This window comes from Heterodontus francisci, chromosome 2 (assembly GCF_036365525.1).
Source record: "Heterodontus francisci isolate sHetFra1 chromosome 2, sHetFra1.hap1, whole genome shotgun sequence".
NCBI lineage: Eukaryota > Metazoa > Chordata > Chondrichthyes > Heterodontiformes > Heterodontidae > Heterodontus > Heterodontus francisci.
This window is the reverse complement of record NC_090372.1, coordinates 123,205,302-123,268,976: the sequence shown is the minus strand read 5'-3', so window position 1 is coordinate 123,268,976 and position 63,675 is coordinate 123,205,302. Positions and strand designations below refer to the sequence as shown.

Below are 63,675 nucleotides of genomic sequence, written 5' to 3'. Positions count from 1 at the left end.
TGAGGGTGTAAAAGCTACTATCTAAATGCATGTCCTTTCTTTTTCTATTGATATAGTACTTTTAACATAGGACAAATATAGGCCATTCAACCTCTGGAGTCTATTCCGCAATTCAATTAGATCGTAGATAATCTGTACCTCAACTCCATTTACCCTCCTTTGTTCTGTCACCCTTGACACTGTTACTTAGAAAAAAAAATCAATCAATTTGAGTCTTGAAAATTCCAATTGACCCAACAACCACAGCTTTTTGGAGGCGGGGGCAGGGGTGGAGGTGTTGCTGATTTTCACGACCCATTGTGTGAAAAAGTGCTTCCTGATCTTACCCCTAAACAACCTACCTCTAATTTTAAGATTATACCCTCTTGTTGTAGATTCTCTGTATCTACCCCATCAAATCCCTTAATCTTTTTAAACATCTTAATTAGATCACCCCCATCAATCTGGAGATAGAATGGGAGGAGGCCACGGAGGGATTACAAGTTCAGGATTTTAAATTTAATGTGATGAGGGACAATTAATTATTGCAAATTAGGTAGGACAGAGTCGATGAGTGAGTGGGACTTAGTGCAGGGTTCTGAAAAAGCTAGAGTGTATGGTGGATGGAGGATAGGAGGCTGGCAAATGCAGGATAACAACGCTTACAAATTTCAGGTATACTGTAGGTATTCTTTCCAGTTCAGTAATGCTAGTCTTTTCTGTAATTAGATCCTGTATCCTTTACAGAATTCACAGAATTGTTACAGTGCAGAAGGAGGCTATTCAGACCATCGTGTCCACACCAGCTCTCCGAGTGAACAATTCACTTAGTGCCATTTCCCCACCTTCTCCCCATAGCCCTGCACGTTCTTCCTTTTCAAATAACAGTCTAATTCCCTTTTGAATGCTTCAATTAAACCTGCCTCCACCACACTTTCAGGCAGTACATTCCAGACCTTTCCATTTGCTGCGTGAAAAAGTTTTTCCTCATGTTGCTTTTGCTTCTTTTACCAATTATTTTAAATCTGCGCCCTCTTGTTCTCAATCCTTTCATGAGTGGGAACCGTTTCTCCTTATCGCTTCTATCCAGACCCCTCATGATTTTGAATATCTTTATCAAATCACCTCTCAGCCTTTTCTCCAAGGAAAACAGCCCTTATTTCTCCAATCTATCTTTATAACTGAAGTTCTTCATCCCTGGAACTATTCTTGTGAATCTTTTCTGCACTCTCTCCAATGCCTTCACATCCTTTCTAAAGTGCAGTGCCCAGAACTGGATGCAATACTCCAGCTGAGGCCGAACTAGTGTCTTGTACAAATTAAACATAATCTCCTTGCTCTTGTACTCTATGCCACTATTAATAAAGCCAGGATACTGTACACTTTATTAACCAGTCTCTCAACCTGTCCTGCCACCTGCAATGACTTAGGCACATATCTTAGTTTATATGTTTATAAACTAAGATCCCTCTGCTCCTACACTCCATTTCGAATTGTGCCCTTTATTTTATATTGTCTCTCTATGTTCTTCCTACCACAATTTCAGAACCACTGACTCATTGTTAATGATCTGAAAGTCTGGGTTTTACCCCTGCAGTCTCAGCTTTGCAAAAAGGTCTCTGATCTGTGTTTGTTGTTGTCCCGGTAATCAACATCCTTGCCTTGTTTTTCAGCAGAGTTGATGAGGTCACCTGACCTCTGACTCCATCTTAGACAACATTAAAAATCACAGTTTTTTAAAACATAATCAGGCTACAAAGTCCAATGTTCATAACAATCACACATTTCATGGAGAATATACTTAGGTTTGGGGTCAATACCTGCTCAAAGTTGACAGTTTATATAAAGGTGTATATTTTTTTAAAAATTGAAAGAATAATTCAGAATCCAATAGATGAATTTGTAAAGAAGTCAATGAAGAGATCTGATAATACAATAGAATGCAACAGCATGAGACATTTGCTTAAAAACAATCAAAGAAGTAGGAAAATGTAAATTTGCTAAGTAGAAAATTGTATAATGGAAACACTGAACAGCCAAGTGTCTGCCCCGCTCACCTATAAAATATAAGGATCCAACTAAAACAACATGTATAAATTAATATAGAAAGGAACATAACAGCAAGGCAAAATAGATCATAGTCAGCCACAAAATATGTAAAACAAAAATAGAATGAAAAAAGTATATAAATGGAGAGGAAGAGCGCAATTTAATTTGAATCGCCCTGCGCAAAGTGTGGTGCGAGGTGTGTTGGCAGACGGTTGGGAACCCAATCGTTGAAGCAGTGGGATTTGTTGTGGCTGTATAACTCAGCCACAAGATGAACATCCTGTTTCCAAGTTTCCTGACTAATCAGGGAATGTAGTTGTGATGACAACCCACACCTGTCAATTGAAGTCTTTCTAGTTAAAGGGACCATGGGGTCAAAATGGTTGCATTCTACATTGCTTCCTGAGGCTTCAGCAACCACAAGAATGGAAGCAAGATGTGAGGAGGCTAGCCCCAGTTCTCTGACATCCTTGGAGGTCCTGCTGTGCAGTGCTGTTTCTCGCAGATGGGAGGAAGAACTTCTGAAACCAAGCAGGCTTGGATGGAAGTAGCTGAGGAATTGAGCAGCAGGCAGATCATCCCTCGAACCGGGAAATGGTGTCCAAAGAGGTTCAATGACACTATGAGGGCAGGAAAGGTGAGTGACATCCCGCTTTCAGATGCCAACCCCAACACTCTGACTTCCCCAATATTCTCCTGCACAGCACTCTCAGACCAACACACCATGCAGCTCCACTCATTCCTCTTTCTTGAAGCACCTTCTCACATCCACATCTGAGCACTCTAATTCTCCCTCAACTTTGTGGCATCTCACACCCATGCCTCACAGCCACTTTCTACAATAGTTGTCATTCCCTCCTCTCCACACAATCCCTTTCTCACACTCATAACTCTTTGCTTTCTCTTCTTGCAGGAAAAGTTAGTGCACAACTCCAGGGAGGGATGGAGAACTGGGGGGCCCCTCCAGTGATAGCCACTGGCAATGTGTGCCCACCTGGAAAGGAGGTCTTGTTCCACGAGGCTGTAGATATCAGCAGTGACCTGCCATGAAAGCCTGAGCCTCCTGAGGCACTGTTGCTCAGTCCTGTCAAGAAAACTGATCCTCTGTCTGTATACCCTGTGTTGGGGATATCGTCTCCTTTTAGTTGGAGCACTGTGTCCATCCCCTTTGTCCTGTGGAGCGGCATGTGGCTGCAGTGAAGGCAGTTGCTGTTTTTGTTGTTGCTGCTTCTGCTGGTGTTGGTGTTGCTTCTCATCTTGCTCCTCATCAAAGGTCCAAGGTAGAGTTGCATAAGTTGCTCCCATGCTGCTGTGATGGCTGACAGCAGGGAAGTTCAAATCAAGGTGAGGTAAAGTTCAAGGTCATTGAAATGACTTCCAAACTGTTGGAAATCACCTATGAAGCAGTGAAGTCAGGCTCTGTCAGAACAACTGCTGTGAGCACAAGCCTTTCAGATAGCCCGGCCAGCAGCTATGCAATTTCACTCCTTAAAAACTTTCCAGCCTGCCAGTTTCTTTGGTCAATGACTCCCCACTGTGTTCTTGCCTTGTTGACCCTGCTGAGTTCCACTCAGCTCGGGAGACCCATGCATTGTGTGTTAAAGCCAGAATCCTTGTTTAAAGTCTCAATTAATGATTATTTAAATATTTAAATGATTGATCAGACAGTTTTATTGGGGTTTCCCGCTTGCCTCAGAAAGTGTCCTGGTAAAACCCAGAAGTGGACGAGTTCATCTCAGGTTTCCAACATGCTGGCATTTTTCAGCAAGTTAAACTCCCAGCCATACCTGAACCCGCCCAACCTCCCCCCCACCCACCCCCTCCCCGCCTTTGACAGTTAAAATTCTGCATGAAGACACTCCTCACCCCATCATCAAATAACAGTCATTGTTTAATTGTTCAGGGGGAAAAAAAGTGACCAAAAGAGAAACAACTGGTCATCACATTGCTGAATGTGGGACCTTGAGCTACACAAAGTGACAACCATGTTTCCTATCTTCTAACTGGACTACACTTCAAAAAGTACTTGATTAGTTGTAAAGTGCTTTGCAATATCCTGAAGGCATGAAAGGCAACTATATAAATGCAAGTCTTTTTCATATAAAATAGCATTACCCAGGGACTGTAACAATGAGGTCTCTCATTGTGTGTACTCAATATTATAATCTCACATGCGCTTCTCTTACCTTATGGAAGCCAGGCTGAGCAGTACTTTACTACCAAGATGAGGCCAATTGTAATTTATGAATGAATAGAATAATTTACAGTGAAATTCAATCTAATTCCTTTTGCTTTTCATAACATCAAAAATAACAAATTAGATCAATTTAGCTCCTTATATAGGTTTAGCTTTCAGTGAGCTAACCTTAGGAGCAGAGAGCTCGCCACCTCTGAATATTTCTAAATCCAGATTTCTGCTGATTGCCATAAAAAGCCAAAGACTTGACCTCTAACCCTCAACCTAGATCACCTATCAGAGATTGACTAGTTGAGCTGCCAATATAAACATGTTAGGTGCAAGTCCCTTGGTAAACATACTGCCCCACCCAACTTGAGCCATCTTCCACAATGCTAAAATAAATGAGGCCATTCTAACATTATTTACATCATTGTCATTAGAATGTGCTAGAAAACCCCACTGTCTCAAACTGATAGGTTTCTATGAAATTTTAATATGCATTTCATCTTCTGATTTTAGCGAATGGCTCAAATGCACATTCCTAAATAGTTTGTATGGTGTATGGATTTAACCCCTTGTACACTGAACTTACCATAATCGTCCAAAATTCTTCCTAGGCTATCAACTCAAAACATGACAAGAGCCTCAAGTATTTATTTATTTTATTTATTTAGAGATACAGCATTGAAACAGGCCCTTCGGCCCACCAAGTCTGTGCCGACCAACAACCACCCATTTATACTAACCCTACAGTAATCCCATATCCCCTGCCACCTACCTACACTAGGGGCAATTTACAATGGCTAATTTACCTATCACCTCCAAGTCTTTGGCTGTGGGAGGAAACCGGAGCACCCGGCGAAAACCCACTCGGTCACAGGGAGAACTTGCAAACTCCGCACAGGCAGTACCCAGAATTGAACCCGGGTTCCTGGAGCTGTGAGGCTGCAGTGCTAACCACTGTGCCTCTGTGCCACCCACTAAAGTAGTTGAGAAGAAAGTGATGAAGGCATGGATGAAGGTTTCAGTAGCAAAGGGGCTGAGACAGGCAATGTTACAGAGGTAGTTTTTTGTGATGGACAGGATATGAAACTTGAAACTCAGCTCAGGGTGCCAAAGTTGTAGTCTGGTTTAGTTGGAATCTGGCCAGGAAATCATTGGCAAGCTAATGGAGTTTGTTAGATGCCAAAGTGCTGATGATGACTTCAGTCTCTGCTGTGTTGAGCTAGATGAAGCTATATCACAACCAGGATTGGAGGTTGAAGAAACAGTCTGTTAAGGCAGATGCAGTTCAGGGATAGGGTTGGTAGTAGAGAATTACAGCTGGGGATCATCAGCATACACGTACAATACAAATAACATTGCCTGGTTGCAAAAGATAAAGATAAGTCCTTGGGAAATGCTGGAGATGGTGATGGGGGTTTGCAGAGAAGACATTGCTGGTGATGCTTTGACTACATCCGGAAGGGTCAGAATGAAAGTACATAAAAGGACCCCCAAGAATCTGGGCAACAAAAGGAGGTTTGGAAAAGGATGATGTGGTCAACTGTGTCTCACACTGCAGAGAAGTTGAGGAGACCAAGAATTGATAACGCACTGAGGATGTCATTTGTGACTTTGGTTAAAGCCGTTTTGAGCTGTGAGGACAGAGGCTCACTTGAAGGGTTCAAATAGGGAGTTATAATAGATACAGGCATGGACCTGGGAGGCACCAACTCAAAGACCTCAGAGAAGAAAAGGAGGTTGGAGATGGGACAGAAACGTCTATGCATGGGATTTTTGTAATAACCATTTCAAAGGGAGAAGGATATTATCTGAAGAGAAGGAACCATTGATAATGCCAGCTGGCATAAGATAAACAGAGAGCAGCTGTGTTGTCAGGAGTTATGAGGAAAGGTTTTAAATGTTGTGTTAGGTCTCGTTAGGGGGGAAAAAACAACTCAGGTGGCCTAACTGAATTATGATTTTGAACTGAAAAGTTGATCCAGGAAATAGCTCACTTTTAATGAAGAGTTCAAAAATCAGGAGGCATTACTTTAAAAGTAGGTTTAGTGAAACAGAAATTTGCAAATATAAAGGTTTGTCACCCACCCAAAGTGCGGCCGGAGGAACTTTGCAGCACATCAGTTACAATATTCAGGATACCAGACCTATTAAACTTAGCAGGTATTTTATATAGCAACATTTTTGAAGGCAGGAGTACTTGGGCATGACTGTCAAACTAGTTTGTCAGATATATGTCCCGTTAAGTGTTACAGTGTTGCAGTCACCAAGATCGAGAAACAATGTTACGTACACAGAATTGAGCTCTCAATGCAGGGACTCGCTTCAAAACCACCACCTCCTGGCACACACTACAGCAACACTATCTTCTCAAATACCAAGTACCTTTCACTGCACTTTGATTTGTGTATATATTTCTGATATTCACCATCAAAAACAAGGTATTAATGAACACAAACTGTCATTGGAATTTTCAGAAAGTTTTACAGCAGAATATGGCCTAAAAGGTGACCATAAATGTTGATACTAATAGAACATTTTTAGATTTGATACTGCAGGTAGATTTTATTATACCATTTGATGGTTCCTCAGACTCCACCCCTCTCCCTCTAAAAAATCAATTACTGCTCTGACATAACACCTTTGACGCTTCCATCCTTCCCAATTACTGAAGTCTTCAACATATTCCTCTCTTTAGGTCACCTCTCAGCTCCAGGCCTGTCTTTACCCGAACTCTGTTTGAATCTCTCCAGTCCACCTTTTGCCACACAATGGCCTTAATCAAATCATGAATGACCTCCCTCTGTGATTGTGACTGTAGTGCTTTATCTCTTCTAAATTGCCCTGCAGAAGTTAACGTGGTCCATCATGCCATCTTCCGCCAACGCCTCTCTTTTGTGGTCAACTACTGTGGGCCTGACATTGAATAATTCTACTTTGACATAAACATGTAGTTCGAGTATCTCCATCAACTTTCAAGTTCCCAAGCATCTATCATGGGCCCCTTCCTCTTCTACATGCTACCCTTCAGCGATATCATCCAGACAGGGAATCAGCTGCCAATGTATACCAGTTCTACCCCTCCATCAACTATCTCAACTTGGGACTGCTTGCCTGACATTCAGTATTGGATGAGTCATAACTTCCTCAATTTTAATTCAGAAGACAGAAGTGTTCTTCAGCCCTACCTACTGATTTTAACCCCTTTTCCAGGCTGTTTACAATCTAATGCTAAGCTGGGGTTTAAATCCCATAGTGTATCCATCATAAAAACAGTGCAACTTGGCTCACCTGTGCTAGTGAAACCTTTATATACCTCCAGACTTGAATACTCCAATGCTTTCCTTGCTGACCCTTTCATCCTCTACTCTCCATAAATTTCCACTCCAACTTGTCCAAAGCTTTGCTGCACATATTTTGTCCTGCATCAACTCTCACTTACCCATCACTGCTATGCTTGCTGAGCTACAATGGCTCCCCATTCCCCAGTCCAAGTGTAAAACCTCATCCTCAAATGCATCCTTATCCTCGCATCTCCCTATCTTTGCAATCTGCTCCAGTCCTACATTTCCCCCAAATTCTCTCCATCTGACTGTAGCCTCTTGCATGTGCCCCTCTCCCATCCTTTGCTCTAATGGGAGCAAAGTCTTCAGCTGTCTGGGTTCTCCTCTCTGAAATCCCTTTCCTAAGCCCCTCCACCTCTCCATCCTCCTTTAAAACCACCCCTTTGACGAAGTTCTTGGAAACCTCTCAATTTCTGCTTCCTTAGCATAGTGGCTGTCTTCCATATGGCTATCTCTGAAGCACCATGGAGAGATTTTATATGGAAAAAGGTACTGTATAAACAGAAGCTGAAGTTGAAGCAATGTCGGGATTTGGCTAGTTTCAAACATAAATGTCAAAGTGAATTTAAAGATCTTGTGTTTCTGTACCACACTCCAATCCATCAATAACGATCAAAGCTCTAAAACAGAATTCACTGAAAGCTTTGTGCCCAACGATTCTGCAATTTTTATGAAATTAGAAACAAATAAAAAGTGGTCCTGTAAATGAAGGTGACATTTGGGATCCTATTTAATTAACATTTTCACATTTGATAGTGATTTTTGGAAAAATAAAATTGCAAAACTTTTGAAATGCTCTTTTTTGATAGAAGTATGCGCTCATCAAGACAAGTTTATCAGTGCTGGAAAATTGAAGATTTGTCCAATTTTGGCACTAAGTACTCCCAACATAAACTACACAAGGCAGATGCAAAATCAAGCTGCCTCTGTTCTGACTCAACACTAGGCCCAATGCCCCCTTAAACAGCACCCCCCACTACAGAACCACTGAAACTTTTGTTTCCCACAACAGAATTAAAGGAAAGATTAGAAAATAAATTTTCACATAGAAGGTAGCAAGAATGGAGAATTCTGATAAAGCCACTGTTGAAGCAGAGTGCATAATTCTTTTAAAATGGAATTAGATAATTGCCTAAAGAGACTGATAGCGTATTGACAGTAAACACGGGAATCAAATGAGACTAGATGGATCATGTGACGAATAAACAGCAGCACAGATCTAACGTCCCTGTGCTGTAACATTCCATGATTCAGTGAAAAGCATTGCTGTCAACATGTGCTTATTGTCTACTAGATAGCTATTGCCAAAACTAATTCCACATAAAATCCAAGAGGGGGAGGGAAGTTGGGGGGAGGTGGTGTGTGGGGGGAAAAAAAGTGGACTTTCATCCTACCTATTTGGGCTGGATTCCAACACACGTGTTAATGGTAAAGACATTTATTTCAACCAGACAAATTGAATTTTCAGTATTTTATGCATCAAGTTTTCTTCAATTCAGCAAAACCAGTTAGGAGTCAATTCATCAGTTACATCTTACACAGAAATGGATGTCAATTAGAAGACTGCAATCATGTGAAAATTATTTATTGCAATAATAAAAAGAAAAAAGATTTACAGAGCTTAAATAGCCTGCCCGTGCAGCAAGTTTATTAAAGTACGTCAGGTCAACAGAATCCCACACAAAGTTTTCCACAAACCACTTTTCTGTACATCATGCTTGGAATCCATTGCAAAGTAAAATATTAGATGAGTACATGTAATCATCACAAGTACGCAGGCTGTGGGGGAAATACCAAGAGTCAAGATTCTGCAAGATATTTCTTGCACATTATTTCAAGGAATTCAATAGAAATTTAAAAGGCCCCCTGCGGTAATCATTAAGATGTCTACATGTATGATTCTTTCCAGCACAATTCCATAATGTAGTGACCAAGGTTATGATTAGTCCAAGTTTTAGTTTTGAAATATATTCTTAGCAAATGACAATATACATACAAAAAACATTGTTTCATTACAAATTTGCTTGAAAGCATGCGTTAAGTAGCAGGGATCTGAGGTAAGCCAAATTCGTCCACCAGTACACCATCCTGAAAACACAAATAAGTCTTAATTTAGGTCGTTAGTTTAAAAAAAAATTACACTTTACAGCTGACTGTACTTGAGTACAGTCCATGTAGAGAACATAACTGTTGAATTGAAGTGGGCTATAAGACTAATATCAAATGCAACCTTCAGATGTTAACGAATGTAAACTTATCAAAATAACAGGCAGTACACATTGCATGAAGTTGTGAAAAATGCTTTGGTGCTTAAAACATGTCACTGTTGTCCACCATATATTCTGGAGACATAGGCAGCTTTTACACCACTTGACAGTATTGGGGGTTGATGGGATCAAGTGCAGTCATTTTTGTAATCATGGATCTATGGTGCTAATGTGTCATATATTGGATAGACTAGCAATATTACAAAACAATAGCCACTATATATTCAGAAAAATATACCTACAAATACATAAATGTGAAGAGAAACATGTTTAAAGATAGTAGCTTAGACGGAATGTTATGAAACATACCTTATTGGTTTTTGCGTCAGTGGGAACACCTTCAGGAATAGATGGTGCAGATGCAGCGTCATCCAGATAGGATGAGTCCTCATCAGCTAGAAGCTCATCACCCAATGCATCCAGCTCTGAATGTATAAAACAACGTATCAGAGTATATAAATGTACATTTTCTTACATCCACCTAATCAATGTACTAATCTTTGGCTGAGGTAAGCATCCTCAAACCCAAATTCTTTCCGACAATGCTATAAAACACATAAGTAGTCCTACAAGAGAAGGGGCAGTACTGGACCTAATCCTAGGGAATGAAGCCGGACAAGTGGTAGAAGTGTCAATGGGGGAGCATTTCAGGGATAGTGACCATAACTCTAAGATTTAAGGTTGTTATGGAAAAGGACAAAGAGGGACCGGAAATACAAGTACTGAACTGGGGGAAGGCCGGTTTCAATATGATAAAACAGGATCTGGCCAAAGTAGACTGGGAACAGCTACTTGTAGGAAAGTCTACATCAGACTGGTGGGGGTCATTCAAAAAGGAAATAGTGAGAGTTCAAGGCCAACATGTTCTCATAAAGGTGAAGGGTAGGACCAATAAGTCCAGGGAACCCTGGATGTCAAGGAATATAGAGGATTGGATAAGGGAAAAAAAGGAAGCTTATGGCAGATTCAGAGCACTGAAAATAGTGGAGCCCTAGAGGAGTATAGAAAGTGTAGGGGGGTACTTAACTAGGAGAGCGAAGAGGGGTCATGAAAAAACACTGGCGGGCAAGATAAAGGAAAATCCCAAGGCGTTTTATAAGTATATTAAGGACAAGAGGATAACCAGGGAAAGAGTAGGGCCCATTAGGGACTAAAGTAGCAATATGTTTGGGGAGCCGGAGGATATAGGTGAGGTTTAATTGATTACTTTTCCTCGGTGTTCACTATGGAGAAGGACAATGTAGGTGTAGAGATCAGGGAGGGGGATTGTGATATACCTGAACATATTAGCATTAAAAGGGAGGAAGTATTAGCTGTTTTAGCAGGCTTAAAAGTGGATAAATCCCCAAGCCCAGATGAGATGTATCCCAGGCGGTTATGTGAGGCAAGGGAGGAGATAGGGGCTCTGACACAAATTTTCAAATCCTCTCTGGCCACAGGAGAGGTACCAGAGGACTGGAGGACAGCGAATGTGGTACCATTGTTCAAGAAGGGTAGCAGAGATAAACCAGGTAATTACAGGCCAGTGAGTCTAACATCAGTGGTAGGGAAACTATTGGAAAAAATTCAGAGGGACAGGATTAATCTCCACTTAGAGGGGCAGGGATTAATCAGGGATAGTCAGCATGGCTTTGTCAGGGGGAGATCGTGTCTAACAAACTTGTTTGAATTTTTCGAGGAGGTGACTAGATGTGTAGATGAGGGTAGAGCAGTTGATGTAGTCTACATAAATTTCAGTAAGGCTTTTGATAAGGTCGCGCATGAGAGATTGGTTAAGGTGGTAAGAGTCCATGGGATCCAGGGCAACTTGGCAAATTGGATCCAAAATTGGCTTAGTGGCAGGAGGCAGAGGATGATGGTTGAGGGTTGTTTTTGCAAGTAGAAGCCTGTGACTAGTGGTGTACCACAGGGATTGGTGCTGGCACCCTTGCTATTTGTAGTATACATTAATGATTTAGACTTGAATATAAGAGGTATAATCAGTAAGTTCGCAGATGACACGAAAATTGGTGGTGTCGTAAACAGTGAGGAGGAAAGCCTTAGATTACAGGACGATATCGATGGGCTGGTAAAATGGGCGCAGCAGTGGCAAATGGAATTTAATCCTGAGAAGTGTGAGGTGATGCATTTTGGGAGCTCTAACAAGGCAAGGGACTATACAATGGATGGTAGGACCCTAGGAAGTACAGAGGGACCTTGATGTACGTGTCCATAGATCACGGAAGGCAGCAGCGCAGGTAGATAAGGTGGATAGGAAGGCATATGGGATACTTGCCTTTATTAACCGAGGCATGGAATACAAGAGCAGGGAGGTTATGATGGAGCTGTATAAAACGCTAGTTAGGCCACAGCCAGAGTAATATGTACAGTTCTGGGCACCGCACTATAGGAAGGATGTGATTGCACTGGAGAGGGTGCAGTGGAGATTCACCAGGACGTTGCCTGGGCTGGAGCATTTCAACTATGAAGAAAGACTGGATAGGCTAAGGTTATTTTCCTTAGAGTAGAGAAGGCTGAGGGGGGACCTGATTGAGGTATACAAAATTGAGGGGCATTGATAGGATAGATAGGAAGAAAGTTTTTCCCTTAGCGGAGGGGTCAATAACCAGGGGGCACAGATTTAAAGTAAGGGGCAGGAGGTTTAGAGGGGATTTGAGGAAAAATGTTTTCACCCAGAGGGTGGTTGGAATCTGGAACAGACTGCCTGAAGGGGTGGTAAAGGCAGGAACCCTCACAACATTCAAGTATTTAGATGAGCACTTGAAATGCCACAGCATACAAGGCTACAGGCCAAGTGCTGAAAAATGGGATTAGAATAGATAGGTGCTTGGTGGTCTGCACAGACACAATGGGCTGTTTCTGTGCTGTATAACTCTATGACTAGGAGTACACAAGCGTGCCATAGTGACTCAGGCATTAGATTTCCCTTCTTTTCTGTCAGACACAACGAGGCAAAAAGATTTTGAACCTGCCATGTGCAAATCAAGGCACAACACACCTATACACCAACACTGTGTATTGACTTTGTGCATTATCAGGCTGTCTCATTAATATTTAAAATAATGTTTTAACTATAATTTTATTAAGTGAAACAAAGTCCACTAAAATCATTTCCAATATGTCGCAATTTGGTCAAATCACTACGAGAACTTTCAGGAGAATCTAATTAAGCAGGATTGTCTCATGGATAAGCTTGCCAAATGAACAGGCAAGTTGTTCATAACTGCTTTTTTACCCTCATTCATTCATGGGATGTAGGCGCTGGCAGGGCCAGCATTTATTGCTCGTCCCTAACTGCCATTGAGATGGCCTTTTTGAACCGCTGCAATCTATGTGGCGAAGATACTCCCAACAGAGCTGTCGGGTAGCAAGCTCCGGGATTTTGACCCAGCAATGATGAAAGAGTGGCGATGTATTTCCAAGTCATAATGGTGTGTGGCTTAGATGGGAACTGTGAGGTGGTGGTGTTCCCACACATCTGCTGCCCGTGTCTTTTTGGGCGGTGCAGGTCACAGGTTTGGGAGGTGCTGTCGAAGAAGCTTTGGCGAGTTGCTGCAGTGCATCTTGTAGATGCTACACACTGCAAACACGATGCGCCGTAAGTGGAGGGAGTGAATGTTTGAGGTGGTGGATGGGATGCCAACAAAGCAGGGTGCATGGTCCTGCACAATGTCGAGCTTCTTAGTGTTGGTGCAACTGCATTCATCCAAGCAAGTGGAAAGCAGTCCATCATACTCCTGACTTGTGCCTTGAGAAAAGGCTTTGCAGAGTTAGGTGGTGAGTCAATCGCCATAGAATACCCAGCCTCTGATCTGCTCTTGTAATCACAGTATTTATGTAGGCGGTCCAGTTGTGTTTCTGGTCAATGGGACACCCAGGATGTTAATGGTAGGGAATTCAGCAATGGTAATGCTGTTGAATGTCAAGGCGAGGTAGTTAGATACTCTCTTGTTGGAAATGGTCATAGCCTGGCACTTACATGGCACAAATGTTACTTGCCACTTATCAGCCGAAGCTTGACTGTTGTCCAGGTCTTGCTGCACGTTGGCATCAACTGTTTCATTATCTCAAGAGTTGCGAATGGAACTGAACACTGTGCAATCAGCAGCAAATGTCCCCACTTCTGACTTTATGATGGAGGGAAGGCCATTGATAAAGTAACTGAAGATGGCTGAGCCTAGGACACTGCACCAAAGAACTCCTGCAACAATGTCCTGGGGCTAAAATAACTGGCCTCCAACAACCACAACCATCTTGTGCACAACTGTATCTTATTACTGTTCTCCCAAACAAAATTATAATTGTGTTCTGATGCTCAACACGGACATAGAAATGATATTGTGAATCATGTATATCCAATATTTTGAAAATACTGACATTTTGTGACAAAATTGGAACCACTAAAATATAGTGAGGGTAGTTGTGTGAATCTCTGCTACCAGCACATAGCCGTTCTGGATTTAAGCATAGCTTGCAAGTAGGGCTACAACACGAATCTCCAACATCTATGCTGGCAGGGAGGTCTCATGAGATTATAACCTTGTGTCGCCTATAGTTATTATGAGTTATGGGGACTTCATTCTCACCCGCTTCAAGATCATCCTCATCAATCTCTGGCGTTCCATAACTGCGACTCAAGGCTTCCTGTACATCATTTGCTTCTTCCATCATGTCTTCCAGTTGATCTTGTATGTTCTGTGGAGACCAATAATGGATAAATCACAATATATCATGTACAGTCTGGAAGGCATTCTTGCAGCAACAAGTTACTTCAAAGCAATTTCTTCATGTAACACTGGAAACATGCACTCCAAATAAGAGCAATCTCACTGATTTATTAATTAGTTGATTGGTTTGCCATGCAGAGATGCTAACTTGTGAAAATTAGGAGAAAGCATCTTCATTCCCAATAACAGCTTAGGCAACTAAATGTTAAACATTCTCGAAAAAACTTATTGTCGGTTGTATATCTGTGAAATGATTTCTTGTATATTTCTAAGGTTTATCTTTTGGTAGAATTACAGAAATTCAGAGTCAGGTCATATGTTAAAACCAGCTACCATAACGACATGGACAGTACAATGTGACTTGTCAATGCCGAGTGGCGGGCAGCAGTTAAGTAACCTGGCATTCCAAAAAATGCCAACTGAACAACTAGAGACAGCTAATGGGAACCTTGATTTAGAAGATGCTCTCAAAAGGCTAACCTTTGCGCTGACTAACAGCATCAACAACCTGCAAGCCATGAGGCAGTTGCAGTACACAAGTCAATGGAAGAGTAACTATGAACAGTCTGAAGCACTCCACTAAGGTTGGCGGCACTGCCTTAAAGTGGTGTGGAGGACAGTCATAGTCAATCGACAATGAAGATAAAACAGTCTTCAAATTAGTTACAGTTGAGCCTTTTCTGTGGCCTGACCCAGCCTTGGCTGAACACACTTTCTTTAATTTAGTCAGTTTCATAATCTATTGTAAAGAGCTTCAGTTTGACTCCAAAGTCCCCATCAAAATTTATAACTTTTGTTAACTGGTTACACACAGAGTAACAGTGTAGTGCATACCCAGCATTTGATTTTGATGCAGATACTGTAATCCTCAAGAATTAACTACATCAATTCAGAGTATTTGCTTAGTAAATATTTTATACTGAGAGAAAGAAATGAAGTATTATGTTCAAATTTAGACAAACCACAAAGTTTGCAAATATTAGATAAATGGATATGCTATCAGCTTAACTTAACTGATAGCATAAAGGTGTGGGGCTTCAAGTTATGTAGAGAGACTACAGAAGCTGGGGTTGTTCTCCTTAGAGCAGAGAAGATTAACATTATAGAGGTGTTCAAAATCATGAAAGGCTTTTTTAGAATAAATAAGACCAAGTGGTTTCCGGTGGCAGAAGGCTCAGTGACCAGAGGACACAGATTTAAGGTAACTGGCAAATGATCCAGAGGCGAGATGAGGAGAAATTTTTTGTTATCTTTGGGAATGCAATGCCTGAAAAGGTAGTGGAAGCAGATTTAATAATAACTTTCAAAAAGAAGTGGATAAATACTTGAAGGGAAAAACTTGCAGAGTAATAGCGAAAAGGCAGGGGAGTAGTACTAATTGAACAGCTCTTTCAAAGAGCCGGCACGATGAGTTGAATGGCCCCCTTCTGCTCTGCATCAGTCTGTGATTCTATAACAGGACTTGCATATAAACCAGTGTAACACAGCACTGAGCATTGTCAGAAGTGCTGTGTCCTTTAGATAATGCTAAACCAATGCCTCATCTGTTTGTTCCAAAGATTAAAAGGAGGCATTAAAAATCCCAGGACACTATTCAAAAAGGAGGATATTTTCTTGGTATCCTAGTCAAACACCACCACCTAAAAAGATTGCCTGCTGTACATAAAATGGCTACAGCATCTGCTTACATAAGTCATGCATTTCAAAGTAATTCTTAATATATGAAGTACATGATAAGGAGAGTACGAGGAAGAGCCAATAAATTATAACTGGCAGAATATTGGAGCACCAATGTTAAGAAAGTCTTGTTCCAGGCCACTCATGTGTCCCTAGCAATCTCCTTGGAACAGCAATAGCAGAGACTTGAAAACAAATCAACCGGCTGCTTTCTCAATGAAGCATGTATTTGGCTCAGGAATGGTGGCAACAGAGAAAAGACATGAAAGTCATCAAAATTATGAATCAGATACAAAGATATATAATCCTGGCCATTCAGGAATAAAGTTAGGAACACCTCTTCACACAACGGCTGGTAGAAGTATGGAACTCTTCCAAAAAAGCAGCAGATGCTAATTCAATTAACATTTTCAAATCTGAGACTGATTTCAGTTAGAACAGAGCAGAGGACATTACTTCACCTCAATCTGATCAATCTTGACTTGTTTGTAAGCTTTCTTCATTTCCTTGACACCAGTTTTCATGGCATCTACCTACACAACAGATCAAACATCAGAATAACACTGCACAATTCAATGAAATTTAGTTTAGTATAATTTACTCATTACTTTAGCAAATTGTATGTTGTTTTCTTAACATAAAGTCAGCATTTGGAACTTTATCCACAATACTGTGAAGATGTCACTCATTTTTACTTTTCTGCATTAATATGCATATGGGACACATAGTTAAACAATTTTACACTAGTATATCACTAGGGCAGTACTGCAGATACGCTGAGCTATTTCATTTTACCGTAGTCTTTGTATCTTTCAATGTCTGTATGGTATAGTTGGCTTGTTCCATGTTGAACGACTGCTGCATTAGATTGTCCCTCTGTTGTTCATACCTATCATTGAACACCAAATACATTCAAAAATGTTTATTGCTTAAATTATTTTGAATACACTATAATCAAGGTCAAGAAAAAAAAACTCACATTCTCTTCTGCTTCAAGACTCGCATTGCCTTTTGCTTTACCATGTTCTAGAAAGCAAAAAAAGTCATGAGTGTTTTGCTAATGTAATTAAAAACCAAAGAGTACACAACCCACCACTCTTTACAAAAAAGCTAAAACTCCTATAGTGAGATGCGGAGCCAAATCTTAAGAATAGACCATTGTGGAACATTTAACTATATTCACAATAATGTCGTCATCTTCACAGATTTTTTTTTAAATGCCCTTGGCACTGCTTAGCTCCAGTTTTAAGTATTATGATTTGATAGCATTATCCACGTAAGGAATAGTAGTTTATTTTCTTGAATTATAAATTCTTCTTAACAAAATGCATTTTCATCTCACGTCGCTAAATACAAATATATGGCAGAAAACAAGCTTCTGTCCTTGGTATTTTTCTGCCATCAAAATTTATTAAGTACTTGCCTTTGATGCACCATCTCTCATTTTCTTCATTTGGTCTTTGTACTTGGCCAGTTCAACATCAAGCCTAGCGATTTTCTTATCAATAGATTCTGCTCTGCCATCAACCTGAACAAAAAAAAATACTTAAGTTCCGATGGAAGGTCACAGATCTGAAACATTAACTGTTTCTCTCTCCACAGATGCTGCCAGACCCTCTGAGTATTTCCAGCATTTACTGCTTTTATTAACTTATAAATTTTGTCATTCCTTCAAATGGAACTGACAGCAGAGGAAGAAAAAAGACAGAAGAAATAATAGCTTTCAGTATTACACCAATCTCTTCATAAGAATATATAAAATCTCTCTTTTATCTCCAGTACATAACTCGTCTGCAGCTGAGAAGATAGGTGGGAGAGCAGAATATTGGTGACAGGGACAGAAAAAAATGACAGAAAAGAGATCTGTGTAGCAAGATGCAGAAGAGGCTTGGGACAAAGGACAGCTGGGAAAAGAGGAAGAGGAAGAAAGGGATGAGGAAGGGGATGCTAGATCGGGTTAGAGTTAGTAATCTTCAGTAAGGGTGTGGAAGATACTGGCAATTCCCTTAGCTAGGGAAAAAGGCTTATGAAATTCTTTGCAGGTTGAGAAAAGAGCATTTTCAGTGCAGATATGGGAGCGGCAAAGTTCCCCTAATGGGGTGGTGATCTAAGTCAGCAGAGGATGAGTGAAGAGAGGTGGACAGAAGGTAAGGTGTGGGGCAGGGGCAAGGAGAAACAAATGAAAACCATTATTGGGTTTACAATAAGGTGTGGAGTATGGCTGGAAGTGTTGTTGATGGGAGTATAGGTGAGTCATGCCTCTCGAGCAGGACCACTCCTGAAGGGACATTTATGCATATATATTTAATCCATTCGTCCATCTCTTCACTTTTTCAATGAATACTTAGCTATAAATTCAGTAACAAACATTTCCAGTACACTTTATAGATATACAAAATTTTCAAACTGCATACAATTCAATCTTCACCCTAAAATCAGTCAGCAGGATAATGGCGTATCAATTTATGTGCGGCCACAAAGTGGTTGCACAGTGGAACTTTTTCCTGCCACTCAAAATACTAATTTTTTTTGGATTCCCCCCCCCCCCCCCCCACCCATAATATGTGACATTACTTTTTATATTGCAAAGGTGTCTCACTGTCATTACCTTCAGGCATAGAAGATACTGCAGGTAAATATGGACACTGTTTAAATGGGGTACAACCCAAGGTAGGTTGACAGTTTTCTATGTACTTTAACATGGAATTAACGTGGTGATCTACTTACTGCTTTTAATGTATTATTCTAGTCCATTTTATAATTTAGTTGGCTAATTTGCCAAATTGGATTAATGACATTTAGAGAAACACTTCTAAAAGTTAGCAGCAGGTCGGCCCACAAAGAGAAACACAAACTCAAGACTTCAAATTAGTTTCAAATGATCCGCATATTCTATATGATGACCCAAATAACACAAATGTGAATTAAATGAGAATCTATTACTATACAACAGAGAACCAGAACACTTCCTGAATTACTTTCTTCTCATCTCCACCATTAGTGCCCACTGCTATCACTTCAAGTAAGAAACAAAAGTTTTTTTAATGTAAAAATATAGAATCTCAACCAGGCAGCAGTGAAGCCACACAGTTGGCCTCAGTGCCCTTGGACCAGGAAGGGGAGGAAAAATAGGACACACTCCCCATCATTAGTCAATGACTCTTCCTAAAAAGTGTGTTGGGGGCATTGATAAGGACCAAAATCGAGTCATCTGTAATCCTCACACTCCCTTGAATTAACCTGCATATGAAGAATCGGGCCAGTAGTGCGTAGCTGCCATCTCTATAGAACCCATCAAGTACAGAAATGTCTGGGCAGGGTAGGCTGAGGCTGCATAACCAGCTTCAAGACATACATGTTCTAATCATGTAAGGTACAGAGATTCTAGCAGTGCATCTCAATCAGAACCAAAATACGCATTCAGATTTATGAATGTTGATTGGAAATCAATTTATCTTACAACTTGTCTAACCTAGTTTGACTGTAAAACTGCTTACAGGACTCTGACAATATTTATTTGGCTGGTAGAAACAGAGTTCCAAACTATAGGTGCAAAGGTGTTAGGCAGCACTCACCACTGGCAAGCAGCAATATATACTAGGCTGGTAACCGTTAAAATAGTTATACCCAAATTGTGGTGTTACGAATTAACTTTTAATTAAATGAGAACATTATGACATCTCAATGTAAATCACATCCCACTTTAACAAAAAATACAACACTCTTTTAGTGAATAGCATAAGCCTTGTTGAAATCAGTGCTTGCACTTCTGTATGGAAATATGATATCTGAAGGTCAGGAAAATTTCAGATTTATGCTCACCTGACATCAGCGAGTGTTGTATGTGTTTCCACTAACTTAATGGAGATCAGTATTTTTTTGTTGATGGACATCAAGGCAAAGTCACTAGTTATTAACAGTCACTGCTTGATAGTATTTGAACCATTGTTTCAATTTACATGGAATAGTGAAATTTTTGCCAGGTGCTTTGGGAATAGCATTTGTCACTTCCATTTGCTTTATGGTAAAATAAAAGGAAAACCAGAGGTTTTGCCTATAAGAGGCAAAGAATTGCTATTCCCTATAAAAAGTACCACTGTTTTTGGTTAACAATAAGTCAAGTTCCAGTTTTGTTACATAAGATTTTTAATTACTGTTTAGAGGTTCCATATTTTCCAGGAAAGCAAAAAGCTAATGGCAATGGCATTAGACAGTACTGCTGGTGTAATTTTTAAAGGCTCTGGATCTCCATTCAGAAATAGATAAGATTTCTACCCCCACTGGAAGTATTTGCTGAGCGACACTGTTGCTGTGTTGGCTGAATAAAGAATTAAACAGCACGCATCATAAACGTGATGGCCGAAATGTTTAAAACAGTAAAACCAATGCCCATCATATTTTACAATTGGCAAGAGTTGTTGGTGGGGGGAGGGGGGGGGGGGGGGGGGGGTCAGTGAGAAAGAGAAACATACTTTGCTTTGAACCCACTTCCATAAACCCTAAAATAACGTCATCCCCTAGATCATAGAAGCACCGATTGTGCTACAGTAAATCTTGTGTGTGTTTGAAATCTTAAGATTGTTACTGGTAAGCAACTTACAACAATCAATGCTCTTAACACAACTTCCATCCCTTGGTCCAAATGAGACACGTGGACCTAATAAGCACAGAGCTGCAATTTTGTTAACACATGGTCGAGGAAATGATGAACAGACCAGTCACTTTAGAACAATTCCAGAATCAATCAGCCGTAGGCCAGCTGAACTGCTCAACATTGAGGTATGCAAGAACAGCTTAGGAGCCTAATTTCTCCATTATTTACTTACTCTTACTCAAAAAGGGAGTGCTGCTCTTGTTTGGCTCTTGCCTAGTCAACCCAGTTCAGAGCTACGACTGACATGAGTGAACACCTCGACACAAATGTGCTCACTTCCACCAATTCAGTTAAAGTTTACTTACATACATAGATTTGCATCCAGATGCTAAAAAAGTGATAAGCTCAGTCAATTACAGGCCAGTCAGCCTAATGTTGATGGTGGGGAAACATTTAGACACGATAATTTGGGACAAAATTGGAAAAATGTGAGTGAATAAATGGCAACCAGCATAGATTTGTTAGAGGCAAATCACGTTTGACTAATTTGCTGGAGTTCTTTGATGAAGTAACAGAGGCTTGAAAAGGTAGTGTGGTTGATGTTAGGTATATGAACTTTCAAAAAGGCATCTGATGAAATGTCACATCATAGACTTGTTAGCAAAATTGAAACCCATATGATTACAGCAACACTGGCAGCACAGATACGAAACTGGCTAAGGGACAGAAAGCAGCAATGGTGAATGCTTTTTTTTAGCTAAAGGAAGGCATATAGTGGTGTTTTCCAAGGGTCAGTATTAGAACGTCAGAGCCCTTTCCTATCCTGAGTGGTGTGAAACAGGGCTGTGTTCTCGCACCCACACTTTTTGGGATTTTCTTCTCCCTGCTGCTTTCACATGCGTTCAAATCCTCTGAAGAAGGAATTTTCCTCCACACAAGATCAGGGGGCAGGTTGTTCAACCTTGCCCATCTAAGAGCGAAGTCCAAAGTACGGAAAGTCCTCATCAGAGAACTCCTCTTTGCTGACGATGCTGCTTTAACATCTCACACTGAAGAATGCCTGCAGAGTCTCATCGACAGGTTTGCGTCTGCCTGCAATGAATTTGGCCTAACCATCAGCCTCAAGAAAACGAACATCATGGGGCAGGATGTCAGAAATGCTCCATCCATCAATATTGGCGACCACGCTCTGGAAGTGGTTCAAGAGTTCACCTACCTAGGCTCAACTATCACCAGTAACCTGTCTCTAGATGCAGAAATCAACAAGCGCATGGGTAAGGCTTCCACTGCTATGTTCAGACTGGCCAAGAGAGTGTGGGAAAATAGCGCACTGACACGGAACACAAAAGTCCGAGTGTATCAGGCCTGTGTCCTCAGTACCTTGCTCTACGGCAGCGAGGCCTGGACAACGTATGCCAGCCAAGAGCGACGTCTCAATTCATTCCATCTTCGCTGCCTTCGGAGAATACTTGGCATCAGGTGGCAGGACTATATCTCCAACACAGAAGTCCTTGAAGCGGCCAACATCCCCAGCTTATACACACTACTGAGTCAGCGGCGCTTGAGATGGCTTGGCCATGTGAGCCGCATGGAAGATGGCAGGATCCCCAAAGACACATTGTACAGCGAGCTCGCCACTGGTATCAGACCCACCGGCCGTCCATGTCTCCGTTATAAAGACGTCTGCAAACGCGACATGAAATCGTGTGACATTGATCACAAGTCGTGGGAGTCAGTTGCCAGCATTCGCCAGAGCTGGCGGGCAGCCATAAAGACAGGGCTAAATTGTGGCGAGTCGAAGAGACTTAGTAGTTGGCAGGAAAAAAGACAGAGGCGCAAGGGGAGAGCCAACTGTGCAACAGCCCCAACAAACAAATTTCTCTGCAGCACCTGTGGAAGAGCCTGTCACTCCAGAATTGGCCTTTATAGCCACTCCAGGCGCTGCTTCACAAACCACTGACCACCTCCAGGCGCGTATCCATTGTCTCTCGAGATAAGGAGGCCCAAAAGAATATTAGAACCACTGTTCTTTTTGATATATTGATGACCTGGACTTGTGTATGAGGCATAATTTATAAGTTTGAACATGACATGAAACTCAAATGTAGTAAACATCAGCAACAGACTTCAGAAGACAGACTGATGAAATAAGCAAACACATGGCAAGTGAAATTTAACGCAGAGAAGTGTGAAGTGTTGCATTTTGGTACAAAGAATGAGGAAAGGCAATATAAACTAAAGGTTACAATTTTAAAGGAGGGGCATGAAAAGAGAGACCTGCAGGGCAAGTTCAGAAGGTTGGTAAAAAGACATACAGGATTCTTGATTTTATTAATAGGGCCACAGAGTACAAAAGCAAAGAATTTATGCTAAACCTTTATAAAATACTAGTTAGACCCCAGCTGGATTAGTGTGCCCAATTATGGGTATCACACTGTAGCAAGGATGTCAAGGTGTTAGCGAGGGTGCAGAGGAGATTTAGTAGAATGTTAGTTGTTCTCAAAGCAGAGAAAGTTAAGGGGAGATTTAATAGAGGTATTCAAAATCATGAAGGATTTTGACAGTGTAAGTAAGCTATGATCTGAAATGCACTGCTTGAAAGGGTGGTGGAAGCAGATTCAATAATAACTTTCAAAAGGAAACTGAATACTTAAAAGGAATGGGGAAAGGGCAGGGGAATGGGACAAATTGGATAGAGCTTTCAAACAGCCAACACAGGCATAATGGGCCAAATGGCCTGCTTGTGCGTTGTATCATTCAATTATGTTACTTGACTTGTTTTTTTCCTTCTGTAGAAATAGTGGATAAAGAGAGACAAGTGGGGATCAAAGTCAACAAAGAAGAATGGAAATTAAGGAAATCACCAAACAAAAAAATTACCACGTTAGAACGAAACTACAATTTAAACTTCAAGTGGCAGGACTGTAAGCTTTCTTCAATGTCGCTTCATGTGACCTCTGAAAGTTTTCATTCTTTGGTATGAACAAAGGTACAAGGTAATAACAAAAACTAGACTTTGGGGCAGAGGGAGGGCTGAAGTGTAGTCCATAAATGTAAAACAATGTTGTGCTGTCTCAAATAAACAGAAAACCACTACGAGAAATTGCTGCAATGTCGGATGTGCAGTCTTCCAGGTGAGATGTTAAACCAAGACCCCATCTGCCCTCCCAGGTGAACATAAAAGATCCCATGGTACTATTTTGAAAAAGAGAAGGGGAGCCATTGTGTCCTGGATAATAATTATAGCTCAACCAATATCACAAAAAGAAAACTATGTGGTCATTAATGTCACTGCTGTTTGTAGGAGCCTGCTGTGCACAAATTGGCTGTCATGTTTCCTGCATTACAACAGTGATTACCAAAAGTACTTTTTTAAAACAATTCGTGCCTGGGATGCGAGCTGGAAAGGCCAGCATTTATTGCCGATCCTTAATTGCTCAAGGTGGTGGTGGTGAGGCACCTTCTTGAACCGCTGCAGTCCGTGTGGTATAGATACATCCACGATGATGTTAGGGAGTTCCAGTATTTTGAAAGAAGAGTAATATAGTTCCAAGTTATGATGGTGTGAGAGACTTAGAGAGGGACTTGCACGTAGTGGTGTTCCCATGCAACTGCTGCCTTTGTTCTTCTAGATGGTAGAGGTTGCGGTTTTGGAAGGTGCTGTCGAAGAAGGTTTGGCGAGTTGCTGCAGTGCACCTTGTAGATGGTACACACTGCTGCCACTGTGTGCCAGTAGTGGAGGGAATGAGTGGATGAGGTGCTGATCAAGTGGGCTGCTTTGTCTTAGATGGTGTCCAGCTTCATGAGTGTTGTTGGAGCTGCACTCATCCAGACAAATGGAGAGTATTCCATCACACTCCTGACATAGAGTCAAAGTCAGACAGCACAGAAACAGGCCCTTCGGCCCATCATGTCTGTGCCGGCCATCAAGCACCTACCTGTTCTAATCCCATTTTCCAGCACTTGGCCCATAGCCTTGTATGCTATGGCATTTCAAGTGCTCATCTAAATACTTCTTAAATGTTGTTCCTGCCTCTACCACCTCTTCAGGTAGTGTGTTCCAGATTCCAACCACCTTCTGGGTGAAAAAGATTTTCCTCAAATCCCCTCTAAACCTCTTGCCCCTTACTGTAAATCTATGCCCCCTGGTTATTGACACCTCCGCTAAGGGAAAAAGTTTCTTCCTATCTAATCTATCAATGCCCCTCATAATTTTGTATACCTCAATCATGTCCCCCCCTCAGCCTTCTTTGCTCTAAGGAAAACAACCCTAGCCTTTTCAGTCTCTCTTCATAACTGAAATGCTCCAGCCCAGGCAATATCCTGGTGAATCTCCTCCGCACCCTCTCCAGTGCAATCATATCCTTCCTATAGTGTGGTGTCCAAAACTGTACACAGTACTCCAGCTGTGGCCTAACTAGCGTTTTATACAGCTCCATCATACCCTCCCTGCTCTTACATTCTATGCCTCGGCTAATAAAGGCAGGTATCCCATATGCCTTCCTTACCACCTTATCTACCTGTGCCGCTGCCTTCAGTGATCTATGGACAAGTACACCAAGGTCCCTCTGTACTTCCTATGGTCCTACCATCATTGTATATTCCCTTGATGCATCCTCCCAAGATGCATCACCTCACACTTCTCAGAATTAAATTCCATTTGCCACTGCTCTGCCCATCTTACCAACCCATCTATATCGTCCTGTAATCTAAGGCTTTCTTCCTCACTATTTACGACACCATCAATTTTCGTATCATCTGCGAACTTACTGATCATACCTCCTATATTCACGTCTAAATCATTAATGTACACTGCAAACAGCAAGGGTGCTAGCACCAATCCCTGTGGTACACCTCTGGTCACAGGCTTCCACCCACAGAAACAACCCTCGACCATCACCCCTCTGCCTCCTGCCATGAAGCCAATTTTGGATCCGATTTGCCATATTGCCCTGGATCCCATGGGCTCTTACCTTCTTAACCAATTTCCCATGCAGGACCTTATCAAAAGCCTTACTGAAGTCCATGTAGACTACATCAACTGCTTTACTCTCATCTACACATCTAGCCACCTCCTCGGAAAAATTCAATCAAGTTAGTTAGACACGATCTCCCCCTGACAAAGCCATGCTGACTATCCCTGATTAATCCCTGCCTCTCCAAGTGGAGATTAATCCTGTCCCTCAGAATTTTTTCCCAATTGTTTCCCTACCACTGATGTTAGACTCACTGGCCTGTAATTACCTGGTCTTTCCTTGCTACCCTTCTTGAATAATGGTGCATTCGCTGTCCTCCAGTCCTCTGATACCTCTCCTGTGGCCAGGGAGGATTTGAAAATTTGTGTCAGAGCCCCTGCTATCTCCTCCCATACCTCACATAACAGCCTGGGATACATCTCATCTGGGCGTGGGGATTTGTCCACTTTTAAGCCCGCTAAAACAGCTAATACTTCCTCCCTTTCAATACTAATATGTTCAAGTATATCACAATCCCCCTCCCTGATCTCTACACCTACATCGTCCTTCTCCATAGTGAACACAGATGAAAAGTAATCATTTAAAACTTCACCTATATCCTCTGGCTCCACACACATTGCTACTTTGGTCCCTAATGGCCCTACTCTTTCCCTGGTTATCCTCTTGCCCTTAATATACTTATAAAACGCCTTGGGATTTTCCTTTATCTTGCCCAGCAGTGTTTTCTCATGACCCCTCTTCGCTCTCCTAATTACTTTTTTTAAAGCACCCCCCTACATTTTCTATACTCCTCTAGAGCCTCTGCTGTTTACAGCGCTCGGAATCTTCCATAAGCCTCCTTTTTTTTCCCTGATGCAATCCTCTATATTCCTTGACATCCAGGGTTCCCTGGACTTATTGGTCCTACCCTTAACCTTAACGGGTACATGTTGGCTCTGAACTCTCACTATTTCCTCTTTGAATGACTCCCACTGGTCTGATGGAGACTCTCTTACAAGTAGCTGCTCCCAATCCACTTTGGCCAGATCCTGTTTTATCATATTGACTTGTGCCTTGTAGACAGGAATTGAGGAGTCAGGAGGTGAGTTAATCGTCGCAGAATTCCCAGACTCTGACCTATTTTAGTAGCCACAGTATTTATATGGCTGTGGCAAGTTAAATTTCTGGTCAATGGCAACCCCCAGGACATTGATGGTGGGTGATTCAGTGATAGTAATGCCATTGAATGTCAAGGGGAAATGGTTAGATACACTTTTGTTGGAGATGGTCATTGCCTGGCACTTGTGTGGCACACATGTTACTTGCCACTTCTCAGCCTGAGTCTGAATGTTGTCCAGGTCTTGCTGCATCTGGACACAGGCTGCTTCAGTATGAGAGGCTGCGAATGGAACACTGCAATCATCAGCGAACGTCGCCACTTCTGACCTTATGATGGAGGGAAAGTCATTGATGAAGCAGCTGAAGATGGTTGAGCCTAGGACACTACCCTGAAGAACTCATGTAGTGATGCGCTGGGGTTGAGATGATTGGCCTCCAAAAACCACAACCATCTTCCTTTGTGCTAGGTATGATTCCAACCAGAATAAGAGTTTTCCCTCTGATTATGATTTACTTCAATTTTGCTAGGGGCTCCTTCAGAATCACAGAATTGTTACTGTGCTAAAGGAGGCCATTCGGCCCAACACATCTGTGCTGACTCTCCGCATCAGCTATTCACCTAATGCCATTCCCCCGCCTTCTTCCTGTAACCCTGCACATTCTTCCTTTTCAGATAATGGTCGAATTCCCTTTTGAATGCCTCGATTAAACCTGCCTCTACCAGACTCTCAGGCAGTGCATTCCAGATCCTAACCACTCGCTGCATGAAAAAGTTTTTTCTCATGTCACGTTTGCTTCTTTTGCCAATCACTTTAAATCTGTGCCCTCTCATTCTCAATCGCTTCATGTGTGCGAACAGTTTTTCCCTATCCACTCTGGACTGACCCCTCATGATTTTGAATACCTCTATCAAAACTCTTCTTAACCTTCACTTCTCCAAGGAAAAGAGTCCCAACTTCTCCAATCTATCTTCATAAGTGAAGTTCCTCATCCCTGGAATCATTTTCGTGAATCTTTTCTGTACTCTCTCCAATGCGGTCACATCTTTCCTAAAGTGCGGCTGCAATACTTCAGCTGAAATAGTGTCTTATACATGTTCAACACAACCTCCATGCTCTTGTACACTATGCCCCTATTAATAAAGCCTAGGATACTATATGCTTTATTAACCACACTCTCAACATGTCCTGCCAAGTTCAATGACTTATGCATATATATACCCAGGTCCCTCTGCTCTTGCACCTCCCCCTCCTTTAGAGTTGTACTCTTTATATTTTCTCTTCATGCTCTTCCTACCAAAATGAATCATTTCACATTTCTCAGCATTAAACTTCATCTGCCACTTCTCTGCCCATTCCATCAACTTGTCTATGCCCTTTTGACGTTCTACACTATCCTCTTCACAGTTCACAATACTTTCAAGTTTCGTATCATCTGCAGATTTTGAAATTGTGCCCTGTACACCAAGGTCTAGGCCATTAATATCTACCAGGGACAGCAAGGGTCCCAGCACTGACCCCCTGGGGAACTCCACTACTAACTTTCCTCCAGCCCGAAGAACATCCATTAACCACTACTCTGTTTCCTGTCACTCAGCCAATGTCGTATCCACGTTACTCCCGTCCCTTTTATTCCATGAGCTATGATTTTGCTCACAAATCTGTTGCGCGACACTGTATCAAATGCCTTTTGGAAGTCCATGTACACCACATCAACAGTATTGCCCTCATCAATCCTCTCGGTTACCTCTTCAAAAAATTCCCTCAAAGAATTTGTGCTGGCTTTCCTTATTAACCCGCATTTGTCCATGTGACTATTAAGTCGGTCCTGAATTATTGTTTCTAGACGTTTCCCCACCACTGAAGTTAAACTGACTAGCCTGTAGTTGCTGGGCTTATCTTTACAACCATTTTTGAACAAGGGTGAACAAGGGCGGCACAGTGGCGCAGTGGCTAGCACCGCAGCCTCACAGCTCCAGGGACCTGGGTTTGATTCTGGGTACTGCCAGTGCGGAGTTTGCAAGTTCTCCCTGTGTCTGCGTGGGTTTTCGCCGGGTGCTCCGGTTTCCTCCCATGTCCGAAGACTTGCAGGTGATAGGTAAATTGGCCATTGTAAATTGCCCCTAGTGTAGGTAGATGATAGGGAATATGGGATTACTGTAGGATTAGTATAAATGGGTGGTTGTTGGTCGGCACCGACTCGGTGGGCCGAAGGGCCTGTTTCAGTGCTGTATCTCTAAATAAAAAAATAAATAAATTTGCAATTCTCCAGTCCTCTGGCACCACCCAAGTCTAAGGAAGACTGAAAAATTATGGCCAGTGCCTCCGCAATTTCCACTCATTTCCCTCAGTATCCTCAGATGCATCTTATCCGGCCTTGGTGCTTTATCAACTTTAGTATAGACAGCCTACCTAATACATCCTCATCAATTTTAAATCCTTCTAATGTATTAATTACTTCTTCTTTCACTGTGGCCTGGATAGCACCTTCTTCCTTGGTAAAGACAGATGCAAAGTATTCATTTAATACCTCAGCCCTTCCCCCTGCCTCCATGTGTAAATTCCCCTTTTGGCCCCACTCCACCCTTTTACTATTTATTTATATTTATTTACTTGATGCCACACATGTAAAACGGCCCGGAGCCTAGTGGCCCTGGTGGAACCCAAACTGAGCATCAGTGAGCAGGCTGTTGCTGCATAAGTGCTGCGTGATAGCACTGTCAATGACACCTTCCACCACTTTGCTGATGATTGAGAGTAGACTGATGGGGTAATTGGCTGGATTGGATTTGTCCTGCTTATTGTGGACAGGACATAACTGGGCAATTCTCCATATTGCCAGGTAGATGCCGGTGTTTTAGCTGTATTGGAACAGCTTGGCTAAGGGCATGGCTAGTCCTGGAGCATATGTCTTCAGTACTACTGCTGAAATGTTGTCAGGGCCCATAGCCTTTGCTGTATCCAGTGCCTTCAGTGCTTAATTGGCTGTACAGTGCTTTGGGATGTCCTGAAGTCATAAAAGACACCATGACAAGTATGCAACCTGCGGCTCTTCAACATCTCATTTGGGGCTCCCAACTATTTCCAGTTGGATCGCATTAACGTGAACAAAGCCTAAAAAAATTAAGTCAAGAAAAATAAAAGCCGTGTTTTTATTGTGGGGATAAAAGACTAATTATTATGCTACACTTTACGATTTCAAATGACTATTTTAATACAAAGCATTATGCTCTAATTAAACCTTTTCAAATGGTATAGCTACACCATGGTTATAGATTATGCCTTTTGTTTGAGCAACATGTTTTATGGTTGCGACCATTATTGTTTCTAATATAGCTGAGACGATAAACTATTCTGAATGTGCTATTAGAAGCTATTTTTTAAACACGAGAATCAATAGTCAAAAAAATTGTCTTAAGTCTACTCATCTTAACTTATAGCTTGTTTTAAAGATGACTTTACTGTCAATTATAGTTAAAATGTCAAAAAACAATTCAGAGTTAGGTCTATTTTAATTTAGTTTTTCTTCTACTGGTACATAAATTATATTTTATTACATATGCAAATTATGCATTCCAACAGAAGTTCCTGGCAACTTGCCAAGTATTTGGTTTAGAAATACTGAAATATTGTCTTGTGGTTCCAAATAGTTTTTATATTCAGCAAATTCTTTTAAAAAGCCTCTTCAGGTAAAAATGGTTGCTGACCCCTGCACCATAGTAAGTCTTTCTTCCTGTCCAGTTGACGAAAGGTCACTGAAATGAAACATTAACTGTTTCTCTCTTAGCAGATACGCTGCTTGACCTGCTGAGTATTTCCAGCATTTCCTGTATATCTTGCTTTCTTTATTGGATGATTTTCCTGATATGTGGCATACTTTCAACCCCATTCTTTTTATTCATATGCAAACGACACCACTTTACAGAATAGCTATCTTATTGGTTTTGTTTCAGTGATGGTAAATATGGGAGGAACATTTCAAATATCTATCTCTGAGCGGACACCCACATGGATGGTATCAGAACCTCAATACTGGATACAGTATTGCAACTAAGCTTCACAAACCAATACAATTACCATTGTCATGGTATGTCTGTTGAGTGTAGTTTGCTACCTTGCTATCAAAGTTACCATTAGTTATAGAAGCGCTAACTAGCATACGATATTGTTCCAGGATCCAGAACAGTACCACAGTGTAGTCACTAGGCTTTCAGTAAAGTATAACAATGAGTTGACTGTGTGAGATTTTCATGATATGTGAATCTGAACTGTGAAAAATACCCAGCAGTAAGACGAGAGATTTTGTCCTTTCAAAATTGGAAAGAGCACATTTTAAACCAGAGTGAAGAACTGATGATTGCAGGCCAGTGGCAATTGCCATTTAAGGTAATTCATCAATAGTAGCTAATGCCTGTAGCTTGTTCTCCTTGACTATAAGCATCAAGAAAACTGTGGTCACGGGACAAGGTGTTGCATCTCAGCCCCAATCACACTAAATAACACCTCACTCACTGGAAGTGGTTAACAAATTCTGCTACCTTGGGTCCACGGTGACAGGCAATCTGTCCCTTGATGCAGTGTTTGATACACACATAGGGAAAGCAACAACCACCTGTGGCCAACTCATTAAACGCGAATGGGATAACACCAAGCTGACCCTTAGGACCAAGCTGATGGTTTATAAGGTCTGTATTCTCAGCACCTTGCTCTATGGCTGTGAAACATAGGCGACTTGAAGCTACCAGGAAAAGAAGCGGAATAATTTCCATCTTCGCTGTCTGCAGCGCATTACAAGCATACCCTGGCAGGACAAAATCACATATGCGGCAGTCCTCTCAAAGGCAGAGCTCTCAAGTGTGCTGGCACTAATCAAACAGAGGCGACTTCGGTGGATCGGACACGTCCACAGGATGGAAGATGGTCGCAGACCTAAGGGCCTTCTGTATGGTCAGGTAGCTGTGGCCAGACAACCAGTCGGGCGCCCAAAGCTCTGTTTCAAGGATGCTCGCAAGCATGGCATGAAGGCCCTAAATGTCGACTATTGTACCTGGGATTCACTAGTTGGCGAAAGAGGGAAGTTTCGACATCCTGTGGACTGGTGTGAACTATGACAACGACCATGGCTACAGCAGCTTGGCAACAGGCATCAACGCCAAAAACAACTCTCAGCACTATTTGGCAGCTTCACATGTGGTACTTGTGGCAGAACCCACCTCTCAAGGATAGGCCTTCACAGCCATCAGCAAAGGTAGACCAAGAGAAGATCCCCCCACCACTCTCCCACAAATGGATTGTTTGCTGTCTCACCATCTTTTGTAGATGGAAGGATGCCAACAACAGCTAATTGGCTTATGCACTATTTTTCCAATAGTGTATCGGTAGCAATACACTAAAGAATCCTGCTGAGAGCATTGAATTACCATTTTCCTTCTTCAGACTAAAGTTACTGGAAATGTGTCTGTTTTGGACTGACCACAATCAAGTGAGATTTATTTTTTTTAAATCAATAAACCACCTCAGGAAACTGTTCAAAATTAGAGGTAGAGCATTTCTCCTCAAGTATAGGAAAGGCTAAAATGGACACATTTTATATTCAAATACCCATAAGATTCTTATGCTCTTAGAACCCTCTCCCCTCCACCCTCACTTCCAATAAGTGCGAAGACTTGATGATTTCAATGCACTCCTGCCTGGTCTCCCACTTTCTATTCTCCGTAAACTTGTGGTCATCCAAAACTCTGCTACCCGTGTCTTAACTTGCACCAATTCCCATTTCTCTATCACCCCTGTGCTTGCTGACCTACATTGGCTCCCGGTCAAGTAACATCTTGATTTTAAAATTCTCAAATTTGTTTTCAAATCCCTCCATGACCTCGCCCCTCCCTATCTCTGTAATCTCCTCCAAGATATCTTCACTCCTCTAATTCTAGCTTCTTGGCTTCCCTGAATTTAATTGCTCCACCACTGGTGCCTGTACCTTCAGTAGCTTAGGCCCCAAGCTCTGGAATATCCTTCCTACTCTTCTCTGCCTGTCTACCTCACTTTATTCCTTTAAGACGCTCCTTAAACTCTACCTCTTTGATCAAGCTTTTGGTCATCTGACCTAATATCTCCTTTTGTGGCATGGTGTCATATATTGTTTTATAATGCTCCTGTGAAGCACCTTGGGATGTTTTATTACATTAAAGGTGCTACATAAATACAAGCAGTTGTTGTTATTGCGGGAACCCACTCCCCAGATCCTTATAATATTTTATTTTATCCTTTTTTCTTCACTGCCTCCCAGCCACCATCCCCACCGCTCCCCCACCCTCAAGCCATTTGGATTTGAACGAAGCTCAGCCCAGAACTGCCTACTCCTTTTAAAAAAAAAACATGCTCACACAATTAGTCAACATTTAACAACCCAGAGCTTAATAGTAGAAGTTGCAGAACATAACCGAAGTTAACTTCGACTGGGACAATGTATTTTTTTTCATTAATTTCTGATATGTCTTTATTAGGTGCAAGGAAAACTAGTTCTAAACCTGTCTAGGTACTACCCTGACTTTCTCTGCACAAGTACACATCTCAATGCTAATAACTGAACAGATATGAAAACACTTCAGGTTGTAACTTATCCAGAATTCTTTCGGTCATGCTAGGCCCCCACCTGCCAAGAATGAGGCACATTAATTTTGTCATGAACATTGATTTTAAACTGTTACTGGAGTGAAGACTTGTTAAACAGATCAGCCGTGGCTGGAAAATACATTTGCATATTAACAGACAGTGTTTGGAAGGACAAAGCAGCCATTCCCTGACATTCAACCCACAATGGACTTTTGATCACCAGACATTGAAGATGGGGGAGCTCGCATTCCAGGTTGACTGCTAAGATGGCCGAATGCACAGACATGGTCAAACCAGCTAGTCACAGGACTAACCTGCTGGGCAACCTGAGTTTTTTGAATTTGTACAAACAGTTTGGGCAGAAAGCAGATTGCTCCATATCTTCTCTTTTTTTCTTCAAGAATGAGTAAGTATTTAGCCTAAGTGTTCTTTTTTGTGTCCCTTTTATTTTTCTGGTTAACCAGTGTGTGTGTTGTGTGTGAGAGAGAGAGAGAGAGAGAGGGGTACTAAGGTAAAAAGGGAGCTTTTATATTTCAATCTGTGTGTTTATGCTTTACTTCATCACTGGCTAAAGGTTGTTTTATAATGAACTGATAATTTTGTTGTTTATTAAAGAAACCTGGTTGGTGTTTTATTCTGGGAAAAATAGAATATACGTTAGACTGTATCGGTACGTGGGAAAATTTAAAGATATGTTGTGATCTGTGGAGAAGTGGGATAAGAACAAACAGTGCACTCCTCCTGCTTTGCTTGCTACACTGTTCATAGACTTTGTGGTCTTTTGTGCTGCAACTTACAGTAATTAGAAATCCTTTTTAGGACAGTGCTCTTTACAGGGGAGCTGTGCAATCAGAGCAAGCAATAGCATGTCTCTTCAGCCAATCAGACTGAAGAATTCCTATTGAGACATGCAGAGTCTAAACCAGGAAGTGTCAGTTCGAATATTTAATTCACTGTAACGCTGTACAGAAAGCAAAATAAAGAGGGAAAGATGGGCTTGAGAGGGGGATGAAAGAGACAAAGAAAAAGTTAAAAGAGTGGCACAGTGGTTAGCACCGCAGCCTCACAGCTCCAGTGATCCAGGTTCAGTTCTGGGTACTGCCTGTGCAGAGTTTGCAAGTTCTCCCTGTGACCGCGTGGGTTTCCGCCGGGTGCTCCGGTTTCCTCCCACAGCCAAAGACTTGCAGGCTGATAGGTAAATTGGCCATTGTAAATTGCCCCTAGTGTAGGTAGGTGGTAGGAGAATGGTGGGAATGTGGTAGGGAATATGGGATCAATGTAGGATTACTATAAATGGCTGGCTGTTGGTCAGCACAGACTCGGTGGGCCAAAGGGCCTGTTTCAGTGCTGTATCTCTCTATGACTCTATCTATCTCCAAAGAAAATCTGAAGGAATGAGACTCCAAAGTGGTAAACGGAAATTTTCAGTGCCAGCGGCTCTTTGGTAGTGTAACACTTATTACATGTTATTGCAACACACATTGAACGTGCACATACAATTGAATGGACAAGCCTTAATTTTTTCTGCCGTGTTTAGTAGTAGCAAGTGGGCAAGTACTGCAACTTCACGCCCTTCATGTGTTTGAATGCTGAATCTCTCAACAAGGTATCACTGGAGCACAGTTCCTACAGCAGTAGGGCAACTTTGACAGTAACTTCCTGATTTCGATGTTTAACTGTGCATGCGTTAACCCCACAAGTTGCATTAACCCTACCAAAAAATCCTGGCCATATCATCCATGTCGGTTTCACCACTATTGTCACTCACTTTAATCTATCTCCTGATGAACTTGCAGTGCTCTGCACTCTCAAGTACAACCCCGACATCAAAGGGGCACTGTTATTGTATGACAAAAGGACATAAATGAAGGCCAATTCCTTTGACAATAAATCCTGCTTCCCCCCCTCCCCCAACGCCCACACTACAATCCACTACTAAATACCAAGCTATGTCTCAGACCATTAATGACCTCATCCCTTCTGGATAGTTTCTTCCATATGCCAGGACTATTCCCTCTGACACCCTAATTCACTCCAACCATCATCTGCCCATACAAGCATGAGAGATGGAACACCTGCACATTCACGTCCACATCAAGGCCTCAGAAGACTCCTTCTGGGTAAACAGCAATTTATGTGCATTTTCTTCAAACTTAGAATACTGCATTTGCAGCCCACAACGCAGTCTCCTCTACATTGTCAAGACCCTGGCAGATTAGGTGACCACTTTACCAAACACGTCTATTCCGCCCACAAGTACATTCCTGAGATCCAGTCACCTGCCAATTCCCCATCCTCTAACATCTGTTTTGGGCTTTTATACTGCTCTAATGAAGCATAAGGAACAGCATCACATCTGTTTGGCACTTTGCAGCACTCCAGGCTTAAAATTGACTTTAATAACTTCAGATCTTAACTACATTCCTAATTTCTCTTGAACAAGAAGTGATGACAATATGGGATGCTGTGCTGGTCTTTTGGAGGGATGGGGTATAGGGAATGGGCTGGTGCTTATGTTGGCAGGGCAGACTGTACCTTTGGAATCAACCTACTCTTTTACCACATTCTGCACCTTCTCCATTTCTCAGGCTATTTTGACCTGCATTATCCACCAGCTCCTCAACTATTGACATGTTCTATGTCTTGTAAATGTCTCCAATTTCTCCCATATCTCCTGATGGCTAATGCTAATATCACGTCTGCCTTATCATCTCTTGTTTTCTATTTAAGTCCTTACTGGTCATTCTATTTCCTTTCTCGTGTGTGCTTTTCCTTCCACCTTCCTTTTGTTCCTTTTTAAATCTGCTCATCTGCAATATCCTTATGTTTTGACATTGAATACATGCCTGAAAAGTTAACTTGTCGGTTTCATCCACAGATACTCTCTGATCTGCTGAATGTGCCCAGAATTTTCTGTTTTTGTTTCCAATTTGAAACAGCCAAACATCAAAAACAAATGCAACATACTTAGCAGCAGAAACTAGTGGACAAACAAGATGTTGGAAAATGCCAAGTGTTAACAATGGTCGTCGTCTTTTGGAAAGGCAAAAGAAATGTTCAGATCCAAAAAATAGAACCAGTTCTTCCAGTTTCTTCAAAACTCAAGCGTATATGCTCGTCTATTATTTCATACTGAATCAGCTGTCACTGTTAGCTCTACTGAGTTCAGACCGGGCCAGGGAGGGGCCAGAGGTGAAGGGCGAAGAGTTAGATTTCCAGTATGAGTAATCAGCTATTCTTTATCTACGCCCCCATTGAGCTTTATTGTTTGCTAGTCAACAAGGTAGATCTTAAGTTAAAAGGTTCTCTTTTGCTTAGCTAAAAACTTGTAGAATACTTTAAAATGTAAACTGATTCCCTTCAACCTCAATACATTTAACGGAGTTTGCATCTAAACTTTTACAAACAGCAAAATTAATTTTAACTCACTTGTGAGATTTTACTCATTCACAGAAGTATGCTCAAATTCACTTTTAACAATTACATGGAGATCAGTGGTAGGACCATTAGAAACACTAGCAAGCCAATCCAAATTTCAAACCTTTAAGAACACCTGACCAGAAGATCTCCCAGCTGGCCATCCATCCTCCACCACTCATCAACTTCAACTCATGCAAAACTCTGCTGCCTGTATCTTAACCTGCACCAAGTTCAGCTCACTCAACACCCCTGTCCTGCCTGACCCCATCTTGGCTTCAGGTCCCCCAATGCCTCAATAAACCTGCAGAATGGGCATATAATTGACAAGTGAATCTCAACACAGGCACATGTGAGGTATTACATTTTGATACGCAAAATAAGGTCACATATTATCTGGAAAATAAGAATCTAAATGGGGTAGAGGAGCAAAGGGATCTGGGAGTAAAATACACAAGAACACGAGAAATAGGAGCAGAAGTAGACCATATGGCTCATCGAGCCTATCCACCATTCAATATGGATTTTGGCTGATCTTGGGCTTCAATGCCACTTTCCTGCCCGCTCCCCATATCCCTTGATTCCCTGTGAGACCAAAAATCCATCTATCCCAGCCTTAAATATATTCAATGATGGAGCATCCACAACCCTCTGGGGTGGAGAATTCCAAAGATTCACGACCCTTTGAGTGTAGTAATTTCTCCTCATTGCAATCCTGAATGATTGGCCCCTTATCCTGAGACTGTGTCCCCGCATTCTAGATTCCCTGACCAGTGGGAACAATCTCTCAGCTTCTACCGTATCAAGCCCTTTCAGAATCTTGTATGTCTCAATTAGATCACCTCTCATTCTTCTAAACTCCAGAGAATATGACCCAATTTACTCAGCCTCTCATCATACGACAACCCCCTCATCCCAGGGACCAATTTAGTAAATCTTCGCTGCACTGCCTCCAGTGCAAGTATATCATTTCTTAAATGTGGAGATCAAAACTGCAGGTGCGGTTTCACCAAAGCCCTGTACAATTTTAATAAGATTTCTTTATTCCTGTACTCCTATCCCCTTGCAAAAAAGGCCAACATGCCATTTGCCTTCCTAATTTATTTTATTTAGAAATACAGCACTGAAACAGGCCCTTCGGCCCACCAAGTCTGTGCCGACCATCAACCACCCATTTATACTAATCCTACACTAATCCCATATCCCTACCACATCCTCACCTGTCCCTATATTCTCCTACCACCTACCTATACTAGGGGCAATTTATAATGGCCAATTTACCTATCAACCTGCAAGTCTTTTGGTGGTGGGAGGAAACCGGAGTACCTGGCGAAAACCCATGCAGACACAGGGAGGACTTGCAAACTCCGCACAGGCAGCACCCAGAATTGAACCCGGGTCGCTGGAGCTGTGAGGCTGCGGTGCTAACCACTGCGCCGCCCTAATAGCCCAGTGCACCTGCATGTTCCTTGTACGAGTACCCCCAAGTCTCTCTGAACATCAACACTTACCAATTTCATACCTTCTAAAAAAAATTCTGCTTTCCTATTTTTACAACCAAAGTGAACTTCAGACTTCTCTACATTATACTCCATTTGCCATCTTGTTACCCACTTACTTAACCTGTTTAGATCTCTTTGCAGCCTCTCTACATCCTCCCCGCAGCTTACCTTTCCACCGAGCTTTGTATCAGCAAACTTAAGATACATTACTCTCTGTCTCTTTGTTCAAGTCATGAATATAGTGTAAATAGCTGAGGCCCCAGCACTGATCCTTGCAGCGCCCCAGTATTCACTGCCTGCCAACTTGAAAATGCCCCATTTATGCCCACTCTCTGCTTCCTGTCTGTGAACCAATCCTCTATCCACGTCAATATATCACCTCCAACACCATGAGCCCCTATCTTGCCTATTAATCTTTTATGTGGCACCTCATCAAATGCACCCAAAAATCCAGGTATACTACATCCACTGGTTTCCCCCTCTATCCACCCCTACTAGTTACATCCTCAAAAAACTCAAATTTCTCCAACAGGATCTCCCTTTAGTAAAATCATGCTGACTTGTTCTAATCATACTATGCTTTTCTTTAATAATAGATTTGAACATCTTCCCAACAACTGAAGTTAGGCTAGCTGGCCTGCAGTTCCCTATTTTCTCTCTACCTCCTTTCTTGAAAAGTAGTGCAACATTTGCCAACTTCCAATCTGACTGGATCACTCCTGAATCCTGAATTCTGGAAAATCATAGCCAGCGCATCCACTATCTCTGCAGCTATCTCTTTTAGATGCATAGGATGTAGGCCATCTGGTTCTGGGGACTTGTCAAATTTTAGTCGCTCAAGTTTCTCCAATACTTTTTCTCAGCTGATAGCAACATCCTTAATTCCCTCACTCTTTTTAGTCCCTAGGTTACTGCCTATTTCAGTCATTAGAAGTAGCAACAGATTAAGGCCATTAAAAAAAGCAAACCAAGCACTCGGGTTCATTTCTATAGAGATGGAACTGAAAAGTAGAAGAGTTATACTAAACTTGTACTACAGTTCTGGTGAACATATAAAAAGGATATGGGGCACTAGAGAGGGCACAAAACAGATTTACAAGGATGATATCAGAAATGCAAGGTTATACCCATCAGGAATCAATGAATAGTTTGTGTCTCTTTTCTCTTGAAAAAGAGAAAGCTGAGGAGTAACCCAAGAGATTCTTTAAAATTATGAAAGGTTTTGAGAAAGTGGACACAGAATGCTTCCACTTGTGGGGATGAGCAAATAGAGGCCAATAAAAGGCAGTCACTGAATAATCAAATAGGGCATTAAGAAACATCTTTATTCAGAGATTGGCAAGAATAGAACTAGTTACCACAGGAAGTATTTGAGGTGAATCGTATAAATGCGTTTAATGGGAGTTTAGATAAGCTTAAGGGAGAAGGAAATAGAAGGTTATGCTGATAGAGTTAGATGGGAAAGGATGGGTGAAGGCTCAAGTGGAAAATAAGCACGGGTATGACTGGTTGGAAAGTCCTATTCTGTACTAAATGTCCTATGTAATTTTAAAATCTCATCCTCACATTGAAATCTTTTCAATGCCTCACGTCTCCCCATCTTTGTTACCTCTTCAGTCAGACAACACTGCTAGAATTCTGCATTCCTTTGATGCTAGCCTCTGTGCATCCCACACTTGCTTTCCATCACTATTTTCAACCATGCCTTTACCTGTCTACACCCATGTTCTGGAATTCTTTCCCTAAATGCCTCCACCTCTCTCTCATAATAAACTCTATAAATCTAAGATGACAGTCCAGTGCGGTAATGAGTGAGTGCTGTACTGTCAGAGGTACCGTCTTTTGATGGTGAGGTTAATCCGAGGCTGCGTCTGTTCTCTCAGGTGGATGTAACAGATTCCACTAAACGATTATTTTGAAAAGCAGGGCAATTATCCCCAGTGTCTTGGCCAGCAACTACACACATTATCTGGTTATTTATTTTTGTTGTTTATGGGATCATGCTGTGGACAAAGTGGATGTTGTGGTTCCTACAAAAGTAAGTCACTGGGATTGTGAAAGGTGCTCCAAAAATACAAGTCTTTGTGTAAACACATTGAAAACAGATTATCCTCACCAAGCCCTTGTCACAGAACTCACAGAGGTCAGTCCCCCAGGGTGAGGGGGATGTTCAGGACCCCGGGCTCGGCTCGGCCCGGCCCGGCCCGACCCGGCTCTTCCGGATACGGTCCGCTCCGCTAACCAACACCCAAGCCCCAGCCTCGGTGTGGCTAGGCCGCTCCCCCACCCGCCCCCCAGGTCCCAGCACTCACACTCCCGATACAGTCCGTCAAGTTGGGCGGCGGGGCCTTCGGCTTCGCTCGTCCGAACAGCCGATTCATAGCGACAGCCACAAAATCAAAATTCTATCCGACCCAGCGGCGCCGACGTCACAGTGATCGTGGACGGGTCACCCAAGCAGGTGATTAATGACGCAACGCGCACAGATGACCATCTTCCGCCTTACGTTAGCGCGTAACCATCATGACGCATTTGCGATGAGAGGAGGCAACAGTGCAGCATATAATGCAACAGGGGGCAGTGAAGAGCAGCTTTGCATTTGACGATTGTCATTTCAACTCAATGGAGCAAATGCGTAGTGAAGCTGAATCCCCTACTATCAGCATCCTAGGGGCTACCATTGACCAGAAACTGAATTGGAGTAGTCATATAAATACCGTGGCTACAAGGAGCAGGTCAGAAGCTAGGAATCCTGAGGCGAGTAACTCACCTCCTGACTCCCCAAAGCCTGTCCACCATCTACAAGGCACAAGTCAGGAGTGTGATGGAATCAGGGCAATTAGGGATGGGCAATAAATACTGGCATAGCCAGTGACGCTCACATCCCATGAATGAATAAAAAAAGATTGAAATAAAACAAATGCTGGAATTGCACAGCAGGCCAATCGGCACCTGAGTGTAGATAGATTATTAAAAATGTACAGAGGCAGCGCTTCTTCTTCAGCCCATGTGCTGGCAGACACACACGTGCTTTTATCATGGTGCAGAGCTGACACAAATGTGAATTGATTATTTTAAAATTGAGGGAAAAAGCAGGACACAGAGGTGCCAATGCACAAATTTCTCTGTGCTCTGGTTGGAGACCATGACAGATGCTTAGCGATGCCACAACAAAGTCACGCTCACACATGCATACTTCTTTTATCCGGCCTTTTCTATCAGTTTCAAAATTGGTGACCCCTGATCAGGCAAATATAAATGTGCTGCGAAGCCTGCAGCTATAACATGCATCCACGACAACACAGCTTCACTTGTGAAGAAACTAGAATTAGCAGCCAGGAATTACTTCAAACTTAAATTGAGAGTGGAACCAGAGGACTTCGGCTTAAAATTAGAAAAAGTAAATTTAGAACTAATTTTGGGAAATTCTTCACACCATGAGTGATGAGCAGGACATGATTTCCAGTCGGCTTGGGAGATGGGCCTTGATAGGCCCCTTAGTTGCTTCAATTGGCTACTCGCCACTTGCGGGCAGGTGGCTGTTGCGCCTCCGACTCGGCCTCCTTGAAAATGGCCCAGAGGCAGGAAGATGCTGCCAAACGGCATGCTGCTCTCCCACAATGATTTTCTTGCCCGGCTGCCTCTGTAGCCATTTGAAAATCTGGCCAGAGATGTCTGAGGAACAATGCTCAGGATGTAGAGATATGTAAGATAGTTAAGGGTATGAGAAAGGTAAATCCAGAATATTACTTTAAATTACAAGAGCAGGACAAGTAGATAAAGGTTCAAACTAGCAGAATGAAAAATTAGGAATGTATCAAGAAGTTCTACTCCCTGCAAAGAATGGCATGGTCTCCTGGGTAAAGTGAAGTTGAGGCAGAACATCGGCATGATCGTATTGAATGGCAGAGCAGATTTGAGGTGTCATATGATCGACTCCTGCTCCTATTTCTGATGTTCTTATGTAGTGAGGGCAAATATCCTAGAATCATTTAGGAAATAATACATTTTTAGGGGGAGACGGTGGCATAGTGGTAATGTCACTGAACTAGTAATCCAGAGTCCCAATGTCATGGGGACATGGGTTCAAATCCCATCATGCCAGCTGGTGGAATTTAAACTCAATTAATAAATTCAATTAATTAATGAAAACTCTGGAATTGAAAACTAATCTCAGTATTGGTGCCATGAAACTATCATCGATTGTTGTAAAAACCATCTGGTTCACTAATGTCCTTTAAGGAAGGAAATCTGCTGTCCTTACCTGGTCTGGTCTACATGTGACTGTAGACCCACAGCAATGTGGTTGACTCTTAACTGCTCTCTGAAACAGCCTAGCAAGCTATTCAGTTGTCAAGGGCAATTAGGGATAGGCAACAAATGCTGGCCTTGTCAGTGATGTCCATATCCTATGAAAGAATAAAAAAAAGGATGCACCTGACCTAAGGAGACCAAGGTATTACTTCGTTTCAGGCCCAAAGTTCAAAAAATACCACACACTATTTCTCAGACTTCTCAATCAATTTCTCGGATAAATATCTATGCAGTTCCCTTTTAAATTTTCCAACATTATCTGTCTCTGTTGATTTCTCAGACATGTAGGTGACTAAATTGGGCTCTGTAGTGCCCGTTTTTTTAAGTACTAGAGTCATAGAGTTATACAGCACAGAAACAGGCCCTTCGGCCCATCGTGTCTGTACCGGCCATCAAGCACCTAACTATTCTAATCCCATTTTCCAGCACTTGGCCCGTAGCCTTGTATGCTATGGCGTTTCAAGTGCTCATCGAAATACTTCTTAAATGTCGTGAGGGTTCCTGCCTCTACCACCCCTTCAGCCACCAACGCTCGAAGGTGAGGTCTGAGATACACATGTCCACTTCTGATGGAACAGTGCAGGATGGCAACTTGGTAAAGGCATTTGCCTGCACACACCTAACGACCATGGCAGATCATGGCGGGAATCAGTGTGCAACACTGATTTGATGCCCGTTCTGCTATTTTCCATCTGCACACTCCAGCCAACCCCCTGTCCACTCCCCAATACTGATATTTAAAGGGAACATGGAACTATTTACAGGTTAGTTGCTTCGTTATTTCTTCTGACCTTTGGTGAAATTGTATGTGTGTTTGGAGCTTTCCTATATTTGGCTGAAGTTTGAATACTGTACAGGGAGTGGTCTGGCTGTTGCTGATTTTCTATATATTTAAAAACTTATGCTGAAACAAATTGCTTTCAGTCACTGGTGGCCTGGCCGGGTTACCTCTGGGAATTGAGCATGACTGGGAGAATGAAGAGAGGCCACAATGAGCAGGATAAGATGCTAGAAGAGGGAAGAAGAGGAGGAGGAGAAGGGCTCTTGGCAGGAGGCCATATCAGTGCAGCGTCCTTAGGGAGAAATTCTCTTACCTCAACTTCAGTGAGGACCTATGCACGAAACTACCTCCCTTCATAATACAGGCTGTGACTGAAATCTGCAAACTGCTGCAGCCACAATTGCTGCTCCAAAGCAGAGCAAAGACAATACTGCCTGTGGCTGTCAAGGTGACCATGGCTCTCAAGTGTTACACATCTGACTCCTTCCAGGCTGTTGCTGGAACTATAATATTGCCATGCACTAATGCATAAGGGACAGCACTGAGGCTCTTTGTACACAGAGAAACAGTTTAATCTAATTCCCTCTTGCCAGACACAAGTACGCAGAGGGAGCACGAGGACTGGCATAGATTGCAGGTTTCCTGTGGTACAGGGTGCCATTGACTGTACACACATTGCCTTGTGTATGCCTCATGTGAACTCAGCCATTCTCATCCACTCCCTCAAGGTGCAGCTGGTGTTAAACGACTGGCAGCTGAATATCCATTTTCCTGATAGCAATCACAATTCCTTCATTCTGCAGCAGTCCTCTGTGCCATCTGTATTTGACCCACCATGGCAACTCAAAGGCTGACTATTGGGTGATGAGGGTTACCTGCTGAGGACAGGACTCATGAATCCTACAGGAACCAAGGACATGTGCGCAGCAGGCCTAGAATAAGAGCCATGCTGTTACAAGTAACGTAATAGAGCACACGATCAGCATCATCAAGCAGCACTTCCACTTCCTGGACCACTCTGGAGAAACTCTGCAGCACTCAACTGAGTAGGTATCAAGATTTGGCATAGTAAACTGCATGCTGCTCAACATGGCCTTTATGATGGAACAGCCCTTGGTCCCTATCAGGCATGAAGCTGAGCAGCAGATAAATACGGCTTTAAGCTAATGAAGGGGTGACGCGGGGTTCTCACCAGTGCTTTTGCCAGATGTTGGGACCCCCAACGCCCAGATAAAATCCCGCTGTGGTTGCAAAGTGACCAAGTTTGGAAATTATATATTCCAGGATATTTGACTTTTTGAAGAGATAGGCAAAATGGAAAAGGAGGAACAGTTACCCTGAGAATGGGGATGGAATAAAGACAGTAGAGAGAAAGGATTTTAGTTTAGCTCAGGAAATCAAGATGTAGAATCATGAAATGCTGGAAATACTCAGCAGGTCTGGCAGCATCTGTGGAGAGAGAAGCAGCGTTAACATTTCAGGTCAGTAACGCTTCTTCAGAACTGGCAAATATTAGAAATGTGAAAGGTTTTAAGTCAGTAAAGCAAGGGTGGGGCAAGAGATAACAAAGGAGAAGGTGTAGATAGGACAAGGTCACAGAGAATAACCGACCAGAAGGTCATGGAGCAAAGGCAAACAATATATTAATGGTGTGTTGAAAGACAAAGCATTAGTACAGATAGGGTGTTAACGGACTGAAAACTAAACAGCCGCAGGTACAAACATGAAAAAAAAAGTCGGTAGGCAAACTGAACAAACTAAGATGAAATAAAGTAAAATAAACACAAAAAATATATAAAAATGAAAAAAGAAAGAAGAAAAATAACTAAAAATGAAAGTAAAATGGGGGGCCCATCATGATCTGAACTGATTGAACTCAATGTTCAGTCCGGCAGGCTGTAGTGTGCCTAATCGGTAAATGAGATGCTGTTCCTCGAGCTTGCGTTGATGTTCACTGGAATACTGCAGCAATCCCAGGACAGAGATGTGAACATGAGAGCAGGGGGGAGTGTTGAAGTGGCAAGCAACCGGAAGCTCGGGATCATGCTTTTGTACTGAGTGGAGGTGTTCTGCAAAGCGGTCACCCAGTCTGCATTTGGCCTCCCCAATGTAGAGGAGACCACATTGTGAGCAGAGAATACAGTATACTACATTGAAAGAAGTACAAATAAATCACTGCTTCACCTGAAAGGAGTGTTTGGGGCCTGGGATAGTGAGGAGAGAGGAGGTAAATGGGCAGGTCTAACACCTCCTGCGATTGCAGGGTAAGGTGCCGTGGGAAGCGGACAAGGTGGTGGGGGTAATGGAGGAGTGGACCAGGGTGTGGCGGAGGGAACGATCCCTTCGGAATGCTGATATTACCCCTGCCACCTCATCCCCTTCCCATGGCACCTTCCCCTGCAATCGCATGAGGTGTAATACCTGCACATTTACCTCCTCTCTCCTCACTATCCCAGGCCCCAAACACTCTTTTCAGGTGAAGCAGCGATTTTTTTCTTTTTTATATATTTTTTGTGTTTATTTTATTTTATTTTATTTTATCTTCGTTTGTTCAGTTTTCCTACCCACTGTTTTTTTTCATGTTTGTACCTACGGCTGTTCAGTTTTCAGTGCGTTAACACCCTATCTGTACTAATGCTTTGACTTTCAACACACCATTAACATATTGTTTGCCTTTGCTCCATGGCCTTCTGATCAGCTATTCTGTGACCTTGTCCTAGCTACACCTTCTCCTTTGTTATCTCTTGCCCCACCCCTGCATTACTGACTTAAAACCTTTCACATTTCTAATATTTGCCAGTTCTGAAGAAGCGTCACTGACCTGAAACGTTAACTCTGCTTCTCTCTCCACAGATGCTGCCAGACCTGCTGAGTATTTCCAGCATTTCTTGTTTTTATTTCAGATTTCCAGCATCTGTAGTATTTTGCTTTTATTTAAGATGTAGAATCAGTTTGGTGGAGCTCAGAAACAACAAGGGGCAGAGAACAGTGGTTTATAGGGGAGTGGTTTAAGGAGTTGTAGTGTTAGGCAGTGTTATGGCCGGGTGAAGAGGGTGTCTCAGGCTCCCCCTTTCACCCCTTCTCTGGTTTGACCGCAACAATTTTTATCCTTTTTACACAGTGTTTGTACTTACCACCTCAGTGAGCACTTGCTCCTGTTCCTCTAATGTAATTGCACAAGAACCAATCAGACAGGTTTTCTTGAGTTTAAACAAGAAAGATGTAAGTTTGTTATTCTTAACACTGTAAACCGGTTAAAATTATAAAAATACACTATGCTTTCATGCACTCAGACACACGAGAGTCACACACACACAAATAGGTTACAGAGGGAAAAACAGAGTTGGGTGGTTGGAGTAGAGTCCAGAATAAATGGAATTTAAATACTGAATATCAGTCCCAGAGTCCTTATTTGAAATTGTAGTCCTGAAGTTCTCACTGGGCCAGGTGCACGGTAGCGGGCTTGTTTCTCAGGTTCCAGAAGGCAAAAGAGGGGATTTAATACTTGTACCCAATTGTTGGTTGTGGTGGTCTGTAGACTTGGCTTTACCAGTTGCAGCCGGGTCTTCTCTGGATCTGTACCGGAGAGAGAGAGAGAGAGAGAGAGAGAGAGAGAGAGCTGCTCTGTAGATAGATTCTCAGTTACTGTTCTCTGCTTTCTGAGTCAAAGCTGCACAAGTAGTCACTTGACACTCCCAAACCTCTTTCTGTTTTTAATGAGGTCCTTCTGGTAGCTTCTCTGATGTTCAAGGCTTTATTCCTCAAACTGTCCAGTCACACATAGTGGGGGTTGACGCTTTCAAAGTCAATGGGTGTCGATGGCCCTTGATGACCATACTGATAAAGGCATTTCAGGTAATTTAATCAGAGAGCAGCCCATTGTTCTGGCTAGGTTGAATCAGTCATGCTGTCTCCAGTCTACTCTGTTGGTGTTTCATATGTAAATTGCAGTGGCCATCTTGGCTGCCAGCTTTTCATTTTAAAAGTTATTTGTAACAATTTCCAGTAAAAGTCACAGGCAAGTTTCCAACCGATGAAATTAATATTTCCCATTTGGCATGTAGGGTTTTCATGACAGGCAGAGTATAAATCAGGAAATTAGAGGTGCATGTAATAAGGGCCATACAGTAGTCATGGGAGATTTTAATCTTCATACGGACTGGGCAAACCAAATTTGCAGTAATAGTGTGGAGAGCAAGTTCATGAAATGAATTCAACATGATTTTCTAGATCAATAGGTCAAGGAACCAACTAGAGAATTGACTATATTACATCAAGCGTTGTGCAATAAAACAGGATCAATTAATAACCTTATAGTAAGGGAGCCTTTGGGCAAGAGTTTTCATAATGTTAGAATTTTATATTGAGTTTCAGAGTGATTTAGTTAAGTCTAAAACTAGGGTCTCAAATCTGAACAAAGCAATTTACGTTGGTATGAGGGATAATTTGGCTAAGATAGTTGGGGAAACTAGATTATAATATATGATGGGAAATAGGCAATGGCAAACATTTACAGAGTTCATTCATAATTTTCAGCAATTATACATTCCCTTAGGAAATAAAACCCCGCAAGAAAAGTAGTTCAACCATGTCGAACAAGAGAAGTTATAGATAGTATTAGATTAAAGAAAGACGCTTATAATGCTGTCAAAAAGTGCAGTAAGCCTGAAGAAAAGGAGGATTTTAAAATTCATCAAAAGATGACTTAGAAATTGATAATGGAAGAGAAAATAGAACATGAGAGTAAACTAGCAAAAGACATGAAAACAAATTGTAAAAACTTCTATAGGTATATAAAAAGAAAGAGATTAGCAAGAGTAAATGTGGGTCCTTTAGAGGCAGTCAGATGAAATTGTAAGGCAATGTCAGAGATATTAAATGAATACTATGTATCTGTCTTCACAGTAGAAGACACAAAGATCATGCTGGAAATAGTGGTGAACCAAGGGTCTGGTGAAAATGAGAAAATTAGGGATATAATTAAGTAAAGAAATAGTAATGGGAAATAATAATGGGACTAAAAGCTGACAAATCCCCTGGACTTGATGGCCTGTGGCCTACGGCTTTAAAAGAAGTGGCGAACCGAGACAGTGGACTAAAAATTGGATTGCACCATTATACAGATGTGGGGTTACATGGTCACATGGGAACACCACCACCTGCAAGTTCCCTTCCAAGCCTCCTGACTTGGAACTATATCACTATTCCTTCACTGTCGCTGGGTCAAAATCCTGGAACTCCCTTTCTACACTATACCTACCCGACATGGACTGCACCAGTTCAAGAAGGCAGCTCACCATCACCTTCTCAAGGGCAATTAGGAATGGGCAATAAATGCTGGTCTAGCCAGCGATGCTCACATCCCATGAATGATTAAAAAAATGGCATGTTAGCCTTCATTGCAAGGGGATTTGAATACGGGAGTAAAGATGTATTGCAGCAATTGTATAAAGCCTTGGTGAGACCGCACCTGGAGTATTGTGTACAGTTTTGGTCTCTTTATCTAAGAAAGGATATACTTTCCATAGAGGGAGTGCAACAGAGGTTCACCAGATTAATCCCTGGGATAGAGTCATCGAGTTATACAGCACAGAAACAGGCCCTTCGGCCCATCATGTCTGTGCTGGCCATCAAGCACCTAACTATTCTAATCCCATTTTCCAGCACTTGGCCCGAAGCCTTATCTGCTATGGCGTTTCAAGTGCTCATCTAAATACTTCTTAAATGTTGTGAGGGTTCCTGCCTCTACCACCTCTTCAGGCAGTGCGTTCCAGATTCCAACCACCCTCTGGGTGAACACATTTTTCCTCAAATCCCCTCTAAAGCTCCTGCACCTTACCTTAAATCTACACCCCCTGGTTATTGACCCCTCTGCTAAGGGAAAAAGTTTCTTCCCATCTAACCTATCAATGCACAATGGTGCAGTGGTTAGCACCGCAGCCTCACAGCTCCAGCGACCTGGGTTCAATTCTGGGTACTGCCTGTGTGGAGTTTGCAAGTTCTCCCTGTGTCTGTGTGGGTTTTCGCCGGGTACTCCGGTTTCCTCCCACCACCCAAAGACTTGCAGGTTGATAGATAAATTGGCCATTATAAATTGCCCCTAGTATAGGTAGGTGGTAGGGGAATATAGAGACAGGTGGGGGTTTGATAGGAATATGGGATTAGTGTAGGATTAGTATAAATGGCTGGTTGATGGTCAGCACAGACTCGGTGGGTCGAAGGGCCTGTTTCAGTGCTGTATCTCTAAAAAAATAATTTTGTATACCTCAATCATATCTCCCCTCAGCCTTCTCTCCTATAAGGAAAACAACCCTTGCCTTTTCAGTCTCTCTTCATAGCTGAAATGCTCCAGCCCAGGCAACATCCTGGTGAATCTCCTCTGCACCCTCTCCAGTGCAATCATATCCTTCCTATAGTGTGGTGTCCAAAACTGTACACAGTACTCCAGCTGTGGCCTAACTAGCGTTTTATACAGCTCCATCATACCCTCCCTGCTCTTACATTCTATGCCTCGGCTAATAAAGGCAGGTAACCCATATGCCTTCCTAACAACCTTATCTACCTGTGTTGCTGCCTTCAGTGATCAATGAACAAGCACATCAAGGTCCCTCTGACCCTCTGTACTTCCTAGGGTTCTACCATCCATTGTATATTCCCTTGCCTTGTGAGTCCTCCCAAAATGCATCACCTCACACTTCTCAGGTTAAATTCCATTTGCCACAGCTCTGCCCATCTTACCAGCCCATCTATATTGTCCTGTAATCTAAGGCTTTCCTCCTCACTATTTACAACACCACCAATTTTTGTGTCATCTTACTGATCATACCTCCTGTATTCACATCTAAATCATTATGTACACTACAAACAGCAAGGGACCCGGCACAAATCCCTGTGGTACACCACTGGTCACAGGCTTCCACTCGCAAAAGCAACCCTCGACCATCACCCTCTGCCTCCTGCCACTAAGCCAATTTTGGATCCAATTTGCCAAACTGCCCTGGATCCCATGGGCTCTTACCACCTTAACCAATCTCCCATGCAGAACCTTATCAAAAGCAAGGGATGGTGGGATTGTCTTATGAGGAGAGATTGCAGAAACTGGGTCTGCATTCTCTAGAGTTTCAAAGAATGAGAGGTGATCTCATTGAAACTTACAAAATTCTTACAGGGCATGTGGATACAGGGCATAGGGTAGATGTGGATAGGATGTTTCCTCTGGCTGGTGAGTCTAGAACAAGGGGATACAGTCTCAGAATAAGGGGCAAGACATTTAAGACTGACATGAGGAGGAATTTCTTTACACAGAGGATGGTGAATCTGTGGAATTCTCCACTCCAGAGAGCTGTGGAAGCTCATTCATTGAGTATGTCCAAGACAGAAATCGATAGATTTCTGGATACTAATGACATCAAGCGATATGGAGATAGTGGGGGAAAATGCATAGAGGTAGATGATCAGCCATGATCTGTTTGAATGATGGAGCAGCTTCGATGGGCCGAATGGCCTACTCCTGCTTCTATTTCCTATGATCTTGTGAACATTGTTTGAGCAAAAAGAGTTAAAGAGGGTGGAGCTTCCCACAGCTTCTGAGCTCCAAGCATTCATGTTGGTTTTAGTTTTAGAGATACAGCACTGAAACAGGCCCTTCGGCCCACCGAGTCTGTGCCGACCATCAACCACCCATTTTATACTAATCCTACACTAATCCCATATTCCTACCACATCCCCACCTGTTCCTATATTTCCCTACCACCTACCTATACTAGGGGCAATTTATAATGGCCAATTTACCTACCAACCTGCAAATCTTTTGGCAGGAAACCGGAGCACCCGGAGAAAACCCACGCAGACACAGGGAGAACTTGCAAACTCCACACAGGCAGTACCCAGAATTGAACCCGGGTCGCTGGAGCTGTGAGGCTGCGGTGCTAACCACTGCGCCACTGTGCCGCAGTACTCAGCTGAAGCTAAGCGTCAGGAAGCTTTCATTCTGTTTGAAGAAGGCTGAAGATTTCCCTCCCGAGCACCTGTTTAGATACTTTATTCCTAGAGGCTTGTAGGTGTCCCATGTCAATCGCTTGTTTGATTCCAATTGCCCAATTACCAAGTGACGGTGTTTTAAAAGGACATCAACCTTGCAGCCCTTTAAGAATAGAAAAGGCGACATTTTCAATTCCTGATGTTTGTTACTTAACCTCATTTGGAAAAGCTGTCAGTAAGACATGTCTTTACTTTAAACAGCAAAAAAGCAATAGCAGCTTTTTTACACACTAGTCCAATTAAAGCAAAGTATTTTAAAAACTGCAAATTGGACTTCTGACAGACATCTTCAAGGCTTCAAGACCAGAACATATCTCTTACAAAACAAACTGTTCAGTGCCTTTTCACAGTTGCAAAACTAAATTTTAAAATAAAAATAAAAACACACACCAGCATCTTTAATTTAAAATGTAATTCAGTTTTCACATTTTTCCAGTTTTGGGTGCACAATCTTAAATGGAAATAAACAGAATCACATTCACATTTTCATACTTTCATACAACTTAGACTTTTTTGTTAAAACAAACCTTCAAACAAAAGAAATGCTGTCAATAGCAAATCAGGAATGCCCATACACTGTTCACATACACAGAAACTGCACCTTTTTTTCTCACAGCAGGTTTAACTTTTGCTGTGGGCCCTTTTTACTTAAGTTTGCACTTCTGGACATCCTCAGAGAGCTTACTGAGAATGCACTCATAATCCCCATCGGACTCCTCTAAAATTCTCAGGGTATCTTTCGTCCCAGATGCGCCTGTTTTCTCTGCCGTGTTATCTATCAATTGTTCCCTGTGAAATACCGATGCCATTGTACTTCTGTCTTTACTTAACCAAAACACTCCTAACGTTTTCTACCAGTCACAGCAATACTCACATGCTGCTGCTTCTCACAACTCAAGCCTATGATTCCAACCACAATGAATAGCACTTCTGACACCACTTAAGATTTGCTCTGGGAGTCACAGATTACCAAAAAGGGGATCAAAGTCGTAAGTGGCTTTAAATAGTTTATTAAGATGCAGCAGTTTAAATATGAAGCTGCATGCATAAGCTAAAAAGACAGAAAAGACATACGACATATAACAGGTTTACCAATGCCTGATCATATGGTGGGGCAGAACAGTGGTGACAGTCTTGCCGACAAATGAGGCAGGCAAGGTGTTGATGATTTCTTTGGTCCTTGGGGTCCTCAGTCTTCTTGAGCTAACCAAAGTGTTAGGTCGAAGCCTAATACTCAGCTGAAGCTAAGCGTCAGGAAGCTTTCATTCTGTTTGAAGAAGGCTGAAGATTTCCCTCCCGAGCACCTGTTTAGATACTTTATTCCTAGAGGCTTGTAGGTGTCCCATGTCAATCGCTTGTTTGATTCCAATTGCCCAATTACCAAGTGACGGGTACTAAAACTAACCCCCTCCCATGCCCATCACGCTGCCCTTGAAAATATCTTGCGGCTTATCTCTTGCTAGGTACTGTTTGTAAACGTCTGCCAGACACTTGTTTAGAGAGGGTCTGAAGCTCCATCTTATCAGCTTTTTTAGAATGTCTCATTTCAGAGCCTGTGCTGGAGTCATTTCCTTGGCAGACTGCTATAGAATCTTTCTTATTAAGAGAAAGAGAGCTATTTCTATAATATTAAATTAATTTTCTTAATATTTTATAAGGTTATTAGACAACCATTTCTTACAGGTCGCAATTTGCAACCTGCCCGTGCCTGTTCTTGGGCAGCAACAAACTTTGTACTGCCACCTTTACCTAATTGGGCTGAGCAGCTCCTGCACTGCTCGCTGCCTCTGCACTCAACAGATAACCTAGCAGTGTTGTGTTGATAGCACATGGAGCAGCCAGCGTTATGTTCTTAAAGGCAGTCTGTTCCACTGAAAGGGTAGCTGCACTGAATGACAGGATGCTGCTGCTGATTACTATCGTTGCAATTGTAAACAAGGAAAATGGAACACCAGGATGGAGAAGGGGTTCCAGGGCCATGAGTGTGGCACTGGATGCCCTTGTGGTTGAGATGGAGGAGTGATGCCATGATTACATGGGGGGCCAGGAGGCCTTCAAGGGCAACTCTCAGAAGAAAGTGGGAGCAGGTGGCCAGGGAGGTTAATTCTTGGCTTCTGGACCCAAGAAGCTGGCAGCAGTGCCATAAAAAATTTAATGACATCATGCGGGTGGTCAAGGTCAGTGAATGCATCTTCACATGACATTTGCTACCCACTGCACCACCAACCCTCACGCTGTTCAATGCACCACACCCCATCACTCACCCAGCAGCACACCCTGACACTCAGGACTTATGCCTCCACCTCACCCTCACACCCGCCTCTCACTGCTTCCACATATATCCAGTTATTCAGCTGTGGCAGACAAATCACCCAAATGTAGTGCAACACAATCACTGATCTTCTGCCCTCACTGTTGCAAGTTAGCACACAATAGAAGATAGCAGAACAGAAATGGTGGGAAATAAGGACGCCTGCATCTTCTGAGCCCTACAAAGGAGATCGCTGTCTGCATCATGGGGCTGATTGCAACAGAGCACACAAAATCCAGCATCACTGAGATCATTGAGGATGACTGCAAGTTCCTGCCTTTTGTCCCTTCTCAACTCCGAGCACACCCTCGTTCTGCTATCGTGCAAGAGGAGCAAGTTGCAGATGGAGTGGCCATGGACATTTTGCTTCCCATCCCAACTCATTTCCCCTCACACCAACTTTCCTCTTCTTAGTTCCTGTTTTCACACACTCAAAGACTGCCACCTGCCCAGCTACAGGAGCTGGATGGTTCATGCCAGCTCACCAGAGTCACCGACGGGTTCTGTTACAGGGGACGCAGATAGGGACCTGGATGGGGTGGCATACAGGAGAAGGCTGATGGGCATGCACACCAGGAGGAAGATACAAGAAATCTCCTAGAATTGGAGATCCAAGGTTCCAGGATGAATGAGGAATTGAAGGAAATTAGTATCAGTAAGAAGGTTGTATTGGCGAAATTAACGGGACTGAAGGTTGATAAGTCCCCGGGACCTGATATTCTACATCCCAGAATGTTGAAGGAGGTAGCTATGGAGATAGTGGATGAATTGGTGATCATCTTCCAAAATTCTATAGATTCCGGAACGGTTCCTGCAGATTGGAAGGTAGCAAATGTCACCCCACTATTTAAGAAGGGAGGGAGAGAGAAAACAGGGAATTACATCAATAGTAGGGAAAATGTTAGAATCTATTCTAAAGGATGTGATAAATGAACACTTGGGTAATAATGATCTGATTGGGCATAGTCAACATGGATTTGTTTAGTTTAGTTTAGAGATACAGCACTGAAACAGGCCCTTCGGCCCACCGAGTCTGTGCCGACCATGAATGGGAAATCATGTTTGACGAACCTGTTGGAGTTTTTTGAGGATGTTATTAACAGAATTGATAAAGGGGAATTGGTGGATGTGGTATACCTGGCTTTTGAGAAGGCTTTTGATAAAGTCCCCCACAGGAGGTTGGTTAGCAAAGTTAAAGCACATGGAATAGGAGGTAATATACTGGCATGGATTAAGGATTGGTTAACAGGCAGAAAACAGACAGTAGGAATAAACAGGTCATTTTCGCATTGGCAGGCTGTGACTAGTGGGGTACTGCAAGGATCAGACTTGGGCCCCAGCTGTTAAGAATATATATCAATGATTTGGATGTGGGGACCAAATGTAATAGTTCCAAGTTCGCGGATGACACAAAACTAGGTGGGAATGTGTGTTGTGAGGAAGATGCAAAGTGACTTCAAGGGGATTTGGACAGACTTAATGAGTGGGCAAATGGAATATAATGTGGAAAAATGTGAGGTTATCCACTTTGGTAGGAGGAACAGAAGTGCAGAGTATTTCTTAAATGGTAAGAGATTAGGAAGTGTAGATGTACAAAGGGACCTGGATGTCCTCGTCAATAAGTCACTGAAAGCTAACATGCAGGTGCAGCAGGCAATTAAGAAGGCTAATGGTATGTTAACCTTTGTCGCAAGAGGATTTGAGTACAGGAGTAGTGAAGTCTTGCTTCAATTGTACAGAACCTTGGTTAGACCGCACCTGGAGTATTGTGTGCAGTTTTGGTCCCCTTAACTTAGGAAGGATATTATTGCCATAGAGGGAGTTCAACGAAGGTTCACCAGACTTGATCCTGGGATGGTGGGACTGTCCTATGAAGAGAGATTGGGGAAACTGGGCCTGTATTCTCCAAAGTTTTGCAGAATGAGAGGTGATCTCATTGAAACCTACAAAATTCTTAAAGGCATAGACAGGGTAGATGCAGCTAAGATGTTTCCCCTGGTTGGGGAGTCTAGATCCAGGGGACACAATTTCAAAATAAGGGGGAGGCCACTTAGGACAGAGATGAGGAGAAATTTCTTTACTCGGAGGGTTTTGAATCTTTGGAGTTCTCTACCCCAGAGGGCTGTGGAAGCTCAGTTATTGAATATGTTTAAAGTAGAGATTGACAGATTTCTAAATACTAATGACATAAATGGATATGAGGATAGTGTGGAAAAAAGGCATTGAAGTGGATGATCAGCCATGATCGTATCGAATGGCGGAGCAGGCTCGATGGGCTGAATGGCCTATTCCTGCTCCTATGTTCCTATGTTCCTATGCTAGGTGCATTGGCTGGTCTCTCAGACAGCCTACTGTCACTGAATAGCAGAATGTAGGAGTCCGGCACCAAGTTGGCAGAGGGTATCGTGCAGAGATTGTCCTATCAGCCGACTGCTGCATCTCCCTGTCCTGCTGCAGACTTAAGAGGTATTGCTACTGCTGCCCCCATACCTATTTCCCCCTTCGTATGGACAGGTCACCTACTCCTCTTCCCTTCCTGTGACGACTTGGCAACACACCCTGCCAAATCCATGAACTCACCACAACACCTCCAAAAACACACCAGAGTACTTTCAGACAGGATGCAATAGCAGAAGTTCTTCTCCAAAATCACCTTACCTGTAAGTTGGGTGCCTGGCCCTTTAAATAATACTAGTGCAGGTCCCATCTTGCAGCTTCACCCTTGTTTTTAATTCAGTGAACAACAAATTAGTTGCCTGCACATTCATTGACCAAATTTGAGATCCTGGAGTCACTTCCGCTGGTTAGCTGTTTGACATCAGAATAGCGCAGAATCACACATGCAGGGGGCAAGACTGTATGCACCTTTATCCTCAAAGAACGCCACTTAGGCTGTACAGGAAGCAGTTGGCAGCATAGGCCACATATGAAAAGCAGCACAAAGCCTTTGTGGCACCACAACGTAATCCAAATTTATGCCCATAAAATTTTTAAGAGGCTCGACAGGGTCAATGCTGGGAGGATATTTCCCCGGCTGAGGAGTCTAGAACACAGTATCACAGTTTCAAAATAAAGTACGGCCATTTAGGACTGAGTTTTAGAAGAAATTTCTTCACTCAAAGGGTTGTGCATCTTTGGAATTCTCTATCCTGGAGAACTGTGGATTCTCAGTTGTTGAGTATACTCAAGACAGAGATTGATAGATTTTTGGATACTAAAGGAGTTAAGGGATATGGGAATAGTGCACAAAGGTGGAGTTGCTGTAGAAGATCAGCCACGATTATATTAAATGGCAGAGCAAGCTCGAAGGGCTAAATTGCTTACTCCTGCTCCTATTTCTTATGTTTTTCTGTTCTTATTCAGATGGCCTTAATGGTGACCTCTGGGAGTAGAGGGCCTGGCTTCACACTGCACCTCCTTGGCCTGCACTGCACCTGGATGCATCTGGGCTGGCTAACTGACAGGCAACGGCAAGGTAGTGGCAGCGGTGGGAGCAGAAATGCTATCATCCTGAGAGAAGAGAGTAGGTTTGTGTTTCCTGGAGCCACTGTCACTCTCCTGGGTGGTATCTCAGCAATCCTACTGAACTGTTGGAGAATAGATTGATGGACAGCTGTGGCCTCCATGTAGGCCCCTTTAAACAGTGGTATCCAGAGCCACAATGCCAGCAGCCTGATCTTGCAAGGTAGCCGTCTAATTTCCCACTACAGTACTCAGATGGAAGTTGTTTCTGTTGCAATGGAAGCTGTTCGTTTTTCAATGCAAGCTGTGACATCAGCCTACACACGATGCATCGCAATGGTTTCCACAGGTGTGCTGATGGAGGTAGCCATGTGTTCCATGTTAGAAAGGATAGGTTCCAAGTTCTGCACAAAGGGCTGTGCCAAGTTACTGCTGGTCCCCTTCATGCTTCTTGACATTGACCACAGATTTTCTGGCAGGTGAGTCCTCTGCAACAGACCAAGTGTGTGACTTCATGCTCTGGTGAGCTGGCACATGTGCTGTCCTTTCCCCTCACCCTGGTTCATGCCCTGTGTCTCACCACATGCAGATCCCTCCTCTATCTTAGCATCTAAAATGCACACAGTGTCAGTACCTGAACTGATGGCGGCTTAGTGTAAGATCGAGTGCTGGTATCTCTTCATCTTCACTGTCTTCTTCCTTTTCATCCTCTGACTGGGAAGATTCCAGTTCTAGGATAACCAAAATGAAAAGGGGACAAAGGTTGGATTGTGGTGAGGTGAGAGAAGAAAGCAAGACGTGTGTGCTTACATCTTCTGAAGCTTGTAATTCAGAAGAGATTGAGGGATGAGGGATGAGGGAGAAGTGGGATGACAGTAGCAAGATTAGGGATGCAGAGACCATTATCATAAATCTCTTCAGCCCGCCAATAGTCATGCCATCAGTGCTACCCCTTCCCATTATGGCCAGCACTGTCTCCTCTGTGGCGGTTACTTGTTCTCTTCCAGTTCTTTTCTGCTGTCTCCTGGTATGTGCCACCTTCTCTTGAAAGAAAGAGGAAGTGTGCAGTGAATGTCCTCCAATATGTTTGGGTGATGTGGCTCTCATGGTTGAATAGTTGCCAATGTGTGTGAGCTGTGAGTTGTGGGTGCAATGCATGAAACAGTGGTAAGCATGTGAGAGTGAGGTAAAGCATATGGATTGAAGGGTTGAGTACGGATTGATAGAGATTGTTGGTAGGTGGGTGATGGAGGTGGAATGAATTGAGCAGAGGATGAGGCTAGCGGAGCAGTTGGTAGGATATACCATTTGAAGAGGAACTTACCTTGATAACTCATATCAGATTGTTAAACTTCTTCCTGCACTGCATCCATGTTCTTGGAGTAACACTGCTGGTATTGCCTCAACCACTACTCCTTCCCACTGCATCCTGAGGATATGCCTATAGGGCCTTCTGTGGCCCCACCCCACCACCCCACTCCCTCATCCCTGTAGATACAGGATGTCTCTCTCTCTCTCTCTCCATGTCATGTACCAAGACCCCCAGTGCAATGTCAGAAAACCTTGACACTTGCTCTCCCGCATGTTCAGCCATTGCTGAAACTATCACAGATTCACTTTTCAACAGCTAATGTTGTAGGGGATGGACACATGGGTGGGCTAGCACTCACAGACAGTTTGTGATAATCAACAGCTAATGGTTAAAGATCAGTCTTGGTTTCTCTTTTTTGAAGTTATACTTGGGAAAAGACTTTTACATTAACAGGAAGAGAAAAGGTGGACAGCAAGAAATCATTGCTTTTCTCATTTTTCTTATTTGCACAGAAACCAGAAGCAAGAAAGATGAGAGATACAGAGAGAAGGAATGAGTGCCAGGACTTTGAACATCTAGGACTGCCAACAGAAATTTGGCTCACTCTGTCAGTCATCCAATTACTTACATTCAACAGCTCAGTTAGATTAATCAGAGTGATAAAGATAGTCTCCGAGAGTGATTGGCGCAACTCTTAAGGATGACAAAGGATCAGGTATTGGATGTAGAGTACGCTGTACCTGAGTGGAGCTTTCAGAAATGTCAATTGCAGCTGAAGAGGGTTCAGACAATGATCTTCAGGGTCCTGCCATGAAAACGAGCAGAGTGTCAAGCTTATATGAAGGCATTGCAACCACTCTCTGAAAATGTTTGGCAGACAGCAGGGCTAGAGGCAGAGTTCAGAGTGTTCCTGTGTGATAACAGTAATGCAGAACAGACTGAAGCAAGTAGGACTGCAGAAATCTCTGTTTATGTTCCACAGAATCCTGGAAGCATGTCATTGGTGCCTGTGTGCAAGCTTTGACTGGTGGTATTCAGGCACTGGGTAACAGAATGGGAAGAGCAACATCTACTATATTTTAAGAATTTAAGAACACCATTTTGGATGTTTTGTTTTTAGACTGCTGTACTGTCTCTTAGGGATTAAGGAATATTGGCAGTTACATAAAATCTGTTCTATATATCAGTGAGAACCATTATCCACATCCCATGCCTAGTGGAAGGGAGGAGAAGGCTTGGAGGATTCTGCCTTCTTCAAGGTCAACAGCACCAGAGAATTCTCCACTCCGTCCCCTCAGATACCTTGATAGGTGGAAGAAATTCAGCATACCAAGGTCGAAATTAACAACAGAAAATGCTGGAAATACATAAAAACATCAGAACATAAGAAATAGGAGCAGGAGTAGGCCATTCAGCCCCTCAAGCCTGCCCTGCCATTCAATAAGATCATGGCTGATCTGTCCCAGTCCTCAACTCCTCTATTGGGCCTGCTCCGCCTAACCCTTGACTCCCCGAGATTTCAAAAATCTATCTACCTCCTCCTTAAATACATTTAGTGACCTAGCCTCCACAACTCTCTGAGGCAGAGAATTCCAGAGATTCACTGCCCTCTGAGAGAAGAAATTCCTTCGCATCTCTGTTTTAAATGTGTGTCCCCTTATTCTGTAACTATGTCCCACAGTTCAAGATTCCCTCACTGGTGGAAACATATTCTCAACATCTACCCTGTCAAGCTCCCTTAGAATCTTATATGGGTTTCAATAAGATCACCTCTCATTCTTCTAAACTCCAATGAATAAAGGCTTAACCTGTTTAGTCGTTCTTGATAAGATAACCCTTTCATCCCAGGAATCAGCCTGGTGAACCTTTTCTGAACTGCCTCCAATGCTAGTATATCCCTCCTTAAATATGGGGACCAAAACTATACGCAGTACTCTAGGTGTGGCCTCACCAACACCCTGTACAGCTGTAACAAGACTTCCCTATTTTTAAACTCTAACCCCCTAGTAATAAAGGCCAAAACTCCACTTGCCTTCCTAATTACTTGCTGCACCTGCATGCTAACCTTTTATGTTTTATGTACAAGAACACCCAGATCCCCCTGTACTGCAGTATTTTGTAGTCTTTCTTCATCTAAATAATAATCTGCCTTTTATTCTTCCTACCAAAGTACATAGCAGATCAAACAGCATCCACAGTGAAAAAACAGGTTGTGGTATTTCAGGTGTGTATCCTTAAAGGCTGGTAGATAAACAGGCATTTTAGTCAGGTTGAAAAAATAGGAAGACCAAAGGGGGCACCATGGAACAGCGCAAAGGACCAACAGGTACACCAATCACAGTGAGAGATTTCATGACCAGGAATCTTCTGGGAGCTATTCCTGCTTTGCTGCCAAAACTTGGCTGGACATGCAGCAGAAGTCCTATTTTTGTTAAACTTCCGGCAAGGTTACTGCAATGCAGTAGGAGCAGCTTCGAGAAAATTCTGGCCAATGTGTTAAATAGTCTGCAAAATGCTAAGTAGAAAACAGGTAATATGAAAGATCATCAGTGATGCCCACTTATCGACAGAATAAACAAATGTTTAAATTGTTGGGGGAGGGGGTCTAAAACACAGGAGAGGTCCATATGCAACAAAGCATGATAAATAACATAGAAAGTGAATTTCTCTTTTTAGAAAAAGTTTGGATGCAGTAGAAAAATAAGAGAATGCAAGAGAAGCACAATGGATTCATAAATCACATGAGGAGAAAAATAATGGGTTCACCAAGGGCCATGGTAGTACTGTGCTGTGGAGAGTTCAAACCCATGGATGTAGTCTGTTGGATTAATCTGAGAAGTGGTCACTCTGGAGAAGAGGCCAAGAGGCTCTTGGTCATTTGTTGGCCATAACTGAGACCCAGACCCTCAGATCCTTCATAAAAGAAGTGCTAAAATAGGACTGAGGAAAGCTCAAAAGGTCACAAGGGGAATACACAGTGGCGAGTCAAATTGACTCCTCAGTTATAAGGTTTCCGAAATTTTAGATGATTTTTGTTGTCAATTTTTAAAAATAATGTTCATTTTTTTCTCAATTGAAAACAAAGTAACACTGGATCTGAAGAAGATGTTTCTGAACTCAGAACATCTGCTTTCATTGATGAAGGGTTGTAGATTTAAATTATGTGAAGTATCATGGTTATTACAGTTGTTGTTTAGCTATCTTATGATCAGATGTTACTGAAAGTCTCTGTGTTGAGTTTGTCTTCCAGCAGATGTCTGTGACCTTGTGTGTCTTCCTTAAGTGAATGTTTCCTCTGTCTCAGTGGATTCAGCTTGTGTCTCATTCTTCTCCTCAAGAGTCTCAATTTCCAAGCCTTTCAGAAGAGTGAAATCCAGGAGGACGAAGCAGGCCTCCCCCATTTTCTGAAGCAACATTAGGAAGATATTGGAGGAAACCAAGCCATAGAGACATAGAGTCATTAATGGCACAGGAGGTCATTCGGCCCATCGAGTTCATGCCGGCTCTCCACGGAGCTATCCCATCAGTCTCACTCCCCCGCTCAATCCCCGTAGCCCTGCAAGTCTATTTCTCTCAGGTGGCCATCCAACTTCCTCTTGAAGTCAGTGATTGTTTCCGCTTCCACCACCCTTGTGGGCAGCGAGCTCCAGGTTATTACCACCCGCTGCGTAAAAAAAGTGCTTCCTCATATTTCTCCTGCATCTTTTGCCCAAAACTTTCAATCTGTGTCCCCTAGTCCTTATACAGCTTTTCCTTGTCTAACCTATCTAAGTTGTCATAATCTTGTACACTTCAATTAAATCTCCCCTCAATCTCCTTTGTTCTAAGGAGAACAAACCCAGCTTTCAAACCTAACCTTGTAAATAAAATCCTCCATCCCTGGAATCATTCTGGTAAATCTCCTCTGCACCCTTTCAAGGACCCTCACATCCTTCCTGAAGTGTGGTGACCAGAACAGGATGCAATACTCCAATTGGAGCCTAATCACAGCTTTATAAAGGTTCAGCATATTTTGTCTACTTTTTTACTCAATGTCTCTATTTATGAAGCCCAAGATCCCATATGCTTTACTAACCATTCTCTCACTATGTCCTGCCAACTTCAAAGATTGATGTACATGCACCCCCAGGTCCGTTGTTCTTGTACAGTCTTTAGAACTGTGCCAATAAGTCTATATTTCCTCTCCCTATTCCTTTTGCCAAAATGCATCACCTCACACTTGTCAGTATTAAATTCCATCTGCCACCTCTCTGCCCATTCTGCTAGCCTATCTATGTCCTCTTGCATGCAGTTCATATCATCCTCACTGTTTGCCACACCTCCAGGTTTGGTGTCATCAGTAAATTTTGAGGTTCTACTCTGTAGATCCATGATCCAAGTCATTTATATATATCAAAAAAGCAGTGGTCCCAGCACTGGCCCTTAGGGAACACCACTGTCTACCATCCTCCAGTCTGAAAAGCAACCATTTACTACAAGTTGCTGTTTTCTGTCCAGAAGCTAATTTTTTTTATCCAAGTGGACACTGACCCTCCAATTCCATGAGCCTCAATTTTGTTTACTCGCCTTTTTTGTGGTACCTTATCAAATGCTTTCTTAAAATCCATGTATTCCCTTCATCAACCTCTCTGTTACTTCATCATAAACGCAATTAGATTAGTCAAGCATGATCTGTCTTTTAAAAATCCATGCTGGCTATCCTTAATTAACTCGAGCCTCTCTGATCATTGTTTCTAAAACCTTACCCACCAATGATGTTAAACTAACTTGCCTGTAGTTGCTAGGACTGTCCTTACACTCTTTCTTGAATAAGGGTGTTGCATTTGCCACTTTTCAATCCTCTGGCACCTTCCCTGTTTTCAGGGAAGATTGAAAGATTATGGCAAGCTCTTCTGCTATCTCCATCCCCACTTCTTTTTGCAACCTGGGATGCAAGCCATCCAGACCAGGTGACTTATCTACCCTAAACATAGCCAGCCTTTTTAGTACCTCCTCCCTCTCAATTTTTACCCTATCCATTGCCTCTACTCTC

The 63,675-nt window shown here is 42.6% G+C and overlaps 1 protein-coding gene across 1 annotated transcript; it reads right to left on the bottom strand.

Annotated features, from left to right (window-relative positions):
- Positions 1–9,123: 9,123 nt before the first annotated feature.
- On the bottom strand, positions 9,124–40,901 carry chmp5b (charged multivesicular body protein 5b). Its single transcript, XM_068010105.1, has 8 exons — positions 40,736–40,901; positions 17,649–17,753; positions 17,205–17,251; positions 17,021–17,114; positions 16,687–16,758; positions 14,408–14,516; positions 10,131–10,246; positions 9,124–9,642 (listed from the first exon to the last, which is right to left on the bottom strand). Exons 1-8 carry the CDS (start codon positions 40,802–40,804, stop codon positions 9,592–9,594), a joined length of 663 nt encoding a protein of 220 aa, XP_067866206.1. The 5' UTR covers positions 40,805–40,901; the 3' UTR covers positions 9,124–9,591.
- Between the last annotated feature and the right edge of the window lie 22,774 nt (positions 40,902–63,675).

Coding starts and splice junctions, on each gene's coding strand:
- chmp5b (XM_068010105.1), bottom strand. CDS start 40,804: ATGAATCGGCTGTTCGGACGAGCGAAGCCGAAGGCCCCGCCGCCCAAC. Junction 17,252..17,648: donor TGAGAGATGGTGCATCAAAG/GCAAGTACTTAA, acceptor TTTGCTTTCTAG/AACATGGTAAAGCAAAAGGC. Junction 10,247..14,407: donor TGAGGATGATCTTGAAGCGG/GTGAGAATGAAG, acceptor TTATACATTCAG/AGCTGGATGCATTGGGTGAT.